The 59,421-nt window shown below is 54.1% G+C and overlaps 1 protein-coding gene across 1 annotated transcript; it reads left to right on the forward strand.

Moving 5' to 3' along the window:
- Positions 1 to 1,032: 1,032 nt before the first annotated feature.
- Positions 1,033 to 53,297, forward strand: SLC6A17 (solute carrier family 6 member 17). The gene is made up of 12 exons (XM_086717786.1): positions 1,033 to 1,419; positions 18,437 to 18,809; positions 23,098 to 23,255; positions 24,960 to 25,086; positions 25,854 to 26,035; positions 27,721 to 27,831; positions 43,984 to 44,225; positions 44,500 to 44,692; positions 46,528 to 46,720; positions 47,218 to 47,377; positions 48,996 to 49,158; positions 49,641 to 53,297. Exons 2-12 carry the CDS (start codon positions 18,524 to 18,526, stop codon positions 50,007 to 50,009), a joined length of 2,184 nt encoding a protein of 727 aa, XP_086573912.1. The 5' UTR covers positions 1,033 to 1,419; positions 18,437 to 18,523; the 3' UTR covers positions 50,010 to 53,297.
- The last annotated feature ends 6,124 nt before the right edge of the window (positions 53,298 to 59,421 follow it).

Raw genomic sequence — 59,421 nt, forward strand, 5'->3', positions numbered from 1 at the left:
CTGTCAATAGGGCAACTGAGAAACAGCCCCCACCTCCGCCACCCCCTCCCAAACACTGCCTCTAATGCTAAGATCCCCTAGAGCAGAGAGAATTCATCCCAGACTCCCCACACAGCCCTCCAAGGCCCAGGAGGATAGCTCCCACCTCCCTAACCTCACCCCTGTTGCTCCACCCCTCCAGCTCAAGCAGTCTCCGCCTGCACACTTCTCCACTCTCTGCTAGCTTTGCTCTTGTCATGCTCTCCCGTCCACAAGAGCCAACCTTCTCCCCTTGCATCTGTTGAAGTCCTATCCACCCTCTGAGGCCAGGATCCCAGCTCACATCCTGAAGGCCTGCCCAGAACCCAGTCAGAATTTTCCTCTCCCTTCATAGCCCCCCACTTTCCCCATCTTGTAGAGTTCCTCAGTCCTTTGGGCTGGTATTGTGGCTATCAAGGTAAAACCCCACTCTGCCGGTTCCAGAGGCGCGGCCCGCAGTTCCGCGATCTTCTCAACCCCTGCTGCCCACAGCATACAGTAGGAGCTCAACAGAGGAGTACTGTAGTGAAGTTGAACTGCACAGGGAATGGTCTTGCAAGATGGTAGGATGGAAGGACGGTGGAGTGGAAAAGGAATTGCAAGTAGGGGAAGAGTAAGCAAAGGCACGGGGGTGAGGGTGGCTACGGCAGGGGAGTGAGCACTTTGGGTAAAGCCCAATTCATGAAGGAGGGCCAAAGAGCTGCACCTGATAGGGTGAAGAAATGGGGCCCAGGATCCCAGAGACCCTTGGCCATTGGGGCCCCATTCTTCTGATAATGGAAGCCACCATGATGAAGCCCCAGGGTCTGGGTGTCCTGGGGAGGGGCCTCAAGAGGCCGCTCCTGGGTTAGCCCCTCTCCCTCTCCCTGCCCACCCCCTCCGCCTGCGTCGTCGGCCATCAGAGCCTCGCTTGCGGCCCCAGAGCCTCGCACTGACGCGGGCCCGAGCGTGAGTCAAGCCTGCGTCACGGCGCCCCGCCGCCAGGGTGGCCTTTCGGAAAGCGAGGGAACAGTGCGCGCTGCGCTCCGCCCAGCTCCGTTCCGCTCCGCAGAGCCGGCGCGGCTGGGGCGCGGGGAGGGCGACACTCGGCTCTGGCGCCTGCAGCCCCCACGCGCTCCCTCCGCCACGGAACCTGGGTCCCAGGGCTGCTCCCCAGAGAGGCTCGAGCGCGCCGCGGGCGGGATCTGAGTCGGAACCGGCGGCGAGGGAGGGAGCGAGGAGCGAGCAGAGTCGCGTGCGCGGACGCGCGGCTCCGGGTCCCCTCCCAGCCCCGGCCGGTGCCCGCCGCCGCCAGACTCGGGTGCCCGCGGGAGGGGCTGTGAGCCGGCGACCCGTCGGGGACAGCAGCTGCTCGGCCGGAGCGCAGGGGGTCGAATCCGCGCGACGGCTCACGCGGGACAGGTGAGTCTCGGGCCGCGCCCTGCCTGCCTGTACCCGGCCAGCCACCGCAACTTTAGCTGTTCTGGCCCCGCCCCAGCCTGGAAGGCCTAAGGACAGAGGTGCGAGGCGGCGCTGCCCGGTGCCCGCCCGGCCCTGCGCGGGCCCCGGGCTCCTCCCGCTGCTCCAGCCGCCGTTGCCTGGCGACGAAGCCCCGGGGCCCGCGCTCCTCGGGCGCATCGGGGGTGCCCAGCTCCGCGCTCATGGGTTCACCCAACGGGCTCCAGCTTCCAGGGCTCAGGAGGGCCCAAGAACTCCGGAGGTAATCCGGCTGAGCTGCAGAGGCAAACGCCCGCGGAGCACCGGGCGGGAGGCCCGGCCGGTTTGGCCGCCCGGAGCTGCGCGCCCAGGGCGCAGTTCCCGCGGGGAGGCTCTTGCGCGGCCGGAGACCCCAGCCTCAGCCGCTCGGCTTCAGGCCCATGACCTTGACAGTAACATTGGCAGGAGTAGCGGAGCGCTCACGCCCGAGATGAATATTTAATTCCGAGTCCGGGAGCTGGACCTCGCTGAATTCGGAGCTAGCGGGGAACCCATCTTCCCTCGAGGGAAGCGCATCTGGGAAGCGAATGGCTGAGATGGGGGACGTGCGCGGGGTGCAGGTCTGGAGAGGGCGCCGTCTCGGGAGAGGCCTCAGCCACATTTATACCTGTGCAACCAACGTCCTCCCAAGCTATGCTCACGGTAGTCCGGGGAGGGCCGTTCCCCCAGGGGCACGGCTGCCGTGGAAGGAAGACTGGTGTTATCTTTTTAAAGGCCAAACAGCCCTTCGGAAATCCTGAGGCCAGTCACTTGAGGGGGCCCAGTGGCTGTCAAGTGGCGTTAAAAAAAAAAAAAAATGTTTTTGTTTTGTTTTTATTTATTTTTTAAAATTTCATTCCTCTTTCCTTCTTTGAGAAATTTGTAACGGATCCTTCGGACTAGGGAATTTCTAACCAGAACTACCTTTGGGGCAATTCAGCTGTGAAAGGGAGGCAGGTGGGTCGGGCTGGGAAGACAGGGTCGTGGTATAGAGAAGGAAGATTTTTCTGAGGGCACTGCCCTTGTTAACAGGAACTTCCAGGAACTAAGCAAATCCTGTAACGGCTCAAAAAAAAAAAAAAAAATCAACCAAAACTTTAGTTCCAGCCTAACTGTAAGGCTGTCCTGCACATACTGATTGATGTCTGGAGAACAAGGTCAGAGTGTGTTGAGGTTAATGGTAAAGAATTCTTGTATTTCATGCTGTGCTTATATTACCCCATGGTCCAGCCAGGTGGACCCATCACCCAGGCAGGAGGAAGGGCTTCGAGGTCACACCCGATTGTCCTTGGCTGTGGCTCATCCGTTGGGACCGTCAGAGGTCTTAGCTCCCGTGCTGGCTTTTTCTCCAACCAAGCAGCTGTGGCTAAGTAGGTGGTGAGTCTCAGCAAATCCCTGCAGCTCAGCCTGGAGAGTGACTCAGTGCAGGAGGCAAATCGTGCCCACCAGCTCTGATTGGAGTGAGTTCGTTTGGCCTGAGTCACACAGAGTTGTGTGTCAGCTGTTTGTGAGCTGAATGGAGTTCTTTACCAGGGCTTGTAAGCAGCGATGGCCAGGGCTCCCGGAGTTTGGGGGCCACTGACTAGAGGTAGGCAGGTCCTCAGAGTGAGCCAAGCAAAACTCAGGCACTGGGCAGGTGTCCTAGAGCTCTGACCCCACAGGGAAGGCACGCAGAGCCAGGTTGGAGTTGGGGAATTGGAGCAGGGGCCCAGGGGGAGGCTGTGTGCTTGTGGTCGGAAGTGGGCCCAGGGCTCTGCCAGGTGCCAGGGCGGGGTGACCTTGGGCAAGTCACTTTACGTCCGGGGCCTTGGTTTCCTCGGTCATAGAAGAGGGATGCCTGTGGTGCCTTTTCCTCAAGCTTATTTTGAGCCCAGTGCTGGACACGTGGCAGATGCTCTAAAATGTTATTTCCCACCTCTTTCTTTATGGGCCTTAACCAGAGGTGGTTCTTTCTCTCCCTGCCCTTGTGCCTTGGTGTGAGAGGGGGTATGGAGACAAGTGAAAGTGTCAGGGCTTCACATGTGCTTGCGAAGGACCCCTAATTCAGCTTCACGTTGACCTCTTCCCAACCTTCAGGTCTCCCCAGGACACGCTGAGTAAGAGCAGGGTCATGGACCATGAAAGACTCTTAAAAACAGAGAACAAACTGTGGGTTGATGGCGGGGGGTGTGGGGAGAGGGGAAAATGGGAGATGGGCATCGAGGAGGGCGCTTGTTGGGATGAGCACTGGGTGTTGTATGTGAGCGAAGAATCAGAAGAATCACCAGAATCTACTCCTGAAACCAAGAGCACACTGTATACGATGTATGTTAGCTAACTTGACAATAAATTATATCTAAAAAAAAAAAAGGAACAGAGTTATGAAGGGTGGGGTGGAGGTGGTGGACAGAGCTGTGCTGGGTCTGATGGGTGCCCTCAGCTGTCTCTGCAACCGCTCCAGGGCGAGACTCCAGCACAGGCCCTGACTCCTTAGAATTGTTCATGACCATGGCCTGGTCTCAAGTTGTGGCACTTGCCCGGTGGACTTTGGGGGCCCCTGCCATATGGCCAGATCTTGCCGTCCTCCTCCCTCTTGTCCTATCTATCATGGAGTTGGAAGCTGCATGACAACCATCCTGGGGAGGTGAGGCTGGCCTTTCCTGGAGAGGAAAGGAGTGTGTCGCTTGCCTTCCCTGAGGGATCCTGGCCCCTTGCTGTCTCTTTCTGTAAGATGTCTAGGCTTGGTGCTGAGCTAAGATGTGTGTGCCTCAAGAGTGAAAGGCAATAATGGTGCAGCCAGAGAGGCCGTGCTGACCTAGGGGACTCCAGTCCTACTGGCAGTGTGTGTGTGTGTGTGTGTGTGTGTGTGTGTGTGTGTGTGTGGTACATGCACCCTGGATTGATGCTCTCCCCAGTGGACCTGGAAACAAATTTCAAAGATGATCGAGACAGAGATGAGAGGGTTCTTGAGAAGCAGGCTCCTACTGCCGGTGTGTCCCCCCTTCTCTAGAGCTCCTTTCCGATCTAAGTTTGCTGCGGCAGGACAATTCATCATGAATCCCTTTAAGGCTGTTAAGATAAGCAGCCACATAGTTTAAAGGGAAGGTGGATTTGGGCTTTTTTTCCTGGAAGCAGATCTGAGTTATCACTCACTCCTAGGCTGGGCTGCAAGAAGTTCTCACAGCCAAACATCTGGAGCACCAGGCAGGGAAAAGACTCTGTCCCTCAGCCCCTACAAAGCCCTTGTGCATCACCCTCCCCCACCTAGCGTCCCAGACTGTGTTAGTGTGGGTCTGCGGGTCTGTGTTAGTGTGCTACCCTAGAATCAGGCGGGTCAGTGGCCTGTGGGGAAGCGCCTACTTTGTGTGCTTTTAGGAGGGGCTGGTGCAGTTCTGGATTCCAGGAGCTCATGCCGTGCTTGGCAAACAGTGAGAATATCCAGGTTTTTACTGAGGCTTCTGTGTTGCACTAAGTGCTTTATTCGTATACCACCTCGTTTAATCTTTGCTACAATCCCAGGAGATGGACATTGCTCTCTGCGGTTTACAGATGTGGGACTTGAGGTTCAGAGACGTTACATCATTTGCTGAAGGTCACACCAGCAGTGAGTGGCAGTCTGAGAATTTGAACTCAGGTCTGGCAGATTCTTAACCACTTCACAGTAAGTTCTTAATAAATGTTTGCAGACCGCCTAGGCATTTATACCCAAATGAGGCTGTCTAAACCTGTGGGTCTAGTTCTTTAAGCTAGCGCCCTGAGGAAGGGAGAAATGGGCCTCCACCAATGGGAATTTGGTGGAGAATGAACATACCTAAACTTCCAAGGTTTGGGAAATACGGTCTGTGGTGCCAGGGGAGCTGGGATCCAGCGGAAGATCCTAGGCTCCATCATGCTGCTGCATTGTCCTATCTTGTCTTGCCCCATCCCCACCCCTACCCCGACTCTACCACTCCTGACCTCATTCCTTAAAGTTTGTCCAAGTCAAGGGTTGGTGCTGGAAGCAGTGAGGGAAGAGTCAGAGCACAGTGGATGTCGCCCTGAGGATTTCCGCATCTGCAGAATCAAGGACGGTCAGTCGCTGGTGGGAGCTCTGGTGTGTCAGATTTCTCTGCTGGAGAGTGTGTGCCAGGGACGGGCAGCAGTTTCTGGTGAGGCCCCAGACTCCAGAGCAAAACTGCGAACACTCCAAGGTTATGCATGGCAGCCGCTGGCTGGCGTGGGCTGCTCAGAAGGACGCCGCTCGCTTCCTCATCTTGTCCCGTGGAGAGCCCACTCTCCTCACCCTTGGGGTTCTGCCACTGGAGTCTGGGGCTGTGCTGGGAAACTTGGCATCAGATTCTTCCTGCTTCTTCATCTATTTCCTCTCTGAGAAACCACCATCCCTGGCAGGACAGGCCCGTATTGTCCTAGCCTGCGCGGTACGTCCAAACGACCCTTGATCTTGGTAGGGAAGTTCTTGTAAGTGAGGGTGGATAACTGGAATGTAAGCATTGATGTTCCCCCACCCCCAGAGGACACAAAAGGTTTTCCCAGAATCCCTGGCTCCACAGGCAGCCATTTTGTGGAGACAGAGTCCTTTGAAAAGTCCCCCCCTCCCCCATGAGTTATTATTCAAGTTAAAACACTGTTCAACTATGGATACATCCAGTTGTTAGAAGAAATAGATACTCACCGTGCACAGAAAATTTACAGGTGAGCACATCAGCTCAGGTGCAAGATGGATTGCTGTACCCTATTGTTCTCATGTTCATGACCAGGCACATTTTGTTGGAGCATAATTCTGGGTCAGGGGAGTCCTGGGCAGCCTGAGTGTCTAACTTGGGAGTTGAGACTTAAAGCCCTATTTGCTCTGGGACCTCTTGTGGAGTGAGGGTGGGGCAGGCACGAATGGGAGGAAATAACGCCCCAGCTCCTGGGCCTTGGGGTCATCTCATCAGCTGCATTTGTGCCCCCGAGCTGCCTCTGTGCCTTCCAAGGCTACTCACAGTTCATTTGAAGATAACAAGTTGCCTCTCTGTGTACTCTGTCATTTCTAATTACTGGTTTAATGAGAATTTCCACTGGATTCTGTGCACCACTAATTTGCCACCTATTCTTTCACTTACAAATAGAATTCATTGGTCCACACCCCCAAATTCCTGCTGGTTGCATTTTCTCTTTAATTATAAGACTCCTGGGCTCCTGTGGTTTTAAATCCCACTCCAGGTCAGGAGTGCTGTTTGATAAAGCTACCTTTCAAGGGAAGTGAACAGTCACCTGCTGGAGCGGCTCCATCAGGTGCTGCCAGGTGAGTATCCAGTGGGGATGTGGACCTCCTCTTCCCTGGGGGGTTGGAAGGGAAGGAGAGCAGGTGCAAGCCAGCACCGGCTTCCTGAATGGCCTGGTGGGCGCTGTCCACGGTCCTGGCACACCACCGAGACGCCCTGCCTGCTAGTAATTTGGGGACTCCTCTAGAGCAGCTGGGAGGAACCTCCTTGACCAGTCCCCCAACTTGCATTGTGACATTGGCTTTGGGAAAGGACCTGGCCAAATGAAGAAGCTCCTAACCTCAGGGAGAAATGGTGGTAGATGGACTCACCTCACTGTTGACTTGCTGAATGAGATTCGGGTATATCACTTTGCACCGTGTCATGGTACATTGGAAAACTTCCTAACCAGTGCCGCAGATGGGTAGCGTGGGGCCCAGAAATAACGATGCCTCTATTCCTTGGAGTTGCCTGGAATGGCCTAGGGTGCCGGGACCGCTTACCCCAGTGTGCCATATCAGTGTTCTCTTCTCCATGTGTCATGATGTACAAAAGATTGGAAAGCACTAGAATATCAGAAAGAAAATGGGCTACAGAGCTCAGGGGCCCACAGTTTGAATCTCCACTCTTTCACTTCATGGCAGGGTAATTTTGTACCTGATAGTTTTCTTCCCTCAGCCTGGGTTTCTTTGTAAAATGAGAATTACATTTTTATCCCAAGTTGTTGGGGGTATAAATAACATATGTAAGCATAGCAGGTTTTCAAAAATACTTGCTCCCTTCACTGCGATCGGCTGTCCTGTGACCTGTTCCCAGTAGGGGCACTTTTCTGCCCACCTCTCCACAAAGCTACACTGAGGGTTGATGAGGAAAGAGCCACAAACCCTTCTCATTCCCAGGAAAGAGACATCATGTTGGGACTGTAATTAAGGGTTTCTGATCACTATTCCTTCAAGTGCCCTTCAGCAGTCTGGTGGGTAACACAGGTAATTGGACACCCTTGGTCTCTCTCTGAGGCAAGACAAAGTAGTGGCTTTAAGAAAATCCAGGTCCGGGGCGCCTAGCTGGCTCAGTAGGTTGAGCGTCCGACTTCAGCTCAGGTCATGGTCTCGAAGTTCGTGAGTTCAAGCCCCGCATCAGGCTCTGTGCTAACAAATAGCTCAGAGCCTGGAGCCTGCTTCAGATTCTGTATCTCTTTCTCTCTCTCTCCCCCTCCCCCGCACATGCTCTGCCTATGTCTGTCTCTCAAAAATAAATAAATGCTAAAAAAATTTTTTTTAATAAAAAAAGGTTTTTTAATTAAAAAAAAAAAAAAACAGAAAAAGGGGCGCCTGGGTGGCGCAGTCGGTTAAGCGTCCGACTTCAGCTCAGGTCACGATCTTGCGGTCCGTGAATTCGAGTCCCGCGTTGGGCTCTGGGCTGATGGCTCAGAGCCTGGAGCCTGCTTCCGATTCTGTGTCTCCTTCTCTCTCTGCCCCTCCCCCCTTCATGCTCTGTCTCTCTCTGTCTCAAAAATAAATAAACGTTAAAAAAAAAAACAGAAAAGAAAATCCAGGTCAGAGAATTTGGACAGATACTGTGAGGACCCATCTGTTACCACCATGGGCCTCTCATGAATGAGGAAAGAAGGTAGTGAGGCTTTCACTCCTTGCTCCTGGAATTTCATTTTAACACGTGATTTTAAAAAACTTTTGTCTTTTTCCAAATTGGGACAGTCCCATAGGTTGTCTACCTGTCGGGGACCTGGTATGTTCTCCAGCACTCTGGGGCTCTATGTTTCCCTCTCTCTCTAAAACCTAAACCTCACCCACCGCCCCGGCTCAGGTCATCATCCCCTCTTAACTACCCTCCCTGTGTCTTCACTTGTCCTTCAGTCATCTTTTTAAAAACAGTTGAGTCGCATCACTCCCCTGCTTGAAAACTTGAAACGGCTCCCTATGAGCCTTGAAAGGAAACCCAGTCCTTTCCATGCTCTGCAAGCCCTGCCTACTCTGGAGTCTAGCTATCCTCCTGAAGGCACTTCCCATTCTTCCCTTGTTTAGGATGCCCTAGGCCCAGGTCCTTCTTTCTAGTCCTCCTACTCACCAAGCAGGCTGCCTCAGGGCCTTTGCACTTCCTGTTCGCTCTGCCCTGAATGCTTTCTCAGGATATTCACATGGCCCATTATCACCCTCCATCAGGTCTTTATCAGAGTGTGCCCTCCTAGTCCCTCTACATATTGTAGCACCCCTGTCTCACTCCGTCCCCTCACATTCAATATTACATATTTATGTGATATGTTTATATATACTGGAGATATATGTCTATACATATGGCAGTAATTATATATTTGTCTGTTTTTAAATTTATTTATCTATCCTGGGAGAGACAGAGAGAGTGTGAGTGGGGAAGAGGCAGAGAGAGACAGAGAGAGAGAGACAGAGAGAGAGACTGACTTTCAAGCAGGCTCCATGTCACCAGCGCAGAGCCCAACACAGGGCTCGAACCCACGAAACCATGAGATCATGACCTGAGCCGAAACCAGGAGTTGGATGCTTAACCAACTGAGCCACTCAGGTGCCCCATATCTGTCTGATTTTTGTCACTTTACCCTAGAATATAAATCCCACAGGGGAGGGGCATTGCTTGCTCTGTTCTCTGCTGTGCTAGAACAGGGTCTGACACATAGTTAGTGTTCAATAAATATTGGTCGAAGGAAGTAAAGGAAGCGGGAAGTCAGTTGGAGCACCAGCACCCCCTCCAGCCCCCCGCGTCCTCGGGCACCCACATGCTTGTCGCACTCCGGTGCCAGGGCACCGCAGGACAGTGGGCAGCTGTGCCCCTAGGCTTGGCCACACCCACTTTCCCCATGTGCTCACGTGAAGGGGCAGCTGGTGCCAGCTCACGGTATGCCGCCTGCATCATCTCATCTTGTCCTCATGACCAAGAGTCCCTCACCTTTGGGGACTTCTCCATCTTTTCAGGTCCAGAAGCCAAGACCCTGAGATTCTGTGTTCTTTCCTGAAGACTCACAGCTAGTAAGTGGCAGCAAGACTCAAACGAGACCTCCCTGCCTCCAAAACCCATCTTTCTGTGATAGTGTTGTGGTTTAGAGTCAGATCCCAGAGTCAGACTGTGCTGGTGTGGACCCAGGGCCTCCAGTTTTTGACTTGTGCCCGTGGACCTGTCGCTTTGCTTCACCAGTTCCAAGATGCATTTTTTTTTTTTTTTGGGGCACACCATCACATCTTCAATTCAAGACACAATGTACAGTCAGTGGCATCTCAAAATGGCTGTTGATCAGGTGGCAGTGGTGACCTGGTTGGGTGAAAACCTTCCATTGAGCCTCTCTGGTAAGTTCAAGAAAGCACCAGCATCGCAGGGCCAGCGGTTCAATCAAATCAGCAACCAATCCCTCTGAGCCTCTCCTTCTTCATCTGTAAGATAGCAGTAAGTGTGGTGCCAAACTCATACGGTTATGGGCAGGGCTTAAGGAAATAATGGCCACTCCACACAGTGGCTGCTACAGAGCCAGCCCTCAAGAAGGATCCCTGTGTTGTTGTTTGTTGTTGCTGCTGCTGCTGCTGCTGCTGCTGCTGCTGCTGCTGTTAATGATGACACCCCCCCACCGCCTTCAGAAGTTCCCTTAGCACCTAAGTTCTGGCACAAGGTTAATGCATCTGTGGGGTGGTCATGGCACTGCTCGTGCTTCCACAGCGACTAGGCATGCCTTTCCCCCTGCCATGAAATGGTAAAACTGAACCAAAAGATTTTGTTTGCACTGGCCCCACCCACATATTCCAGTGCCAGTTCCTCCCCCTCTGGACCATCTGCCCCTTTTCCTGCTTCCCTTCCTCCTTGACTAAGAAAACAAAATACCAACTGCAGAGAGCACGCTCGGCAAATGTAACAGGAAGGTGAGACGGGCCACAGAAGGTTCTACTGGCTCCTCTGCCTGAGCTGCTGTTTGCAATGGTCCCACCAGCCTCGTGGAACACTCCGTGCGGAGACGGTGCCCATCCAGTGTGTACCTCTCTAAGGTGAAGGCAGACCCTGTCTACAAAGTGGAGAGAGTGAGGCACAAATAGTGGATCCTTTAGAAGAGGCAGAAAGTCAGCGAATGACGGCCAGACTTCTTAGCTTACCTTTGCTTTACACTGCCACGTGGGGCGTCTTTGGGACACCGTGTGTTTTGGGGATGGGAATATTGCACCAGAAAATAGGAAAGTTTTGAAGCTGGGAAATTATGTCAGGTTCTGGAAAATTGGGGGAATTCAGAATGCACCTGTCATTCATGCACTCATTCACTTCCTTCATATCGCATTCACTGAGCACGTACAATAGTAATACGTGAGGATTTGGTCTACAACAAATCTGTGAAATGGAGTCAGAAATTCCTGTTCTGTTTATTTGACTTCCCAAGAATCTTCTCTTTCTCTTGCTATCCATGTGGTAACCAGATGCAGTTGGTAGGTAAGCACTGTTCCCTATCGTACAGATGATTACAGAACAGAAAGCTGGATTCCAAGTCCCAGGGTCCTCCCCACATGGGCTTCTGGGCTGCATTTCATTCGTACCCCCCCCCACATCCCCCCCACCCCCCGCTCCCATGGCTGGGGCACGCAGGCATCTAGTAGGTTTAAAGGTGACTCAGTCAAGTGTGTTAGCTTTTTGTCCTTGCTGGTGTTTCAAAGGTGAAGGCAGTGGTTAGGATTTCAACCTAGGAAGCAGGTTGCTCTTAGAGGGTGGGGCGGCAGGAGCCCTGGAACATCTGCAGGCGTCCTATTCCGCCCTGTGTGCGCCAGGCACCGGCTGGGCTGGGGGCAGTTGCGGGTGGATGCAAAGCTGGATATGCTTTGGTTCCTGCCTTCAGGGAGCTCCCTGTTTAGAGGATGAATCGGGGGTGTGCACAAGGAGTTATACTAGAAAGCCAAATAGTCAAAGCGTGGAAGAGTATTACAAGTTGCGTGCCGAGAAGGGGAAAGAAAGGAGCATTACTTTTCACTTACAGCATCACAGAACGTGCCACAGAGGCGAGGTGGATCTTGAGCTGCACCTCCAAGGTCATCCAGTGAAAGTATAGCTAACCCCTCTGAGCCTTTGGTTCTTCATCTGTAAAATGGGAGTAAGTGTGGTTCCCTTCAAGGGAAGCTTCAGGAGGCAGACCCCGGGGAGGGTTTTCTGCACAGGGGCCCGGTGGAGAAGTGGCAGCTGAGGCTGGGGAATGGAGAAGTGGCAAATGTCTCTGGCAAGGGCCGTGGGCTCTCTCCCGTGGGAGTGGGGTGATGTGGTATTTCAGGAAGCCGCCTTTGAAGGCCCAGAGGACAGTGAGCCTGCTGCAGGCATCGAACTGAGAGAAGGGCTGAACCAGACAGAGCACAGGGGGTGGGAGAGAGGACGGGCTCAAACATACTGACGGGGCTCTGTGCCCTCGGCATGGAGGGGGAGGGAGGGAGGGGTCCAAATGGTGCTGGCCAAGAAAAACCAGGAGAGCAGCCATCACCAAGGCCTGTCAGGAGCAGTTTGCCCCAGGTGACTGCCGGGAGGTTTCAATAAAACAATTAAAAATAATTTGTAGGACAATTTGTATCTCTGATAACAGTCGACCTGCTTTAGGCTCAGCTGAAGCCCAGAGGCTCCGAGGTAATTAGGAGAATTGTTTGGGCCACCACGGCTTGTCACATGGAGATCAGGAAGCTGTCTAGTTGTGTGAGAGACAGAGAGCCCCCGACCTTGCTTCCTTCTTACCTCTGATCAGCCTAGAGTTAGTTGGACCCTGGCTTTATGGCTGGGGCCACTGGGTGTCCTCCCACTGCTCCCCGCTCCCGGGGGCTCTTCCCAGCTCTCCGTTGTAGAGGTTTGCATTTAAGAATGTGCAGTACTGTCCCCAGAGCCGCGAGACCCAACAGTGGCAAGATACGGCGCTCCCTGTGGGGCTGAGGGAAGCAGGGCCCTGGGGTGGGGGTGGGGGGGTCTGTCGTCATCTCTGCCGCCTGCTTTCCCAAAGATGGTGGCCTCACCACCCAGTCCCCCTGGGGGGTCTGGCTTGGAAAAGAAGTGATTCCCTGGGGTTCGTCCCCGGGGTTACTGGTACAACCCTCCCGAACGAGAGAGACTGTGACCCCAAGAGGCGGGTGCTCAGGGGGCCGACTGGACACCGCGTTCCAGAAGGCCCCCACCTCGGGATGCTTGGAGCGGAGGGGCGGGGCCTGGCCCCAGTCACAGGGTGAGCGGCCTCCCCTCACCCCTGAGGTGATGGCCGAGTGCCACGCTTTGAAACTTGTGGTGGAGCCGTCAGCCCTCCGGCAGGGGATATTTTTACCTGTCTGCCTCCTAGTCGCACAATTTTTTTTTTCTTTTTAAGGAGCTTCACTCCCTGGTGCTGCTTTTCTCACTCGAGCTTCTGAGCTGCAGGCTGCATCTGTTGCTAAGTGACAGGTCTGGCCCCAAGGGCTCTCTCAACTCTCAAGCCCCCCCCCCCCCCCCCCGCATTGTGCTTTGAGTAATTGAGGCCCTTCAGTGCCTCAGAGCTCCATCATCTGACGCGCTGCTCCTGGAATCAGCTTCACAGCCTACCCCAGCTCCTGAGCAGGGGCAAAATTAGAGTACGGCTGGCTGGCTGTCACAGCGTCCCCACGACACCCCAGTGAGCTCTCAACTGGCAGAGGTGGTAGGGCCTCGGAGATCATGAAGACCAACCCATTTTACACACGGGGAAACTGAGGCCTAGAGAGGTCAGGGCAATGGTGCCAGCTTGCATGGTTGGTTGGTGGGTGGTCGGGACCAGCACCTGGCCGGCCTCCTGATACCTGGATCACGGCTGGCTCCAAGCCCCGTAAAGTTAGGGGTAGAGAGGAATCCGCCCCTCCTGGATCCTTCTCTGACCCTGCTGCTCGTCCCAGGTAATGCGTCAGGGTTGTTGGCTGGGTACACGCTGGGTTCCCACGCCCTGGTCTGCAAGCTCACCTTTCACCAGCCCAGGGGCTCCAAGGGAACTGGGGGTTGCGGGAAAGGATGATCCATATCACTGGTGCTGTGTCCTCTTTAAACCATGGAGGCAGCGGAGGCACGAGGAGACTTGGGACTGTCAGCCATGTGATGTGAGTCAGGTGCTGTCCTGCCCTGGGGCGCAGCTGCCTCACCCACTTCCCGGGCTGGCTGTGAATCCAGTGAGATGACAAGGAGAGGCAACATTTATGAGCACTTGCTGGGCTCCTGCGTGGTTCTGAGACCTGTGCGACCTGTTCTGTCCACAACGTTGTGAGGTGGGAACTGCTGTCCTCCTTTGACGGCTGAGGAGATGCAGCTCTGTGGCCTTAAGAAACCTGTGAGGCCAGGCAGCGGGTAAGCAGGGAGCTGGGATTCGAACCCGTGCAGTCTGGCTTCTGAGCAGTGTCACCACCCCATCCCGTGCCAGGAGACGGAGTACAAAATGTTTGCAAGTGATTTCAAACCATAATACATATGAGCTACAGCGTGACTAATAATATTGCTAGACTTTACTGCGAGGCCATGTTTTTTTTATTAGTAATAATGTTGCTGATCTTTAGACACAAGACCAGGCCTTTACCTGCTTCTCTTTGACACCAGGTAAGGTGGGTGGGCTGGGCTTTGTGGGGTGCTGTCCCAGCAGCCTCAGGGTGGTGCCAGCTCTTGGTAACAAAAACCAACATTTCTGAGGTGGTGGTGTTGGAAAACGCTTCTCTCCATCTCCACCCCACTTCTGCCACAAACTGACTCTGGCTTTTGGCATTTATGTGACCAAACATAAATGGAGGGTTTTGTTTTTTTTTTTACATATTTTTAAATGAAAAACAAAAAACAAAAAAGCGAACAATGCAAGGCTTCCCAGGAGCAGGGTCCTTTCTGGTGCCAGGCCCTGTGCTGGGCACTTTGGATGTGTCTGCTCATTGAGTCCCCAGGGCAGCCCTCCTTTGGAGGGGACAGCTGTCATTATGTAGACGCTCTGCACCCCCCCCCCCCCACAGAGGCCTGACGCCTGCATAATTAAAGCGAAGTGGCTGCCCACCTCTCTCAGAGCACCAGCCAGAGTCCTTATGGTCGGTTGTGGTGGTGGAGGACAGGGGCTTTGAAGACAGGCAGGCCAGGGGTTGAGCGTTTCCATTTATTCATTCACTCACTCACTCGACATCTGTTTCCTGAGTGCCTCTGCTTGAATGTCCCCTCCTCAGGGATGCCTTTCTGGACCATAAAATAACAGCCCTTCAGTTTGCAACACCCCCTCCCCCACCGCATGTTATTTGTCTTTATGTCACGTATCACCACTGGCTTTTATATGTTTGTTTCTTTCTTTAGTATCTGGCCCTTCCACAGGAAATATAAACTCCACGAGGGGAAACATTTTGCTTATTTTGTTCACTGCTCTATCCCTGAAACCTAGAACAGAGCCTGGCACAGAGAAGGCACTCGGTAAATGGATGTCAAGTGAGTGAGGGAATGAACGAACGAGTGAAAGAAATGGGAGATCTCAGACCCAGGTCCATCTGATTGCGAAGCCCCTGCCCTCACCACCACTGTCTTCGTCCTGTTTCCCACCTCCCTGCTGAGTGTGACCAGTGGCTTTGGGCAATTGGCTTCCTCTCTGGGCCTCAGTGTCCTCATACATGGAATGGGAATATTGCTAGGGCCCCTCAAGCTTTAATATTCTAAGTGTCAGACACTTTTGTCACCTGAGCATGTTCCTGGGCACAGAAGGTTCTAGTCATGATTGCAGCCCAGGCCAGTGCCTCCACTTGTAAATTTGCGCTTTTCGTCCTGCAAACCTGACGGCACAGGGGGCCTTCTGGCACGCATCTTGGGAAGAAGGAAGAAGCTCCCATCGTGCCTGTGGTTTCTGTGATGCTGCTGTGGCTTTACCGGAATGTGCCGGTTTTGTCCTTGAGTCCTCCTCGTCTGAATGACGCTCTTCCCTCCTGCAGAACTTTCTCCTGTTGGTGACGAGAGCTGCCACTCTCTAGGCTATTTTTGGGAAAGCATGTTCTCCAGTTGGTCAGCGTCAGGATAAATTCCGCATGCTTGCGGGAATCCCCTTTGGTTTTCTCCAGTTGTGGGATGATGAGCAGTAAATCGTACTTAATGCATCGCGGACTGTTCTCGTCAAATTCCACGGCAGGCAGAGTACCTGGAGACAGGTTCTGAGCTGGCACCCTGGTAACTGCAGTCTCCAGACGGACCCCAACCCTTCTCCCCAGTTCTAGTTTTTACTTTTTAATTTTTTTAAGTGTTTGTTTATTTTTGAGAGAGAGACAGCAAGTCGGGGCGGGGGGGGGTGGGGGGGGGACAGAGGATCTGAAGCAGGCTCCATGCTGACAGCAGAGAGCCCGATGTGGGCTCAGACTCCTAAACCATGAGATTATAACCTGAGCTGAAATCCAGAGTTGGACGCTTAACCCACTGAGCCACCCAGATGCTCCCCACCCGCCCTCCAGTTCTAGTTTTTAATAACAACTCTTGTTTAAGGGGCACCTGGATAGCTCCGTGGGTTAAGTGTCTGACTCTGGATTTTGGCTCAGGTCATGATCTCACAGTTTGTGAGTTCAAGCCCTGCATCGGGCTCCATGCTGGCAGTGTGGAGGCTGCTTGGGATTCTTTCTCTCTCTGCCCCTCTCTAGCTCTCTCTCTCTCTCTCTCTCTCTCTCTCTCTCTCTCACTCTGTCTCTCAAACTGCCATTGCCTGTGCTTAGGTTTTCTCCATTTGGGTGCCCTGGGGACAGGGATCTGCTGACCAGGGAAGGGGAAAGGGCTCATCCTGGCAGTCCAAACAAGAACAAAAGCCTCCCCATTGCATAACTCCTAGGGGCACCATTCCCTTAGGTCGTGTGGGCAGGAGGAGGAGGGCTGAAAGGTCCCCAGACACACACTCCCTCCAGGACACAGTGGAATGTTTGGCTGGCCCAATGTGAAGTGGAGTCCCAACAGAAAGCTGTGTTTCTTATAGGGAATTCTGAGCTCTTTTTGGTAGGCTGGTTCTGTCTGGGTCACTGCAAAGCCCAACACCTTGACCGTTCCTGGAGTGGAAGGGGGAGTCACCAAAGATTCACGGTTTCCCTTCAGGGAGTTGTCACCTGCTGCTGTGGTCCATGGCCTGGCCCAGGGAGGACTGGCTAACCACACAGACCAGCATGGACAGTCCCCATCTGTCGGGTGTCCTAGCTTCACTACACGTGTAACAGGATCCGGCTGGCCAGGTTCCCTTGAAGTTTGGGGCTTTACTGGAGTCGGCCAGGAGGTCCGGGTCAAGCTTCTGCTGCACGGTGCCATTGCCCGTGCTGTTCCGATGGTGAAGACCAGGAGCACAGACTTCCAGAGGCGGCTCCTTCCCCTAGTAAAGTGATTACCGAGCCGGGTAATTTACATCCCTAGAAAGACACAGGGCAACTGCAGGCCGGGGTGTACGTGTGTTTAATTTTAAATCCTCCAACCTCCCCTTAACGAGGAGGTGCTTTGAAACACAGCAGCATGTTGATATCCTTCAAAGGGCTCATTTCCTTGGTGCTTTATTTCTTTAAGGGAAAGCCTGAGAGATGGATGGGGAATGGCAGGAGCAGGGGAGGGTTTGCCTCCCCCGCTCTCATCGTGCAGACATTATCTGCTGTAAAACTGTCACCGGAGGATGGAGAACTGGCTCTTGGCTGCAGTGGCCCTCAGATAATGTCAGTGCTGAGCGATGACCCAGCATTTGTTGGCACTAAGCAAACACCTCTAGGGCTTTAGTGCCAGAATCCTTAGCAGAACCTGGTCAGCGCTCCTGCCTGGGGAATGAAGGTCCAGATGTGGGGCTGTTCAGGGTCCCCATGGTGAGAGCTCTAACCTTTTGGGGTTTTTTTGTTTTGTTTATGTTTTATTGCTTTCTTGTTGTTGTTGTTTGTTTTCTGTTTTCGTTTTGCAAGCATTAATGTCCCTTTTAATCACTAAGGGTTCTGTAAACATACAGAGAATGGTTTGGTAGGTCTGGGGTGGGCCTGGCATTCTGCATTTCTTTTCTTTTCTTTTTTTTAAGTTTTCTTTTATTTATTTTTGAGAGAGAGAGAGAGAGAGAGCAAGGGAGAGAGGCAGAGAAGGAGGGTGAGAGAGAGAATCCCAAGCAGGTTCCACACCATCAGCACAGAGTCCAGCGCGGGGCTAGAACCCACGAACCATGAGGTCACAACCCGGGCAGAAACCCAGAGTCGGACGCTTAATCAGCTGAGCCACCCGGGGGGCCCTCTGCATTTCTAACAAGCTCCCTGTGATGCTGCTGGCCCATGCGCTGTATTTTGAACAGAAAGACCCCAGAGAAGGCAGACACTGGTTTCCCAGGGTCCCACCAGATGGTTCGGCTACATAGCTAGGGCTCAGGAGGGCTAGGACTTGGCCACAAACCTGCACCACTGGGAGGAGAGGGCTGTGGGGGGCCTCAGAAGGGCCTGGAACACTTCAGGATATGCGGTTACGAAAGGGGGCAGTGGCATCATGGATGCCCCTTTATTTGGGTTTGGTGGGTGGGTTGGCCCCTCCTACCCCATTAGGTTTGCCTTTCAGGCATGCTCAGGCACGGCCTGTGAGAAAACTGAGTCTGCAGACTTTGAGCCCCTCGGTGGGTACCCCCTGACAGGGAGAAAGACAAACGCAACATTCCAGGCCACTCACAGCCCAGCCTCCGAGTATGTGCCCGGAGTGATGGCGGATCTGGGTCCGCTAGGGCTCCCCACCTCTCTGGGGTGGTCAGCTGATCCTCCCCTGCTCACCTGGTCTCACAGGTCCCTGGATGAGAAGGAGCTGACAGCAGCTGAGCCCCACCTTCTCTGAGTGCCGGGGAGCGGGGCTGCGTGGCCCAGGCGGCACCAATGCCTAAGAACAGCAAGGTGACCCAGCGTGAGCACAGCAGTGAGCATGTCACGGAGTCGGTGGCCGACCTGCTGGCCCTCGAGGAGCCCGTGGACTACAAGCAGAGCATCCTGAATGTGGCAGGTGAGGCCGGCGGCAAGCAGAAGGCGGCAGAGGAGGAGCTGGACGCGGAGGACCGGCCGGCCTGGAACAGCAAGCTGCAGTACATCCTGGCCCAGATCGGCTTCTCCGTGGGCCTGGGCAACATCTGGAGGTTCCCCTACCTGTGCCAGAAAAATGGAGGCGGTAAGAGGCAGCCCTGCCTACCCCAGGGGGGCCTTGCAAAGGGGCCGGGCTGAGGGGTGGAAAGGGACGCCCCTTTGCTGATGCAGAATTGGAGCCCTCATAGGGTGGAGCTCGGGAGTCCAGAGGAAGGCTCCCCAGAAATAGCTAATGGTTCATAGCTACCAAGAGGCTGTCAGGCATGATGATGATAAGAACGTGGGCTCTGGCCTGGGACTGCCTGGGCACAAACCCCAGTGCAGCCAGCCGGCATTGCAGCCCTGTACAAGTTGCTTGATCTCTCTGTGCCTCTCTGTCATCATCTGTAAAATGGGAATAATAGTAGATCCTGCCTTACAGCAAAGTTGGGAGGATTTGGTGAGCCTTATGTGTGGAATGCTTAACACCGTTATCTGACGCATAGTAAAGAGCAACTGTTGGCCATGACACTTAAAGGCTTAGCAGGTGCCAGGCACTGCTCAACGCTTATCGGATATTAGGCCGAAATGCATGAAACTGCTGATATTTAAGTGTCTGGGACCAACCAAAGCACCAATTTCATACAGTTCAGCCATCAAATCCCCCTACTCCCTGTGTGAGGAAGGAGTTACTATCCTCATGGTAGAGACTGCAAAATTGAGGCACAGAGAGGTTAGGTATCTCGCTCAAGGTCACACAGCTAGTGATAAAGTAAGGATTCTAACCAGAACAGCTTGGCCCCCAGAGTCTGAGCACACCTGCTGCCTCCCAGGGAGGAGGGGGCCTCGCACTGCCCCCCGAGTTTTAATCCGCCTACAGGATCTTGCCCCTGGAATCAAACCCCTTCTACTAACCACTTCTAGTCACCCAGGTGGGTAGCAGCCCCCCGGGCCCTTATCCTCTGGCCCGTCTGAGGCAGGCTGGAATGTTTCAAAGGTAATTTGTTTTGAAACCAGGGGAAAACTAACAGAAAATAAACACAGAAAAACCTAGCAGGCTGAAAACAAGGACATTTACAAGCTCGGACATCTGGTCCTGGGAAAGTGATTGGAGCCAGCAGAGAGCCCTTGTGCCTCCTAGTCCCTGTGGCCTGGGACTGCCACACTCCAGCCTGATGGGTGGCCATAGCTTTGTAGGCATTCTCACCTGACTCCTTTTCTCTCTGCTCTGTGCGACTCTGGCCATGTAGCCTCTCCCAGAGATGCAGCCCCATTCAGGGATGCTCCCTCCTCTGCAGAACACTCTCTCGTCCAGAGGCCGAGCCTGGCTGGAGACTTCCCTTCTTTCCAATTTCTGTTGAAGGGTGGGAAGTGAGCATGCCCCCTCGAGCCGGTGTAACTGAGGCCAGAGGCTTTTATCTTGCCACTATGGCACCGTTTATTCACTGTATGCTCTCCATGCTTTGAAAGGTCTTCCCCCCACCTCTAATAAAGCAATAAATAGCTACCAATTAGAGCTTTTCGCCTATATCGCATGGCCAGACTCAGGTCACTGAGTTGATATAACTGTCAGGATTTTGAGCTCCCCATGACTCATTCCTGCCCCCATCCTTCCCCCCTCTCTGATTCCTAGAGTCCCTTTCTATCTCTGCCTTTGACTCCAGTATTCTACGGGGTTTATGATAAGTCATCTTAAATATTTTTTGGAAGGAGATAAATTATCATGTTTCACATACAGGAAAGAGACAACTATTCGGTCCAAGAGTGGAAGCTCTGTGGTTCCGAGCCGTGAAGGATCGAGTCCAACTTTGCTTAAATCTGGGTGGGAACTCTGGAGCTCTGCTTAGCGCGACTAGATGCTGACCGTTTCTTTATTCTGTGTCCTCTTAGTTTCCTTTTTTTTTCCTGTTTATCTCTATGAAAAAGAGGCATATGTTCATCAAGTGCTTACTAAGGGTAAGGAAGTCAGTGAATCCTTGAAACAGCCCTGTGCCATAGGGGTAGAGTTGAAGCATGTGAAATGACCATTTTTATAAGTCAAAAATGGTCAGAGATCAGCAGTTTCATGTGGTTCTACCTAATGTTATTATCCTTTTTTAGGCAGAGGACAAAACAGTGGTGTAGAGAGATCAGGTAATTGGTCCAGAGTCACACAGCTAGTAAGTGGCAGAGCCAGGATTCAAGCCCAGAGGGTCTGCCCCCCCCCCCCTAGATCTCAGCCCCTACTTAGTACGCATCTCAACAGGCTGAGACCAAGGTGGTGCTTCAAAGCCCAGAAATAACCTCAGGGTGTGCCGGAAGCAAGACCTAGAATATAGACCAGGACAGAGACTGGAGAGATCCAGGAGGCCTCAGAGATCACACAATCTACCTTCCTAGAGCCATGTTCTGTGGAACTTCTAACACCGTGCACAGCACTCCTGGCTGTTCAGGCTGACGACCTGAAGCTCCGGAACGTCCCTGAAACGTCAAAGGAGATCAATCTAGTTGTGCCTCCAGGTTGTATTTTCTAAGGTGGTAGAGGGTGCGTTTCCAAAGGATCTCAGCAAAGGTTGATAAGAAAAACACCTCTGCCTAACCAGCAATTCTCACCCAGCCCCCAGCCCCCGAGCGCTGCGCGTGGCTAGGCCGTGGCACGGTCAGGAGAATTGCAGCCAAGTGAGTGCCCTGGGCCTGGCGCAGGCGACCGGCCCGAGGGGCAGGTGGCGGGTTGCCAGGGACCGGTCTCTGCTGTGGGGCCGCTCTTTGGACAGCACGGATGTGGAGGCTTTCCCTGGTTCTTTGGGGCAGAGGAGAGAAGCATCCCCAGAGGATGCCAGCCTACTCTTCTGCTACCCCGAAACCCATCTTTCTGCGCATCTTGCGCCACCCAAGGGTATGTGGGTGAAATACGAAACTAGGGAGGCTGTGTCCCTGTGCTTTTCTGCATGTCACTTCTCTCCTCTCTCATTTCCCCGAAACCCCGGACCAGGAGACAGAACCGCGAGTCCTTCGGGCCCACCCTCTTTTCAGGCTGCTTGTTAGCGACACGTGGAATTTACGTGTACGTGTGACTGTATGCGGGTGGATGTTTAATGAATCAGATGCTGTTGTGTAAGGTTTGGTGGGTTACCTCCCCTGGAGGACTTTCCTGATGAGTTCTGTCTGACCCCTCCCTCAGCATGCGTGTGCTCGGTTGGCTCTGTGTGACTGGTCCGTGTGTATGTGTGTGTACACGTGCTGACATTGCTCGTGTGAACCTGAGGGTCTTGCCTTCCAGACTGTGAGCTCTCCTGGGATAGCGGCTGTGCCTTCTTTCACCCAAGTACCCACCCCCCGCACCCCCCACATGCCAAGCGCATGGTAAGCCTACAGTCAACAGCTGACTGTTGCCGAGCGCTGGGTCTTGTGCCCAAGAGACGCCTGATCCCCCCGGGTTCTTTGGCAGATCGCACACATACGGATGTCATGTTATGGGGGCCAGAGCCATGTGGCTGGGGGTCTTCTGGATGCTCCAAGCTGGCAAGGCTTGGTCTGGGGTTACTGGGTGGCCATGATGGCACTGGTGGCGGGGGCTGTGTGACAGCATTGCTAACAGGACTGGGTTGCTGGCACGTCTCTCAGCAGGGATCGCTCATCTGTGTCCAGACACGATTTTAATTCTCCTGCTAACTGCCCTGTCACTTGGAATTGAGATTGTGTCTGCAGTGAGGCCAGGGACAGTGAGTTTAATTTCTCATCTGGAATCTTTATCAAGATCCATCCTGTCTATCCATTATGATCCTCTCGGCCGTGCTTTTCTGAACTGCTAATTTCTCCCTCGTTCCTCCCAATTAGCTGTAGATTAATGGTGATGCTGGTCAGACCCTGTCTCCCTGGAGAGCTTCCAAAAGCTCCGCTTCCCTGGAGCTACCCGGTCTGCTGTGTCAGCATCTGCTTCAGATGCGGGGAGGGCTGTGCCCCGGGGCTGTGCCTCTGGGGGATGAGGGAGCAGGGTCCACTCCATCTGGGGCTGCTTCTCTGTGGGCGGGAGGGGGTGTGAACAGGTGTCCACAGAGTACGTCGGGAGGGGAGAGTGTGTCTATTTGTGATTTGACGTGTGGATTCCTGAGAGTGCGGCATCTGTCTGTCTGTCTGTCCATCTCTGAATCCAACCTTGTGAGCGAGAGGCATGGACCTACATCTAGATCCCCCCTTAGCATTTCAGGGCAGAGGAGTCAAGGGGGAGAAGGAGGGCCTGGGCGGCCAGTGTGTGGTGGGCCACACGTATGAGCCAGACCATTCCTGGAGGAGCACAGGACCGCTGGCACTTTGGGGGTGATCAGAGATGTGGGCAGGTCTGCAGGACATGGCCGTCCTCCTTTACCGTGGTGCCGTGCTCCGGACACCCCGTGACACTCCTCTCTCCTCCCCAGGTGCCTACCTGGTGCCCTACCTCGTGTTACTGATCATCATCGGGATCCCACTCTTCTTCCTGGAGCTGGCTGTGGGCCAGAGGATCCGCCGTGGCAGCATTGGTGTGTGGCACTACGTGTGCCCCCGCTTGGGGGGCATCGGCTTCTCCAGCTGCATAGTGAGTCGGAGGCAGACACTGGGCACTTAACCGGCAGGCAGAGGGGCCGCTCTGGGGTACGGGGCTTGTAGACCGGAGTCTTGGGCCAGGGCGAGGGCAGGAGGGAGACCCTCAGCGTGAGAATTGTTTCCAGCCGGTGTCTCAGGGCCACACAGTGCCTAAATTACTGCCCGAGGCAGGATATAATATTGGGAATTGTTGCCAAGGAGGAGAGGCTGGGACATCGTCTCGAGGGGGTGCCTGGGACATCTCAGCCGAAGTTCTCCGTGGACACGTGGACCAGTCCCAGATGCCTGTGCTTCCCAGCCCATCAGCTCCCCGTGAGAGAGGCCCTTCCTCTCTCCTTGACTGAGGAGTATTTCAGTTGGGCAGGTGTGTGGCGGGAAAAGGCAGTCCTGGGGCGTGGGGGTTCCTTGCCACTTTGCTGTGCACATGAGCAGCGTTGGAGAAGGTCTCAGATGAGAGCCTGTGGCCGACCCGGCTTTGGAACAGCGGGAGCCGGGGACACCCCACGGGCCTGGATGGGGAACTCCGTGAGGCTCATTTACGGGCCTGGAGGTGAGGTTCCGCTTAGCTCTCGAGGTGAGGAAACTGAGCTTCCCTTATGGGCAGAGCCCATGGGTGCACGTGTTCACACCTGCCTCTGGAAGGGACTGAGCATTCTGTTAGGCCTGGTAGCATGGACAGCCCAAACCTGTCTTAGGCAGAGACTGGGGGAGGGTCTGTGTGGCTCCCACAGTCATGGCGGGCATCACCTCTGCCCAGGGAGACACGGCCAAGTACAGCATACCCTGCCAGGGCTGGCCGTGTGTATGCACGTGAGTGTGAATGGGTCTCCCCTTGGCCTGAAAGCACCCAAGTGAAAGAAGTGGGGGTCCCTCTCCCTCGATATTGCGGTTAAGGTGTGCCGTCCGAGCGTCTGCTCCTGCATGCCAGGGCTCGTGAAATTGACGCGGTAAGGGGCCCTCGGCGCTCATGCCGATCAGCATTACCAAGCAGGCCGCTGGAGGCGGAAGGGGCCTCTCAGCATCCAGAGCGGATACGGCCAACCCCCGAGCGTGAAAGCATTGCTTTCTGAGAAACCACTCGGACCCTCGGTCAGAATCCGTGTACTCCTATCTCAAATGCAATTCTGCCAAGGGTAGCGATCATGTTTCCGAGACATGGAAAGTGACATCTTTCTGGAGGCGGGCTGCTGACAGTACCAAAGAGTGGGGTCCTGAGACGAGGGAGGACGTAGGAAACCAGGAAGAAGCATCCACGAAAGCTCAAGGAACACTGCAGTCTGGGGCCATTGTCTGTAGAGGCAAAAGGCGAGCAGGCCTCCAGTGTCCCGGAGGGCAGCTCTGGGATTGTAATCCTGAGTCATCAGGAAATGATGGGGAAGTGCTTTAAGCATTTTTAGAAGAATTTCAAACTGGAAAGGATTACCATTTTAAGAGTTCATTGCTTAAAGGAGAGATCTTTAATATCTGAAACATTCTTTTGTGGATTCCCTGAATACCAGATGAAGGGAGGATTAGGAAGAGGCCCTCAGTGCCTGTGTCTCATCCCTCCTCCTCCTCCTCCTCCTCTTCCTCCAAGACTGTGAGCAGTGTTGTGTGCAGTCAGCCGGAGCCTGGGCCTAGGATGGGGAGTGGGGGTGGGGTGGAGTTGCCTGCAGCCTTCATGACCCCTCCCCCGACCATCGACCATTGTCCCCAGGTCTGCCTGTTTGTTGGGCTATATTATAATGTGATCATCGGCTGGAGCATTTTCTACTTCTTCAAGTCCTTCCAGTACCCACTGCCCTGGAGCGAATGTCCTGTCACCAGGAATGGGACTGTGGCAGGCAAGTATAGGACCTCCTGAGTATGACCAACTGGGTTCTCCAGCCAGCCTGTCTCAGGAAGGGGTGGAAGGAGCCTCAGAGGCTTAGGCAGAGATTTGAGACTTCATTGACTTGCTGTGTCGCCTTGAATAAGACACCTACCTGACCCACATTTCCTGTTCTGATGATCCTTGCCAGCCTATCCCATAGAGTTCTTATGGGGACTGAATGAAATGAGTGTAGAGAAAACTCTAGAAATTGTGACTTGTGTTTAGTTGTTACAATCCTGTGTAACTCTAACACCATCCTGTCTGGAAACAGCCTTAGTTTGCATGCCAGTCCTATAAAAGGCCAAATGATGTATCCCACCTCACAGAGGGGTAAACTGAGGTCCAGAAGCAACTTTCCTGTGGTTGCACTACTGATTTAACCAAGGATCTTGGATGAGAATCCAGATGTCTGGCTCCTAGCTCAGAACCTTTCCCAGGGAACTTGAGGCCAGTTCTGCCTAACCCTTGCTGTCCTCCACCGATGGAGGCGGGCAGGGAGTGGCATGTGTGAGAATGCAGCCAGATCAGTGTGTCCCAAAGCCTCCTGGGCCCCATCTGGAGCCCCATCTGGAGGCTTCAGGGTCTGCCAGATCCTGGCTAGCCTAGAACAAGCACAGTCCCTCCCTGCTCCCCACACTCAGCTGGCCCCTCGCCCACTGCTGCCCTCGTTGGGGGTCAGGCAGAGGAGGGGGACCCAGAGCCCCGACTGAGGCACTGTGGCCTTTGCTGCTGTTTCAGTGGTGGAGGCAGAGTGTGAAAAGAGCTCAGCCACCACCTACTTCTGGTACCGAGAGGCCTTGGACATCTCCAATTCCATCTCGGAGAGCGGGGGCCTCAACTGGAAGATGACCCTGTGCCTCCTGGTGGCCTGGAGCATCGTGGGCATGGCTGTGGTCAAGGGCATCCAGTCCTCCGGGAAGGTGAGTCAGGAAGGGACTCGGGACGGGGGGTAGAAGAGCATGGAAGGCAGGGGTCTGAGGACACTGGGATATGCTATGCAGGGTCTGTTGGGTGGGCTTGGCCTCTGAGTGGCTCAGGATGATGACACAGCCCCCCCTCCCCCCCATGGAGGCGACGGGAGTGTCACTGCTGGATCATTGCCCACCAGGAGGGGGTCGGAGTGGGCTTGTGGAAAATCATTGCTTTGAACGCTAGCCGCCTCTGTGCTCAGATAACTCAGGCCTGCTCTGCAGTCTTGAAAGGGAAAAAAAGCTGGGAGCGCTGACCCAGGGACATTCGTCTACATCCTAACCCTTAAGGTTCCTAAGCAAAAGCCCTAGAAGCATCTGCTCTGAGCACTTTTTGGTAAAACTCAGCAGCTCACCCTGTGGAAATGAAAGGGCTCTTTGAGCAGGTGCATGCTGTGAGTACAGGCACCTTGGGGCCTCGAGGACGGCTCTCCGTGGCTCTCTCGGGGTGCAGTCCAGCCAACCCCACACACCTTCTCCCAGGAGCTCAGACCCCTTCTAAGTAAAGGCCCTTTCTTCTTTGGCATGTACGGTATTCATGGACTGTTGGGGCCGCAAAGGACATTAGGGACTCCGTGGCCTAATCCACTCATTCTACAGATGAGTGAACTGAGACCCAGAGCGGGGAAGGCACCTCAGCTGAGATCAGGCAGCCAGTGCGTCACAGAGCTGGAACTAGAGCCTTGGCCATCTGTCTGAGGCTCCAGGTGTTATAACGGACTCAAGAGTAAGGAAGTTGAGCCTTGGAAAAGTAGAGTGTTCTCCACCTCTTCCCTCTCCAAAGGCCACAAAAGTAGCTGAGACTTCGTGGCACTTATCAGGCACTGCCACATGTCTGACTGCTTTGGGTCCACAACACCCTTATGAGTTAGGAAGCATTACATCCATTTTATAGATGAGGAAATGGAGGCACACAGAGGTTAAGTGAATCGCTCGAGGTCACATGGTTGACAATGGTAGAGCCAGGATCAAGACTCAGGTGGTCTGGCTCTGGACACACCCGCTCTTTACCTCCAACACCATCCTGCCCAAACGACCCTCCTGATTTGTTTCAGCGCAGCAAACATTCCGTGAGCATCTCCTTTGTGTGAGGCTCTCTGCCAGGCACGTGGGGAATCTAGAAGTGTGCAAAAAATGCACATGCTAGAAAACAGCACACAATTTATGGTCATAAGAGGCAGGACCTTTTCTGATTTTTTGCTTGGGAGCCATGTCTGTAACCTCTGGGAAGGCTTCTGTCAAAGGAGTTCCAAGGACACGGGAGATCCTTAGGGGGTCCCCTGGAGTCAAGGATAGAAAAGCAGGCAGGAGACATGAAAACAGGAGGAGGGGAGAGGAGACGGTTCTTCACCCCCGTGGTGGCCCTTGGGGGCGGGGAGGCCACAGACCCAGCCCTACCAGCTCTTGAAAGGAGGAAACTGGCCCCAGGCACAGCCGCGCCGACTCCAGCTTGTCTGTGCTCCTGCCTTGGCTCAAGGCCAGATGTGGGGTGGGTTTGGCCCTGTGCCCAGGGGTCCCAGGGCTGCACTTTCTTCTGCCATCAGAGGAGGGCTCCTGTGCCCCAGCTGTGAGCAGGGAGGGGGGTGCCAGCTGCGGGAGGCATTCTGCCCCACAGCGGGTCCCTGTCTTCTCTGCAGGTGATGTATTTCAGCTCCCTCTTCCCCTATGTGGTGCTGGCCTGCTTCCTGGTCCGGGGGCTGCTGCTGCGAGGGGCCGTCGATGGCATCCTACACATGTTCACCCCCAAGGTAAGGGTCTGGGAGACACTGACCATGCCACAGAGCCCTGCTGGCTTCGTGCAGTTTAGCACTCACTGAGGACCTGTTACGTGTCAGGCATAATCACGGGCCCCGGTTCCAACGAGAGGGACATCACGCCAATTTGGGTGAAATCAGGAGAAGCTTCAGGGAACGGATGACCCGGAAGCAGATCCGATTTCAGCGAGTGGCAGTAGGACATTGCAGTGAAGGGAACCACATGAGCAATTGAGGGAAAGCACTGGGTATGCTTGAGGCAAAGGTGGGACGTCAGGTGGGACTGGGGCAGGGGGGTAGGGAGCAGTGGCAGGCTCCGTCAGGTCAGCGCATCTGTGACAGCAGGAGCCAAGAAGATGCCTAAGAAAAGAGATCTCCCCCCCGGGAATCACAGCTTGTACCCAAATCAAGGGAACGGTGTCACTGTTTAACTCAAGATAATAGGCCGTGTGGGTAGCGATTTTACCCTGACCAAATCCATCCGTATATTCTCTCCTTTAATCCTCCCCCTAGCCCAGTGAGGGACCACTGTGCACATGTCACAGGACACTAGCAGGGCAGTAGACATCCCGAATGTGTACACACGGGTTTCTTAATGGTGGTCTTTGCCCACCATGTGGCCTTGCCTCTCTGTTCCCCTTCAGACCACTGGCCACAGCTGGCAGAGCCAGTCCCCTGAGGAATAAGGGGATTTCAAATGCAGATTGGGATGTCCTTCAAGGTGCCCAAGCAATGTACGTTAGTAACTCCAGCTGGCAAGGCTGGGGAGGTCCACCTCCAAATGCCAGCTGATCAGTGAGCACCCAGCTCGTGGGTGAGACTCCAGTCTGTAGGCATGGGTCAGAACTCCACCGTGTTGAGCCCCTAACACTGCCATGGCACACACGTGCTCACACTCACCAGGGCTCACACAGACAGTTCATACAGATGACACTGGGAGAAGAACCCAGATCTGGTGGGGATCGAGATCCCCATTCCCTCCCAGCTCTGCCCTGCAGCTGGGAAGAGCCCCTGATGTTTGGAGGGTGGCAATGGGCAGGATACACACCGCTCTATATTCATCAGAGAGGGACTAAATTGGCCCCCAGCATTCTTAGCGGTAACATCTGAGGTTTGTATGTGAACATCCACAGAGGTCCTCTTTAGGAAGAGCTTAGCAAACCTCCTGAGGCAGGAGTGTGCCTCCCAAGCCACGTGGCTGGCATAAGGTTGTTGTGAACATGGGATGTCTGACAAAGAAGACAATAATGTGAATCTGGTTTCTTTGGGAGGGAAATGGCCGTGAGAAGAAAGCCAACAGTTTCTATGAATTACTTCAACTGTATTTTAGAATGATGATCTGTCCAACGTTTTCACTTGAATCTTTTAGTTATACTTTATTGAACCTTATGAGGAAACTGTATACTCTGGAGATGTTCATAAATGGGGAGATTCACACAGGTGTCCGGATGGGCCCCTTGGTGGGATCCATGTTGAGAGAGCCCAGTATGGAACAGATTCATGAGATGGGCTTCTGGTCCCAGCATACACAGTACCGCTCTCCGTTTGATTCAGATGGTTTTTAAAACATCCTTTTTATTTATTTTGAGAGAGATAGAGAGAGCAAGTGGGGGAGGGGCAGAGAGAGAGGGAGACAGGATCCCAGGCAGGCCCTGGGCTGATGGGGGACTCAAACTCACGCACCGCGAGATCATGACTTGAGCCAAAATCAAGAGTCGGATGCTTAACCAACTGAGCCACTGAGGCGCCCCTAAAACACCTTTTTAATTATGAAATATCTCAGGCATGTAACCACACATATATAATATAATAAACATTTTTAAGAGATCAAAATTACAGAGGCCATAAAGAATGCCCGTATAGCTTGACCTGATCCCATTTCTTTCCTCCCCTAAAGAAAACCACTATCCGGAATTTAGGCTTCATCCCCCTAGTACATTTTTTAAAACTCGTAATACATATTCGTGTGTGCATAAACAACGTATAGCATTTGTGCGTACTTTTAAACTTTACGTAAGTGGCATCGTATTTTATGCAACTTCCTGTGACTTGCCTCAGCTTTTATTTTTGTCCCATACTGTTATCTGAGGTTTATTTATAGTGCTGTTTGTAGTTTTGGTGTCTCCATCTCCCCTGGTGGACAGTATTCCACCATAGCACGGAACTTTATTTGTTCATTCTCTAGTTGATGATCACTTCTGTTGTTTCCAGCTTTCACTATTGCTAGTAACACTACAGTAAACATTATCACACAGGTCTTCATGTGCACAGTTTTTTTCTAGGGTGTCTAGAAAAAATTCAGGAGTAAAATTGCCATCCCAAAGGATATGCATACCTTCAGTTTTACTAGATGGTGGCCAAATTGCTCTCCAAAGTGGTGGCAACAGGGCACCTGGGTGGCTCAAGTCAGTTAAGCATCCACTTTCAGCTCAGGTCATGGTCTCACAGTTCATGGGTTTGAGCCCCGTATTGGGCTCTGTGCTGACAGTTCAGAGCCTAGAGCCTGCTTCAGATTCTGTGTCTCCCTCTCCCTCTCTCTCTGTCCTTCTCCTGCTCATGCTCTCGCTCTCTCTCTCTGCCTCTCAAAAATGAATAAACGTTACAAAAACAGCAGCAAAGTGGTGGCAACGGTCGACACTCCCACCAGTTGTAGACAAGAGTCCTTGTTGCTCCACGTTTGTTAGACCTCAATTTTTGCCAATCAGATGGATGCGAGATGGTTGATGTGTACTTTGCATAACAGAGGACATTCCTCTCCAAAACCTTTTGCTGGATGTTCAGGAAACGGCGTGACGTCATGTTAGCATGTATATGGGTCAGAGCCTCCGTGAAGTGCAGTTTAAAGTAACCTGGAGGAGCCAGGTTACCAAGACCCAGCAGGTGTGGCACCTGGCCCATCTAGCTCTTGTGACTTTCAGTCTGGATAGAGCCTGCAAGTTCATCTTGAGATCTTGCTCACTGAGCAGTTCTTTGGGGCAGCTCCCACTCTTGACCTTGGATGGATGTGTTGAATGGGGAAGGGGAGACCTAAGGGCCTCAAAGGCCAAACTCTTCCATCAAGGATGCCCTTCACAGCCTGTGCTGCAGGTAAGGCCAGCAACGACGGCTGGGTGAGGGTGGACAGTTGTTCGACTGTCCATATGTGGCAGACCACTGTTGCAGAGCTGTGACTGTTCCAGGACAGGATCGGTGAGATGGGGAACCCTGAAACCATTTCAAGTCCTTGACCTAGAGCAGTGCTATAGAATGCCGGGGTCCTTGCACACAGCTTCCCAGGCTGTGCGCTCCTCCATTTAGACCGACCACCGTGCGAATGACATCTCCAGGGGTCATGCCATTTGGTAGCCATGGCAGAGTCCAAGAAGAGTTTTGTCCAGGGCATCTCAGAATCCACTCGAAAAGAGCACAGGCTGTCTGTGGATATGCTGAAAGTCCTCTTCTGAAGTCTTCCAATACCAGAAAGGATCCAAGCTATAGGATCTGGACTTTCAGTCCATGCCCCCAAGCAGTCACTGGACGTATGGCAAATGCAGCGTGGCCAGGATACCGTGATGACCCTCTAGCATTTTTGATGGGACAGTCATTCATGTTGATGGCTAGTTAACTTCTTGGATTCCTTGGGCAACATCTCTCCTGATTACTTTCTTTCCATTCAGTGAAAAACCCAAGTCAGCATGGCGTGCCACACAATTCACCACGTGCCTTGCTCAACACAAAGTGGTAGATTGTGGTAGACTGACCACCAAAACTTTCGGAAAGTGTTTCTCAAAATCATAACTATTCGTGTCCTTTGACCCAGCAATTCCACTTCCAGTTATTTGCCCTGCAGATATATTCCCTCAAAACAAAAATGACCTGTGAACCATATTGGCCACTGCAGTATGTGTTTTAGTGGCCAAAGGTGGAAAACAATCCAAATGACTGCCATTAACTTATCCCTTCAGTCCTCAAAGGTTCGCTGAGTGCCTGTTAGGTTCTGGACTCTGTGGTGGGTCCTGGGATCCAGCGGTGAACCAAGCAGACGAACTTCCTAGCCCTCGTGGGAATAATAAGATAATAGAAGATTAAGGACTTGCTGGGTGGTGTTGCTAAGGAGAAAAATAAAGCGGAGAAAGGAGGAGTAGGGACGCCGGGGAGAGGGGTTGCTTCAGGTAGTGTTCAAGGAAGGCCTCCCTGAGAAAGTGGTCTTTGAGTGAAGAGAGGAGGTGGGAAGCAGGCTGTGTGGATATCTGAACGTAGCTCATTCCATTCCAGAGAGAACAATAAATGAAAAGGCCTCGAGGTTTGGAAGTGTGTGGCATCCAATTCAAGGAGGCTAAGTGAGTCCGGAATGGGAGGGGAGAGAAGTAGGACATGCGGTCAAGGGGGCAGTGGGGAGCCAGAGCACGAGTGTGTTATGAGCCAAGTAGGCCTTTGGTGTCTACTCTTGGTGAAACGGGAGCCACTGGAGGTGCCGAGCGAAGTAGCAACGTGATCTGACCTCCATCTTCGAAAGACCCCTCTGGCTGCCGTAGACAATCTGAGGGAGCAAGGGTGGAACAGAACGACCTGCCAGAGGGCTCCATCCAGGTGAATCCATCCAAGTTCTAGAATTCCTCCAGGTGAGAGGAGACTGTGATTTCAGCCCAGGTGATGGCAATAGGAGTGATGAGAAGTGGTCAGATTCAGGACATATTCGGGAAGTAGGGTCACACGATTTGTTGTGGAATTGGATGTGAGGGCTGAGAGAGGGACAGTGGTCAATTGGGGGATGACTCCACGGTCTTTTGCCTGAGCGACTAGAAGCACGGAGTTGAATTCATGGAGATGAGGGCAGACGGTGAGGAGAGCAGACTTGGTGGGGAACATCAAGACTACTGTTTTGGACACAGCAGGTCTAAAATGTCTAGTAGATATCCAAGCGGAGATACTGAGTAGGCAGTCGGACAGCTGAGTCTGCAGGCCAAGTGGAGATATAAACTTGGGAATCAGAGGCTTTAAAGCTGTGGACTAGTGACGGTCACCTGGAGAGTGAACACTGAGAAGAGGACTGAGCAGTGAGCACCAGGGCCCAGCATTTAGAGGTTGGGGGAAGGGTAGCCAATGTGGGAGGAGAAAGAGGAGGAGGAGGAGGGGAGGGAGACATGGATACATCAATCCCAGAGGCAAAGCAGAGAAACGTCTTTAAGGAGGGAATGATCCGCCATGTCCAAAGTTGCTGAGGTCAGGCAGGTGGTAAGGACTGGGAAATGAGCAGTGCACCTGGCATCGGGGGGGGTCCCTGGAGAGAAAGAGTGCACGTGTGCACACACACACACACACACACACACAAGCCAGTGGGGGAGGGGCAGAGAGAGAGGGAGAGAGAGTCCCCAGCAGGGTCCTCGCTGTCCGCACAGAGCCTGATGCGGGGCTCAATCTCACAAACTGTGAGATCATGACCTGAGCCGAAACCAAGAGTCGGACGCTCGACCGACTGAGCCATCCAGGTGCAAACCCAGGCGTTTTACTATTAAAAAAAAAAAAAAAAAAAAAAAGCAGAGAAATGAGAAATGGGTGGAAACTGGCGATATCCATGGGATCGAGGGTGTTATTTCAGAACTCGGTACTATGATGACAGAACTCCATCATACGCCGCTGGTGGGAATGTGGAATGGAGCAGCTGCTTTGGCAAACAGCCTGGCAGCATCTCCAAAGGTTAGACAGAGTTAGCGTATGAGCCAGCAACTCCACTCCCAGGCGCGTTTCCAAGAGAACTAAAAACATGTTCACACAAAAACTTGTACACAAATGTTCATCACAGCATCCTTCACAAGAGCCAAAAGGTAGAAACAGCTCAGATGTCTGTCAACTGATGAATGGAAGAATCGAGAGTCGTGTGTTTGTACGAGGGTGACTTCTTAGGCCATAAAGGGGAATGAAGTACTAACAGGTGCCACGACATTGCACGAACCTCTTTGGTCTTTGGTCTTTGGTCTTTGGTCTTTGGTCACCAAAGACCACATGTTGTGTGATTCCATTTACGTGAAATGGCCAGAATAGGCAAATCTGTAGAGACAGAAAGCAGATTAGTGGTTCCTTAGGGCTGGGTTTGTGAGGAGCCTGGGGGGATAAGGGGAGTGACTGTTAATGAGGATGGGCTTTCTTTTCGGGGTGATGAAGAAGTTCGAAAATTGTGGCAATGGGGGCACAACTCTGTGATGTGCTAAATACCATTAAACTTTACGCTTTTAAAATGTTTATTTTGGGGGCGCCTGGGTGGCGCAGTCGGTTAAGCGTCCGACTTCAGCCAGGTCACGATCTCGCGGTCCGTGAGTTCGAGCCCCGCGTGGGGCTCTGGGCTGATGGCTCGGAGCCTGGAGCCTGTTTCTGATTCTGTGTCTCCCTCTCTCTCTGCCCCTCCCCCGTTCGTGCTCTGTCTCTCTCTGTCCCAAAAATAAATAAACGTTGAAAAAAGAAATTTTTTAAAAAAATAAAATGTTTATTTTTGAGAGAGAGAGAGTGGGCATGTGGGAGGGGCAGAGAGAGAGAGACAGAGGGTCTGAAGTGGGCTCTGTGCTGACAGCAGAGAGCCCCATGCGGGGCTCGAACTCAAGACTCATGAACCGCGAGATCATGGCCTGAGCGGAAGTCATACACTTAACCCGCTGAGCCGCCCTAGGTGTCCCAAATGGTACACTTAAAAAAAAAAAAAAAAAAAAACAAGAGTGGGAAATCAATGCTTTTGGGTGGAGGGGAACCAGAGTCCTTGAGTGAGCAGGGAGGGGGCGCCCAGTGCCCACATGGAGGAGTTGGTCTCATCGGGGAGGAACAGGAGACAAGGGCCAGCCAGTGGGCACAGGGGCTGGCAGCTGAGAAGCTGTGGTGAGGAGCTCCTCATTGTGAGAGCTCTCTCTTCCCATCGTGTCATTTTCTTCTGTGAAAGAGGAAGCAAGGGCCTCAGTTGAGAGTCCGAATGGCGGAGCGTGGTGGACGCCTAAGGAGGAGCGAGTGTGAGATGACCGTGCAGGAGACAGGGAGTGTGGGCGGCACGGAGGACAGGCTGGCGGTCAGGGGGCACACGAGTGTGCGGTGAAGCCAGCCAGCATGGCGTGGCTAACACTTCTCCAGTCCCAAGCTGGACAGTTCCCCCTAGTTTAACACCTCTGAAAGCACGCTATTCCCCACAGTTGGAGGGATACTGAGAACAATCATGTGTTTTACAGTGGATGATGCTTACGTGTGGCAGGCACCGTTACGTGCACCTGACGTACAGTCACTCATTGAAGCTCATAATAACCCTCAGGGCAGGTGTTATTTTAGCCAGTTTGCAGGGGGCGGGGGAGGTACTGATGCACAGAGAGGTTAAATAACTCATCAAAGGTCCCAAGGTGCACCTTGCGTGATTTCTCCAGCTATGCTTAGCGGCTTGGGGGTAGGCCCAGAGTCGGTGGAAGGTTGGTTGGACTTCATCAGGGTCAGGAGGTGATAACAAGGGATGACCATGGGGAGAGGCGGCAGGGGAGTTAAGAGGGTAGCAAGGGAGCAACCAAATGATGGACCGTCAACCAAGCCAATGAAGAAGGGAAGTTACGCTACAAACAGGATGGGGGTGGTGAAAGGCAGATAGTCCCAGTATGGGTGAAGAATTTTTGGAGTCAAGATACTAGAAGGGGTGAGCTGGGAAGACGGTGCTCTGGGGTTCAGGGTCCTTGACTTTGAGGTCCTAGGTGGCGCACCGCTCTTAGATATGACAGGGGCTATGGCACAATCCTAGGAGTGGGGTGAAGGACGATCTCAGTGGAAGGGAGGAGCTGAAGGGACCCAGAAACAGTGTAGGGACAGTGAAGGGACAGAGACAGTGTACTTGGAATAGCGACAATGACCTGGAGGAACAGGCAGCCCGCTGTCCGCCTCCAGGCCCGATGGCAGCCTGGGCGTGTAAGAGGACAGCCTCTACTCGAGAGGGCTGCAGGGGAGGCCTCCGGATCGGGCCCACCCTCGACCAATCAGACTCCAGCCAACAGACTGAAAATCAGGATCCCCAGGTGTGGTATCCCCAGGTGTAGGAGCTCTTGAAAGCTCCCAGTGATTCTGATGTGTGGCCAGGCTGGAGAACCACCGAGTCAGAGCAAGAAGGCATCCAGGGAAGGCTTGTGGAGATGGGGGAGTGGGGGTGACAGACTGTGAGTTCCAGGGGCCGGTGGCAGGGTGCAGGCAGTTAGGGAGGGGCAGGGCGTGAGTCAGAGCAGGGGACAGACCCAGCCATCCTGAGATGAAGTCCGGATGAAGGACAACCCAGGAGTCGTGGGAACCTTGCAGCAGCTGAGGTAAACGGGGCCCTGGGACCGAGGGACCAGGCCCAGTGGTCCCTTAGGCAGACTGTGGGAACAAGGCTGAGAGTGGGCAGGGGCTGAGGGGGGCAGCTTGCCAGAAGCCCCAGAACTCTGTGGGTTCCTAACTCAGCACGACGAGGAAGTGTCAGACTGGGGGCAGGAATACACACACACGCAGATATATATGTTGGGGTGTGTGTGTGTGTGTGTGTTACTGATATACACATAAAATATCACTGGAAGGGCACGCAAGAATACGAACTGAGTGTCTGGATACGGGGTGGGGTAAAGGAGCCCTTACAGTGCCCTTTTGTGCCTTTTGAGTTTTAAACCATGTGTCATCGTTTGAGATGAGAGCACACGGTCTTCCGGGACAGGGGCCCGGCACAGCCTCAGCTACGTGCAGCTTTGGGCATCTGCCTCTCGCTTCACTGCGTCTGGGGTCTAGACACATGAGCAGTCTTCACCAGTGAGCCAGACTGGCCCAGGGTCAAGGGTACGTGTTAACCCTTAGAGAAGTGGGGTCCTGGGAGGCACTGAGGGCCCAGGGGCAGAGATCAGTGGTAGAGCTCCTTGACCTCCACAAGCAGAGGAGGGCTTCTGGGCAGGATGACCAGGGCAAGCCAGCCTTGGGCGGGCTCCGGAGCCAGACAGTCTGGTTCCCAGCTCGTCACTCAATGGTTGGAGGGCAAGATCCCTGTGGGAACTCACTCCGTTTACTCGGCTGCGAGATGGGGCAAACCATGGTGGCTTCCCCACAGCCTTGTCGGGAGAGCACGGGGGACCTGCTTCCGGTGCGCAGAGAGCGCATGGTAAGCCTTAGCGATTATTATTCTCTCCCTCGTGAAGGTGACACTGTTCTTGGGCGCTGGGAACCCGGCGCTCCAGTGCCATCTGGTGTCTCGCGGCCCCAGCTGGCTGTTGCACCGGCAGGTGCCCGGCAGGGCTGAGGAGCAAAGGCGTGTGTGCTCCAGTCACACACCAGGTCAGGCCAGGCGCTCAGGGGCTGCTTGTGGATTCCAAAAGCATCTTTGTGCCGCTGAGTCAAATGCGTGAAACACCTCGCTCTCTGCGTGAGGAAGTGACTCAGCCCTCGTGCCAAGGAAATGGCAGGAAGCTCTTGCCGTGTTTTAGGGCAGGCACCCCAAGGACGGCGCGAGCCTTGTCTTTTCGTAGGGAGAGCCCATTCCCCACCTCTCCTCTTGCGGTCACATCCTGATGTTTGGCAAGGACATCGGGCTTCCTGAGGTCTGGCCGCGGGTTCATCCTCTGTAGACCCCATGATCGGGGCCTTGTTGGAATTATGCACCAGCACCCCAGGAATCCTGATAGAGCCCCTTTAAATTCAAGGAACAACAGGATTTCCTGTTGTTCTGAACAGTCCTGAAGGTGCCTGCCTCACTTTACCGCCAGGTGAACATTGGGCATCTGGTCATCTCCATCAGCGAGAGAGCCCCTCCAAGCTGCAGGCTGGAGGGGTGTCCAGGGGCTGCTCACACAGGGCACGTGTGTCCTCAAAGGTCAAGCTTTGGCACAGACTGTTTCCTGGGACCTCATTAATATCAGATTTGGAGCCACCAATTTTCTTCAAGATAATCTAGGGATGGGGAATGGGGCAAGAGGAGGTGAGATTGGCCATATGTTGGTAAATTGTTGAAACTGAGTGATGGGTACCTGGGGGCTCATTACATTTTCCTCTCCACCTTTTGTACCTTTTACAATCAATGTGCCATAATTTTTAAAAACTAGAAAAGAACAGCAAATAGATACAGTCTTAAAAACATAAACAAAATTCTTGTTCCCATCCCAGATCGTTGCATATAAGACTTGCCTACCCTGTCCTTGGAGAGTCTGTCCCCCAAGTTACAGGGTCAGCTCTGATGGTGCAGTTTGGGATTACGGTGGTCTCCCTAGGGTGTGGCTGCCTCCATTTATGGAACTTGGCCCTGAAAGTGGCTGGGCCTAGGAATTTACCCATTTTGAGGCTCAGAGAGTGATGAAAATCCTGACAATGACATGTGTTTGGACCTCACAGATGGTCCAGACCCTTTTGTAAAAACTTTAGTAGGGGCGCCTGGGTGGCGCAGTCGGTTAAGCGCCCGACTTCAGCCAGGTCATGATCTCGCGGTCCGTGAGTTCGAGCCCCGCGTCGGGCTCTGGGCTGATGGCTCGGAGCCTGGAGCCTGTTTCCGATTCTGTGTCTCCCTCTCTCTCTGCCCCTCCCCCGTTCATGCTCCGTCTCTCTCTGTCCCAAAAATAAATAAAAAACGTTGAAAAAAAATTAAAAACAAAACAAAACAAAACAAAAAACTTTGGTAATAACTGATATAGATGAAAACTGAAAGAATCACCAGAAGAGGAGGAGAAGGAGGAGGAGGAGGGAGAGAAGGAAGAAGGAGGGTGGGGATGGGGGAGGGGGAGAAAAAAAAGCAAGAGAGAAGAAAAGGAAAGGAAGCCAGCATTAAAATAGCCATGTTTGAGAAAGCAGAGGTTTAAAGCCCTAAGGATCTTCTTGTCCTAGAAGCCTGATCCTAGCACAGAAAGGCCGGTACAATTTCACAGCGCCTGGTGTGGTCCCTCCCGCGCAGTTCACCTTGAGGAAGCAGCCTTGTCCGTCTCTCTCTCTCTCTCTCTCTCTCTCTCTCTCTCGCTCCCAACGCTTTCCTTCTCTCCTGTGTGTCAGACATTGCTTACACAGTGGACAGGAGATGGGCTCCACCCCTAAGAAACACAGAGTGTTGAACAGAAGGCAAACATATAAACCTGGAATGCAGGTATTGAGTGGAGCTACAAGAGCCCGAGGGCTGTGACTAGCTCTGCCGGAGGCATCAGGAAAAGCTTCAAAGAGGAGGTGATATTTATGCTGGCCTTTAAGAAAGAAGTAGGAGTTTCACCGGTATGTGAGTAAGAGGAGCGGAATTCCAGGCAGAGGGAACAGCCTGGGCAAAGGCCAGAGGTATGAGACTGCGGGGCTTTGGAAGAGTTAGTTTGCTGCATTCGGAGATAGGATCAAAGAGTGGAAAAAGATTTTTCAGCACACAGTGGGGAACCATCAAAGATTTTTCAGCATGCAAGGGGGACGGCCAGGGCGGTGTCCATCTCAACCTACCCTCTGTCACAAAATCTGGTGCTTCTTCCTGGTGGGAACTCACCAGACTGCCCAGAGCCCGGCCATTTTGTCTAGGTTCCTAGCCTGAGGGAAGTGCCCAGTTTCCAGCTGATTGGTAGAACTGTCATGAATGATCATTGGTGAGCATCAGTGAATGCCAGCATACCTCCCAGGCATAAGTAATCCCCCAACCATTTCTAGAACTTTCTGGGAGGATCTTTTAAAAACCCACCCAGAAGAGGGGAGGTACAAAGGTCCTTGCCCCGTTGGGACAATGATTATTTTGTTCTCCTGTTTAAAATAATCTTCAAATTTCCATGCAGGCCTCTGTCTCCTTACAATGCCAAAATCCAAATAGCCCTGAAAAACAAAAGTTGTTTTTTCTTTCTCCCGGAACTCAGTTGGCGGCAAAATGACCTGAACAGATGTGAGGCTATTTATAGTCATTATTGATTCACTTGGTGTGAATTTTCATATTCTGCTACAGAAATACCAATGCGTTTGATTACAGGGTGCTGCCCCAGACCCCGCTGGGGGATTATGTAATTATGTGGCATATGCACCATATTACCTTTCTAAAATAAAGTTAGGAAGAAGAGCCCGAGTTCCAAAACCAGTCTGGCCTGGGGGCTTTTAGGTAAGGAAACGTGGGCCTGTCCTACTTTTTGTAAAGACGACATTGCAAACACAGTGGACCCTCGACAATGTGGGATAACCCTGCTCCATTTCTCCGTGCTCCACTGTGACCAATTTAAACCTCTTCCGCCTGTCTGAACGTGCCGGCTTCACCCCTAACAGGTGAGTCACCCTTCTGCGTTACGGGGTGAACAAAGCCACCAAGACAGAAACCCCCTCAGAGACAGACGCAGAACATACAAACCCACCCTGCAGCTGCCCTGTCCTGTTCTCTTGTCCTGCTCCCTCCGTGAGCAGCTCCAGGGTTCCCTGTGGAAGACAGCCCCCCTCCCCTCTAGATCCCCTGTCCTCCATCGGCCTTTACGTATCAAGTCACTGCATTAAAGACAAACACATGGGACGCCTGGGTGGCTCAGTCCGTTGAGTGTCCAACTTCGGCTCAGGTCATGATCTCATGGTTCGTGGCTTTGAGCCCCGTGTTGGGCTCTGGGCTGACAGCTCAGAGCCTGGAGCCTGCTTCGGATTCTGTGTCTCCCTCTCTGTCTGCCCCTCCCCCACTCGCAGTCTGTCTCTCTCTCTCTCTCTCTCAAAAATTAAAATTAAAATTAAAAAAGCAGGGGTGTCTGGGTGGCGCAGTCAGTTAAGCGTCCGACTTCAGCCAGGTCACGATCTCGCGGTCCGCGAGTTCGAGCCCCATGTCAGGCTCTGGGCTGATGGCTCAGAGCCTGGAGCCTGTTTCCGATTCTGTGTCTCCCTCTCTCTCTGCCCCTCCCCCGTTCATGCTCTGTCTCTCTCTGTCCCAAAAATAAATAAACGTTGAAAAAAAAATTTAAAAATAAATAAATAAATAAATAAAATAAAATTGAAAAAGCAAAAACAAGATACCAAATAAAAAAGCCACACTTCCTTGATGGCCCGAACCTGCCACGTTTCTCCTCCCGTTCCAGGGCTAGCTTCTCCGAGGAGTAGATTATCTGCTTTGCCTTCGTTTCTTCCCCTCTGCTTCTCACTTTTCCTGGCATCTACGTGACTCTGGCCACATCGCTTCCCGAACAGCTCTGACGGAGCCCACCCATGACCTGCTCACCGTAGCATATTTCTCTCGGTAGACTGGGTCCCCCTCCAGCCAGGCTTGTGTCCTGTGACCTCCGGAGCCAGCCCTCTCTTGCGCTTCCTCCCGTCTGGGCTGCTGCACCTCCCTCTCTGCTGCACTGAACTTGGAGATGTTGCCCCGGCCCCTGGCTTGCCTCTTCTCCCCACCCCGGTGAGCCCTTCAGTTCCTTCCCGCACACCTACACCTCACGAGTTACATCTCTGGCTCAGCCTCTCTTCTCTGGGCTCCAGGCTCACTTGATTGCCCGCCCACTTGACATCTCCTCTCGCCTATTGTAAAGACACATTAAACTCAGCATTTCTACAGCCGACGTCTCTATCGGCACCGTTCCAACCCCATCAAGACCTGCCCCTTCTCCTCGGTGTCCGTCTCCACCCTCTCAGGCACGCAGGCCAGAAGCATGGCTGTCACCTTGGCATCTGACTCTCCAGCATCCCCCCACCTCCAGTCCAGAGCGAAGGTCGACTTGGTTTTTCCTGCTGAAATCTCTCCACCCTGACCTTAGGCAAGGCCATCATTACCCTGCCTGGACCCCAGAGGTGCTTCCTAACAGGGCTGCCTCATTGGCTCTGGTTTCTGTTAGAAATGCACATCTGATCACTTTTTCCCCCCGGATTAAGTGCATTCTTGGGAGCCCTGTAAGACCTTTGATCTGACTCCTCTGCCCCCCAGCCTCACCTGTACCTCTCGCGCCTCATCCTTGCTGCTTCAGGCGGCCTGGCCTCTTTCTGTTCACACGCCCTCCTCTGTCCTGCCTTGCCTCGGGGCCTCAGCGGACGCTGTTCCCTCTGTCCGAATGCTCTTCCCTGCCCTCTTAACTTCGCTTTCTACCTCTCAGATGTCAGTTCGAGGATCCCTTCCTCAGGGGAAGCTGTCCCTGGCCTCCTGACTGGCTCAACCCCCCGCCTCCCCCCACCCAGTATTGCGTCCTGGCCTTCACAGCCCTGGTCACCTTTGCAACTTAACATCTGTTTGTGGGGTCATTTGACAATTAGAATATCAGCTCCACAGGAGCTGGGACCTTGCCTGCTCTTACTCTCTGTGGGTCCCCACACCTAGCCCCCGGCCTGACCCCCAGTAGGTGTTCCGTGTTTGATGGATGAGTGGCTGCGTGTCATATTCACAGGGAGGCCACAACACATTACTATTGAGTGTGCGGAGACAGGGAGGGGATGGGGAAGGTGTCCCCTTTCTCATGGAAGTCGGGTACTGATAGCTCCTTAAAGCCTGGGTTCTGGGTTTTCTTGGTGGACCAAAGATGACTTTATTTTGTGCAAGGAGAGGGGACCTTAATCTCCCCCAGAACACGCATACTCGCCAGCCAGGCCTCCCTTTGTGCACTGACCCTGAAGACTCTACCACCGTGGTCCTCCTCTTCCTCCCCAGCCTGGGGCGAGGCTGGGGTGAGCCTGGGGGCACCTCTCCTAGCCCTCCAAGCTTGCCAGCATCTTCTCAGCCAGTGGGGTGACTCCAGGCGTTCAGCTGTGCCTAGGGAGCTGCTGAGGTAGCGGGCAGATGGGCCTCCATCCTGGGCGTTAGGGCTGTAAGGTAGCACTGGGCGGAGCCTCAAGTCCAAGGCCTCAGTACGCACACGGGGAGTGGACTTGGCCACAGGCACACAGCGAGGGGCGGCCAGGACAGGACCAGTTCGGGCTTGTGCCTGCAGGGAGAGCAAACTCTCTAGAACCTCCTTGCCTCCTCGGTCACTTGGGTCGACCTCAGCAGCACAGGCGCAGGAGGGATATGGTCTGGCGGGAGGGGGTGCTAGGAGGGTGTCAGGGGCCAGCATCAGAGCATCTGTACTTGAGTCACTCCGAGTGAGTAATTTTCACCTTGGGGTGTCTGTTCACTCTTTCAAAATGTGAACAGTAATTCCTTCCCTCCACCAAAAAAAAAAAAAAAACAAACAAAAAAAAACCAAAACCTGTCCTGACCAAGTCAGAGGCACTTTGTCCGGATTAACTTGTTATTTATGTGTCAGGCATTACTTGTTGCTGCACACCTGATCCTCACAACTGCCGTGGGAGGGATACTCTATTATTGTTCCCATTGTTCAGATGAGAAAACTGAGGCTCATAAAACAGGCACTGTCATTTTTCTAACCCTTCTAAGCTTTAAGGATGGGCGTCAGATTTAGGCCTGGGTCCATCTAACTCTACAGCCCCGTGCTGGGTCCAAGCCACGGTCCCTGTCTTGAGGGGCAAACAGTAAAAGGAAAATGGCTACGAAAAGCACTTTGGGAATTGCCCCGTACCCTCTACAGGCTGTTGTGGTGCAGGGTTCCATCAGGTCTGAAGGCAGATGGAAGGTCAGGAAGGGGGTTTCCCCTCTCTAGGAAATGTCTGGGTTCTGTGCTTCAAGTTGGTTGGGTGGGAGGGGGGAAGGGTCTTTCTGTGACCTAGAACATGTAGAAGTGCAAGAATGAACATGGGGCCCTTATTTTTTTCCTGGGAAAAGATCAGGTGGGCAGGAGGGAGGAGCTGGTGTCCTTTTTCATGGTTTGAAGTGGAGAAGGTATCGGGGAAATACTCGTGTTCTCAGTTCTCTAGTGCTGTTGTGCAGGTTGTACACTGCACAACTCTAAGAAGCACCATTCACACTATAGTCCAAGTGAATGGCCCTCCCTCGAGCTGTGCACCACACATCATACCTAATGGCCCTGAAGATATTCCTCAGTATAATAGCCCCATGGTTAGCAAAGGTGGCAGTTCAAATGAACTGAGAAGTTACTGAGTAAGCACACAGCATTTATTTTATCTCACTTAAGCCTCACAACAATCCTCTGAAGTTAATGCTCTTGTTATCTGTGTTATACACGTGGGGATCTGAAGTTCAGAGGGGTCAGGGGAAAACCCAAGGTCACCCAACCACAGCTTTCCCATCATGCCATGCGGCCTCTGAACTCCGGTGAGGGTGAGGAAGGGGCCGAGGTGGGAGCGCCACTGTGCGTGAATAAAACCATCATCTGTGTGTCTCTCGTCCTCCCCCAACAGCTGGACAAGATGCTGGACCCCCAGGTGTGGCGGGAGGCAGCCACACAGGTCTTCTTCGCCCTGGGGCTGGGCTTCGGGGGTGTCATCGCCTTCTCCAGCTACAACAAGCAAGATAACAACTGTCACTTCGATGCTGCACTGGTGTCCTTCATTAACTTCTTCACCTCGGTGCTGGCCACCCTCGTGGTGTTTGCCGTGCTGGGCTTCAAGGCCAACATCATGAACGAGAAGTGTGTGGTCGAGTAGGTGGCATCTTGGCTGCTGTCCCTTCTTCTCCCTGTCCACCTTACCCAGGCGGGGCAGGCGGGCTACGGAGGCAGAGTCCCCATCCGCCCCGGGGCTGATGGCTGGACATCAGAGGAGCTCTCTCCAGCCCCGGCCCCTGATCCCAGGGACGGGTTCAGAGATGTCTCTGTCGATGGCCCGTGCGGGCTCCTGCCTGGGTGTCTGGGAGGGGCCTCAGGGACCGTGCCCACTCCTGCCTCTTTACCTGGCCCTCCCCTTTTCGTGCTGCAGGAATGCCGAGAAAATCCTGGGGTACCTCCACACCAATGTCCTGAGCCGGGACCTCATCCCTCCACACGTCAACTTCTCGCACCTGACTGCCAAGGACTACACGGAGATGTACAAAGTCATCATGGCCGTGAAGGAGGACCACTTCTCAGCTCTGGGCCTCGACCCTTGCCTCCTGGAGGACGAGCTGGACAAGGTGTGAGGCAGGCTGCCCTTCCTGGGGTGGGCAGGAAGGCATACGTGGGAGTGTGGGACCCAGAGACAGGCCAGGGGTGGCTGGAGCCTGGATGCAGGCCTCAGAAGGCCGCCAGGGACTCATTTGCTTGCTTGATAAACCAGGACCCACGATGTGTCCAGGGAGGGAGAGAGGAAAGGTTTCAGCCAAACCTTTGGCACGAGGCACACACACACGTCCCAGAGATCACAGGAATCATGCGGAATGACTTTCAGATGCGTTGCACAGGCTTCCTGCACGTGGGTCACGGTCATACATAATGCACTTGCAACAGGGCTTTGTACACGGCTCACAGAAAAGAAGCGCTTCCATTACTGAGTGCGCTCTGCTGTCTGTCCCCTCTGGCCCTCGCGACAGTGCTGTGAGTTGAGTATTAATACGGCCCCCTATTTTGCGGCTGTGTAGCCTGTAAATTGGAAGCTTGCTCCAGGTCTCACAGCTAGTAAGGGGAGCCAGGGTTCAAGTCCCCATGCTCTGAGTCGCCCCTTGATGCTTCGGTTCCCTCCCCCGGCTGTCCCCACTCACTGCAGCTCCCACTGCCGCAATGACCCTTAGTCCCTGGGACAGAGCAGGTGACTATCGCTCCCTCCTTAATGCTCAGGCCCAAGTTTGGTCACCTTGCTTCTATTCCCACTTGCACAGCTGGAAACTTTCAAAGGGACTGTTCTGTTAGTAGGGGTAACAGGATAGAGACATGCCCACAGGGTCTTGGGACCCAGCTGGTGCCAAGGTTTCCATGGGGCAGAGCCAGCTCCCTTCAGCCCAGGCCAACTCTGCCCTCTTTATGAAGCTAGGGAAGATGAGCTTTCCCTTTCTTGATGCCTGAGCTCGATGTGAAGTTCTCTGAATGCTACTGGCACTATACTAATGCCAAGGGAGCCGTGTCCTGTACCCTCTGCCTCTTCCCATGTGATCGAGAGCAAACGATCCAGTCTGGTTTCTGCCCCCAGGTGACTGGCAGCACAAAGGGCCCCTCCCTTCCGTGAGATCCCGCCCCATTTTCCTGGGCATGGCCCGGTCCTCTGAGTAAAACTAGGATTGGAGCCAGGTTTTTTTCCTTATACGATCAGTCATCGATAACATCCAAGTGACAAGAATTATACACTCATGCAGTTGGGGGAGGTGTTTCCCCACAATCACGGGTCCCTACGGGACAGCGTAGAAGTGATGTCCGTGGGCAGTGTGTGGTCACTTGCCCCATGAGCAGGGGCTCAGGCATGGGTGCAGTGGCTCTCCACCTTGGCTACCCATTGGAGTCCCCCGGGGGCTTAATAAAACCCACATACCCAGCTTTTAGCGCCAGACCAATCAAATGATCATTTCCGGGGGGGGGGGTGGGGATACTCAGGCATTGGTGTTTTAAAGGCTCTGGTGTGGTTCCATTAGGCACTGGAGGCTGGTCCCACTACCTTAAAGTCTGGAGCTCAGAACAGGATGCTCCCAAAGTTGTGGCTGGAGCCATCAGGGAAGACTTCTTAGAGGAGGAGGGTCTCAGGCTGGGCTAAATATGAGCATCTTCATCTAGATCACCTGGGATCCCTACACAGCTCATAGCTCCCAGATCCCATAGGTGAACTTCTTGAAACGGTACCTTGCTCCCTGGGGGGAGGGGGGGGTGCTGATGCTCACTCAAGTTTGAGACCCTCTGGCCAAAGACGAGATTTAGGTGGGGGCAGGGATTCCTGTGAAGGAGGGAATCATTATTCTTAAAGCTGCAGGGGCAGAGATGAGGAAGCAAGGGGCTCCCAGGAGTGGTGTGGGCTTCGCTGAGCCCTCGCCCTCCACCCCGTCCTCAGTCCGTGCAGGGCACAGGGCTGGCCTTCATCGCCTTCACTGAGGCCATGACACACTTCCCGGCCTCCCCGTTCTGGTCTGTCATGTTCTTCCTGATGCTCATCAACCTGGGTCTGGGCAGCATGATTGGGACCATGGCCGGCATCACCACGCCCATCATCGACACCTTCAAGGTGCCCAAGGAGATGTTCACAGGTAACTCTTCCCGGCAGCGCCCCGGCCCCGGCCCTGTGGGCTGCCCTCAGGGGCGACCATTGTGCCTCTGACTTTAGGAAGACTCCATACTGAGAAGGCTCCCTGCTGCCCCCCGGGATGCAGTTGGGGCCTGGCTTACCACCCAGAGGAGAGCACTCAAGAGCCAGGAGAGGGCTGTTGGGGAATCTGTGCCAAACCCGAGCTGGAGGATGGCCTCTTTCTTGGGTCACGTGGCCCTCTCTCTGAGGGCCTGCTGAACCCCCCTGGGGGGGGGTGCCCTCCCTCCACGTTGGCCCTGCTCCGTCTCCGCCACTCCCAGCCCTGGGCCACTCCTCTCCTGGTAGAGTGTGAGCTCAGAAGCTCAGCATCTGGATCCCTCCCTTGAAGGCCTTCAGGGAGGAGGGGTGGGAAGGGAGGGGCCTGGGTGCCCCCCAAGACCCCTGGGCCCCGCCCACCCTGCACCTGTGCCCCCACACCGGCCTCCCGGCTCTCTGTAGTGGGCTGCTGTGTCTTTGCATTCTTCGTGGGGCTGTTGTTCGTCCAGCGCTCCGGAAACTACTTTGTCACCATGTTTGACGACTACTCTGCCACCCTGCCGCTCACCGTCATTGTCATCCTTGAGAACATTGCTGTGGCCTGGATCTATGGAACCAAGAAGTAAGGGGGGGGGGGGCATGGGGAAGGTGTGGGACAGGAGGAGGGGTCTGTCCTATTATGACCTCCTGGAGAGTGCCGTGTCCCCAGGGCTGCTTCTGAGTGGGCTAGGAGATCACAGAGTCAGAATGTCAGCGCTCAAAGTGCCCTTAGAGATCTGGGACTCAGAGGGAGGACGTGACTCCCCAAGGCCACTTGGCTGGTAAGAGGCAGAGCCGGGCTGAGGGCGTGAGTCTCCTGGGTTCAGGTCCTGGCATCACCCTAAACTGCCTTAAATTACTGTAGCTCCTGAGTACCAGCTCTTCAGACTTCTGTTAAGCTTGTTAAGCACTTAGCGGCTGTACAAGAGGCCCCCCCCCCTCAGAGAGAACTGTAGGACTTCAGCAGCCCGACTCAGTGTTGGGGTGAGCAATCTGGGGGTGCGAGATGAGGTGCGGTTGGGGACCTGAGATGAGGTGCGGTTGGGGGGTGAGGTAAGGGAATTCAGCAGTAAGGAAACAGTGGGGCTCGTGGCCCGAGCCCACGGCAGAGCCACATCCACCGTCAGCCCCCCGGCCTCATTCCTCATTTAACAAATCTGTGGGCCTGGGGAGCCCCAGGACCGGGCCCCTCCCACTCTGTCCACAAGGCCAGAGCCTCCGCTCGTGTCTGGACCTGGTCTTGGAATCAGGCTCTGTCATGGCCCTGCTACAGCCATCTTCTTCCTACAAAAGCGCAGGCAGGGACGCGGGGTAAGACAGGAACAGCCCTGGGAGCCGGGGCTGGAAGAGGCTGCTCCTGCAGAAGAGGCTTCTGCAGTCAGGTGAAGCCCCAGAATATTATTCTCAACTGGATAAGATAAAATATGTAAGATACAGGAAATGAATGAAGTTGAAAACTAGGAAAGTGCTGTTGAAAATCGGATACAGTGACGCACAGGTACCTTATTTTTACTGCATGAAGTTACACGACCTAGCTATGGCAATCATTGTGAGATAGCGGTGGACATAAATGGCGTTTGTAGGCGGCTTCGATTGTAACGTGATGGGAAGGTGTCTGTGATGTAATGATTTGGTGACAAAGTCTCAGGTACTGCCAATTCCGCTGTGGTGGCTTGCATTTACGACAGTAAGAAATGCAAGATTGCACTTAGGTGTTATTGAAGTAGAAATGATGTTTTTTTCATGACATTCATGTACACAGCCTGACGGCTATTGTAATTCTACCCACAGACCCAGGCGTTAGAACCCCCCAAGTCAGGGCCCCTGGACGCTAGAGAAGCGCCCTTCACCTCTCCTCCAGCAGGGGGCGTGTGGAGCCAGACCAGTGTGAGTGGGGTGGGGTGCAAGGCGCACACAGAAGTCCTGTGGCGCCTGTCCAGCTGCCCAGGCATGTCCCGTGAACAGCAAATCCCTGGATGGGGTGAGCTGTTAGGTATTCAGGGGAGGTCAGCAGAGGGCACCAGAGCCTGCGCAGAGGCCAGCTGGGCCACCGAATAATAAACTGGGAGCGCTGAATGTGAAGAATGGAAGAGCCTGGGAGGGAGGGACTGGTCAGTGAAGGCTTCCTGGAGGAGGCAGTTGTGGGGGGATACGCAGGCGCAGTGGGGGTGTTGAAGCTGGGCTCTCTGTGCACCTGGCAGGTTCATGCAGGAGCTGACAGAGATGCTGGGCTTCCGGCCCTATCGCTTCTATTTCTACATGTGGAAGTTCGTGTCTCCACTGTGCATGGCTGTGCTCACCACGGCGAGCATCATCCAGCTGGGGGTCACGCCCCCCGGGTACAGCGCCTGGATCAAGGAGGAGGTGAGGGGGGACCTGAAACCCCAGGGTCATTGGCATCTCCCCAGGCAATAGAGATAAACCCTTCTAGGGGAGCTGCTGTGTGCCAGGCCCCTCCAGGGCCTTTGCACACCTGATCTGTAATCTTTACAATGGCCCAGAGAGAGAGGTGGCATTACCCCTAGAGCACAAAGGGGGAGACTGAGGGTCGGAAAGTTTGGTGCACCTGTCCAGTCTTCCCAACCCGTGTTCTCTGTCCGTGTCTGTAGAGCAGAATTACCCATCCATTTTCCAGATGTAGAAACCGAGACCCAGGGGAGCTCGGGCCCTTAACCAAGGCGACCAGCTAACTCGAGTAGCCACCCCGATGCCTTCCATCTCTGCTGGCGCCTGGCCAGGATGGCGCGTGGGGATGGGAGAGGGCAGGAGGAGTCAGGCCTGGAGGTCCTGGGAGGGTGAGGTGGTCACGGCGTCGGACAGCAGCCCTCGCCCCCGTCCACCCCTAGGCTGCGGAGCGCTACCTGTACTTCCCTAACTGGGCCATGGCGCTCCTGATCACCCTCATCGTCGTGGCGACCTTGCCCATCCCCGTGGTGTTCATCCTCCGGCATTTCCACCTGCTCTCTGATGGCTCCAACACCCTCTCCGTGTCCTACAAGAAGGGCCGCATGATGAAGGACATCTCCAACCTGGAGGAGAACGATGAGACCCGCTTCATCCTCAGCAAGGTGCCCAGCGAGGCGCCCTCCCCCATGCCCACTCACCGCTCCTACCTGGGGCCCGGCAGCACGTCGCCCCTGGAGACCAGCGGCAACCCCAATGGACGCTATGGGAGCAGCTACCTCCTGGCCAGCACCCCCGAGTCGGAGCTGTGACCACCGCCCCACCCTGCCCTGCCCACCTCTCCCCCCACACCCATCCAGCCTGCTCGTCCCGGCCTGGCCTCGCTTCCTAGGCCAGGCCCTCTGCCCACGGAGAGGGGGGTGCCCTCCCTCATCCCCCACCCCAGTCCTGGCCAGCTCCTCCCTAGACCTGAGCAGGGGCCGGGAGAAACTCTGTCCCCAGTGCAGGCTCCCAGCCCATGTCACCTCCTGAGATCCGCTCACCAAATTGCAGCTGATTAACGAGAACAATCCAGAAGTCCGGATTCCCAGCACAGTGGAGACTGCAAGTGGCCACTGTAGGGGTTACTCTCCCTACCCACTCCCTGTAACCTGGCACCTGTCGTTCTTAGGTCCTGGGCATCCCTCTGTGCCGCCAGGTGGTGGTGAGAGGCTCGGCGTCGGGTAGGATGGGGTGTGGGGCAGCCCAGAGGCTGATGAATTCAAGGTTGGGGACGGGACGATTGTGTCAGGACTCAGGGCTCAGACTTGGGATAGAATCTTGTGGAAGTCCCCAGGTCTGTTTTGTGGGCTGGGCACGGGGGCCCTTGGCCTGGGCTCTAGGTGGAATCTCCATGTTCCCGACCCTGCCTGGGGCAGCGTGTGTCCCGCGTCCTGCCTGGGAGGGTGACAACTGTCCAGAACCCTTGCCCGCCTCCATGAGGGCTTAGCCAGCCCTCTCCATCCCCACCCTGGAGCCCACAGTCCTGGCCTGTGCCTCTTTCCTCTAGAGAGGAGGGGACAGTACACAGAGAGGTTTCCAGAGCACACTTGATGGTTCACAGCACAATTCAGATGGTTTGGAGCACAATTGCGAAGCACACTCCCTCTCTCACCCGGGGGCCCAACTTTCTCACTAGCGGCAGCTTCTCCCCTGGAATTGGGGTCCCTGGAGTTCAGGGGCTCGTACCCAGCAAACCTCATCCCTAGGGAAAGACGGATAACTTCACTGCCCCTTTGGGCTGCCACTCACTCTCCTTGTTCGAGCACAACCAGCGCCGTGTGCATGTCATGTGTGAATATCTCGGGAACCTTCCCCAAGCCGCCCGGCCCGTGACAGGGAGGGCACGGGCAGTGCTGTGGGCACCGGGGTTGCCCAGGAGAAGGGCCGGGTCTCTGTCCTGGGGCCCAGCCCCCGCTGCATCCCCACCCACCCCTACCTGAGGCCTCCCCCAGAAGAGGGCTGCCCTCGGAGTGCAGTCTGGGAGGACTGGAGTCTGGCTGGAGAATAATGTCTGCAGAGCGCTGGACGGGCTCGCGGAAGGATGGTCGCGTGGATGCACGGGCGTGGATGGATGGAAGGCAGGCAGCCTGGCGGGGATGGCAGAACTCCAATTGTGAGAGCTGAGGTACACGGGGCAGCAGCGGGCCACAGTGCTAGGCCCGGGCACCTTCACGCAACGTCCCGAGTCACTCCCGTGTTCTCAGCGCTGGGAGGGACAGGCCACGCCCAGGGTTCCCTCCTTCATCCCCTAGCCCCATGGTCCCCCCCACCAACTTGCCAGGGGGTCCCTCCCCCCGCATCTGCTCCCATTTCCAGCCCTCTGGCCACACCTGTCCTTTCTCAGTGTGAGGAGGGGAAGGAGACCCACATGTCCCCGAAGACATGAGCTTTTGGGGCACAGCATCCCGCCTCAGGCACCTCACCAACACCTCCTACCTGGCCCCATGCCCAATCCCAGCAGACTTAGCAACAGGAAAAGCAAGGCCCCAGGAGAGACACTCTACTATATATACTCTTCTATATATTCTATTTCTATTGTATATTCAATCTGTACATGTGGGTGTAAATGCTGTTAAATGACAAACCCAATATTATACTGTGGCTGGTGGACTATTTTCATCCTCAGTGCTGTACAGATCTATTTTCATTGTATATTTGATATATTTTTAATTTTGTAGCGTGTGGCTGGGCCAGGCCCCAGCCTGCCAGCCTGCACCAGGGCGGTTGAACGGGGCCGTCTGCTTGGTTCTTACGGGCCGGGTAGTGCTTGTAGCCTTTGGCTGCAGGCCGGGCCCCGTCCCGGCTGTGGCTCTGCTGTGTTAGACGTAAGGCCTGGAGCTTGGTGCGTGCGTGTGCGTGCGTGTGTGTGTGTGTGTGGTGCGTGCCCCTACCTGGGTGTGGGTGTGTGTAGGTGATTCGTGCCGGCCCGTGTTCACCACGTCCCTGCAGACCACACTGGCCCTCTCCCTGCCTCCCCCCTCGGCTCTGTCAGGCAAGGCCTCGGGGCAGGGTGCTGTGGGGAAAGGCAGGTGTTTCTTGCTGGTGGCCCATTACCTTCCTACCCCTGGGCTTGCCAGAAACAGGGAAGGAGGGGCTTTAGGGTGGGGGGGACGGCCCCCAAATTTATTTTCTAGCCAACTTCTTGCTGTTCCCTCTGGAGCCACAAGGTTTTCATCCTGAGGAAAAGTGCTGGGTTTCTTAAGATGGGGAGACCCCAGGAGAGCCTCTCCCAGCGCCTCTGTCCCGTGTTCGTCCTTGAGACAGTCCTGAGAGGGCTCAGAAAGGAACAGCTTCCCTTTCTCTGCGCTTTTGACACACACTCCTCACTCCTCAGGGGGGCTGGGAGCGGTTGGTCGAGGCCAGAAGAGGTGAGGCATCTGACAAGGTGAGCTCCAGCCCCAGATTCCCTGGAGGAGCGGGAGGGGCAGGCCCCCACATCCCTGTGCCGGGTCCACGTCCCTTACTGGCTTTGGTGCTGTCCATGCAGTGCCCACAGGAGACAGCGGACTCAGGGCAGGCAGGGTGGGGGGGGGGTGCCTAAAAGCGTCCCCCGGTCCCTGCTCCTGCCTGTCCTCCAGCCCCTGTCACCAGCTTCTTCCTCGGGGAGCCCCACTCCGCTGAGGCAATGCGAAGCCTGGGCTCCAGATGGGGGTGGACAGGTGGGGCATACTGGCGAGGGGTTGGCTTTTGCCCTCCAGCAATAAATCTGAGGGGACGTCTTTCCTAGTGCCAGGAGAAGCCTTCCTGAGTCAGCCTGCCATAGGTGGTGAGGCTGGGGGCCACAAGCTGCGTGGTGCCAGGCCCTCAGCAGGCCTGTAGTATTATAGGCAGGGGGCTCCCCCTCTGCCCTTCCTCACAGCTATACCCGCCTGTCCCCCCAGAGTACTCCCACGGTGGGAGAGAGCAGAGACATGAAGTCCGTGTGCCCCGTGACTGGCCAGGGCCCTGGGTCAAGACCGCTCAGCCCAGGGGAGGGGCCGAGGCATCGTCATCCCCCGACCCCCTCCTTCCTTTCTACTCCCCCCACCCACGGTGTACAATAAAGTGTTCTTACCAAACCCCTCTTGCCTTTCTGACCCGCCTCAGGCTCAGGGAGAGGGGATGGGGGAAGCCTTAGAGGCCAGCAGCAGCTCCGGGGGAGAAGCTTGGACAGGATGGGGCAGAGAGGGTTGCCGTGGGTTGTGGGTGCTAGCTGGCTGAGGAGTTTGGGGGAAGGCTGAGGAGGGATGCGTGTTTCTTTGCCTAAGCGTTGCCCTGGGTGTTGAACACACACACTTCTAGGAGGCCTTATTGGGGTCCGAGTACTCCACACGTCTAATCTCGTGTGAACAGCACGCTCTAAATTCTGATCTTTTGCAAACTTTAGTGGAAGGTAAAGGCCCCCCTACCGCACCCCACTCCAGTCTGAAATGCTGCTGCCTGATCTGCACACGCAGCCCAGGCCCCCAACCACCCTCCATTTCCTTCTCCTTAGAAGTAAAAGGTGTCATTCCAGAAACAGCCACCAGATGGCAGGAAAACCTTTCTCTCCAGATCTTTGGTCCCCTACCCTCCTCTCCAACTCCAGCACTTCCGCCTTGTGGGTTGTTAGTGAACAATTAAGCGTCCACGGTGACAGGTTCTGTGCCAGCTATGGACACGCAAACATAGGTAAATCAACCCCTGCTGTCCTGAGTTTTCCAGAGGGAAACCACCCTCTATGTCCCCAGACTCTATATCACCCCATGTACCTCTTAATTGAGAAAGTCCCTGTGCTGAAAACGTCCCTCCTTGTAAATTCATTCAATCCTTTGGTTGAAGGTAGTGTTTTGGATTGAAATGTCAATTTCCCTGCCAGGAGGCACGCATAAACCCACTAAGAAGCAGTGGGTTTGAAGGAGCTATGGAGTCAGACTTTCCAAGTCCAAGTTCAAATGTCAGCTGCCCTCCCCCCCCCCCCCATTCCTAGGAGACCTAGAACAAGTTATTTTATCTCTCTTATATCTCATGATTTTGGGGGTAAGGAATTCAGGCAGGGCATGTCTGAGGGACCGTTCTGGTGGCAACTGAGGTCACTTAGTGGTGTTAAATTGGCAGAGGAGCTGGTCTGGAGGGTCCAAGGCAGCCTCACTCACATTCATCTGAGTGGCTGACACCTCAGTAAGAATGGCTGGAAGGCTGGGCTCAGCTGGGACTGTCACCAGAAGAGTGTCTACACCTGGCCTCTCCAGCATGGTTCATCTCCGGGTGGCCAGACTTCTTTTTCTTTTCTTTTTTTTTTTAAATGTTTTTTATTTATTTTTGAGAGAGAGAGAGAGAGAGAGAGAGAGAGAGCACAATTTGGGGAGGGGCAGATAGAGGGGGAAACACAGAATCCGAAGCAGACTCCAGGCTCCGATCTGTCAGCACAGAGCCCAACGTGGGGCTCAAACCCACGAGCTGCGAGATCATGACCTGAGCCAAAGCCAGCTGCTCAACCGACTGAGCCACCCAGGTGCCCCTATTTATTTATTTATCTTTGAGAGAGAGATAGAGAGTGAGCGGGGGAGGGGCAGAGAGAGGGAGAGAGAGAGAATCCCAAGCAGGCTCTGCACTGTCAGCAGGAGCCCGATGCGGGGCTCAAACTCACAAACTGTGAGATCATGACCTGAGCTGAAGCCAAGAGTCGGATGCCTCACCAGCTGAACCACCCAGGCGCCCCGAGAACAGCTTCTTCTGAGTCACGGCTTTGTCACTGATCGTTTGACCTTGGGCAAGTCACAAACCTGTGAAACTTCATTTCCTAATCTGTAAAAGGAAGATGACGATCAAATCTCTTCCTTGCAGAGATTGCTGTGAGGAAAAACTGACCTGCTTCTGGAACCCCTACTAGAATACAGTACAGAACTCTTTCCGTACTGAAATATAATAGGTGCTCATTAAATAGTAGCTCCCTTCCTTTTTGCAGCTGGAGTAGATCCATGGGGCCCGTTTCATTCCGAGGGCCCCATTACCCATGCAATGAGCCATTCTCGCAGAGCTATTCAGAAAAGACGGATTCAGCCTAAAACCCAAAGAAACTAAGAAAGGAGGGGAGAGAAGGCGTTGTTTCCAAAGAAGGGAGTATCACAGATCCTGTACACTGCTCCCCCCCGCCAAAAAAAAACAGCCTCAACAAGCCACAGAGTCTCAGCCAACCATAAGGGCTTGGGCCAGGGTTGAAGGATTCTACAAACCACGGGGATGTGGTGGTTCAAAAAAAAAAGCCCCCAAGTTCTTTAATGCTTCAAGTGGAGTCCATGCTCCTCCCCTGGAATCAGGGTGAGTAAACGTCTCCTTTGACCAACAGAGTATGGCAGAAGTGACACTAGATGGCTTGTGAGGCTAGCTCAGGAAAAGTCATGCCATGTCTAGGGATGCATTCTAGGGATGGTGGTCCTGGGGAATCCCAGCTGCCGTATAAGAAGTCTATCTGCCCTGAGACTGCCAGTGCTAGAGAAGCTGTGTGTTTGTAGGTGGTCCCATGACGTTTCAGCTCAATTCCCAGCTGACAGCCACTGTCACCTGCCAGCCACATGAACATACCACAGCGAGCACTCAGTCGAGCTGAGCTGGAGAGGTCTGAGGCTCCAGTGGACATTGGACTGCAGCTGCATGAGGGACCCTAAACGAGAACGGTCCCACTGAGCCCTTCAGATCTGCCGGACCAGTAGTATCCGAAGCAAAATAGGATGTTCTTTGTATTTACACCGCTAAATTTGGGGGGTAATTTGCTTCAGAGTGATAGCAACCAGAACATGAACCCTACTGATTATGTGGCCCAAGCTCCTCATAGGACAATTGGAGAAACTCGAGCCCAGAGAGGGGAAGAGATCTACCCAGACTTCCCACAAGCAGACAGGGGGAAAACCAGGGCCAAAGCCTAGACTCCCAATCTAGGTACTGCAAGTACTTACAAGGAAAGCTTCCCCCCTTGCCCACCCTCATCCCACCAACATTAATTCCCTGCCTCAAGCATGACCTGAGCGTCTGAGTCCTAGGGGTGTGCCAAGCGCTGAGAAGATACAAATAAGGGTCAGGCGGGGGCACCTGCCTCATGCAGGGTAGTCATCATGTGACTTGGAATGTCCTGCCACTGTCATGCCCGCTGGCTGGTTCCAGGCACACGGATGCGTTCTTCACAACACTGTCTTATGTGGGAGGAAACCCAGGAAATGGGGAGAAGATGACGTCTGTCACTCAACAACAAACAAACCATTATTACGATTACTCCGTGCCAGCCACAGAGCCAGCTGCAGAGCAGAGAGACTCGGTGGAGATCCCCCCTGTGGCTCCCTGGGGCAGAGCTGGCTGGCTTCTGGGTCTCTCTGTTCTTCCCAAGACTGACCCAAATGGGGAAGTATCCCTGGGCTTCATGAGCATCCAAGAGGAGCCAGTGTTTGGTCTGCCTCTCCAGACGACTGCGTTGTCTTTCCCCAGGACACTGCTGGAGGGGGCTGGGCCCATCAGAACTAATTAACCACTCTAATGGAATGAACCAGTTTTGCTGGAATTTAGCCCAGGTGGGAGGAAACTGTACTTTTCTAGATGGAGAGATGCTGAGTGCCAAGGAGTCCTGCCAGGTGGGCCCTGATTTAGGGTGTGTGTGTGTGTGTGTGTGTGTGCATGTGCACTTGTGCGCTCTGTCTCTGGACACAGGCAGAGTGTCTATCCCAGCAACTTTGAGCAAAGAGAGCTCTGGGGGTCTACTGAGCTGGTCCTGGTACTGTGACTCCCATGAATACTGTTCTACGGGCAGAGGCCACGCGCGACCCCATATCATTCTGTACCCCTGGCCCAACCACAGGCCCAGCTCAGTCTCCCAGAGCTCATTGCTGCTCCTTAGGCCAGAAATCTCTCAAGGAGAATGTACGTGTGAGGTAGCACTCAGGTCCCTGCCAGCCCTATGACTCGGGGTCCATGATTTATGAGGCTCTGAGTCTTGGCCAGGCCTGAGCTTGTGGCCTGCACCCTGTTGGCACTTTAAGAGCTGGGACATTAAAGTCCATCTTCTGAGTTCCCTAGGGCCCTAAACACACCTTCGCTGGGATTATCACAGCCACCCAACCCTGCCTCCTGCCCCTGTGCGGAAGAACCATTACAGCTGACCTCCACAGGGCCCCGAGGGCTGTCCTCTATGCTTGGCTCTCCCTGGATCCCACTTGGGAAGGCTCTCAGCATTTCACCTGGAGCCTGGTAGTCTCTGCAGGCTGCCTGCGGTGGGGTGGGAGGCAGGGTTAAATGAACTGATAAGCAAACAAGAGACTTCCAGCCTCCTCTGGCTCTCTTCCCTAGTCCCTCCATGAGAGTGAGGGAAAGGCTCTATCACCCTCCCCCCAGTGATGAGATGATGGCTGATAAGACAATTCAATTAATTGGGCTGGGGAGCAGAGCAGGCTGGGAAAGGATGCTGGCTCCTTGACCTGGGCCTCAGGGAGGAAGGGTCAGTCCCTGGCCAGAGCTGGAATGCCAAAAGGGGGTCATGTGAGTATCATCGGAGAGATCCTTGCTTGACAGCAGTGGGACTTGCTCCTAGGCCTGGAACCCTTCAACACAAGTGGAGTCCAAAGCAAGAAGACAGAGAGGATATTGGATGGCTCCTGTCACCCCAAGGTGACTGAGCCCCACTCCAAGCCGCAGTAGGGAAAGGGGAAGGGCAAAGGGCTTTGATGTCAGGCTCTCCAGCTTTGGGTTGGCGGGGTCAGCCTCAGCTCTCAGAGACCAAGGGCCTTATTTGAAGGGCTATAGAAAGGCTTGCCAGCCCTCATCAGTGTCACCCTGGAAGCAGACATTGCCCTGTTTTCCTACACTTTTGCCACACCCTTTATTGCTGGTGAGGGAAGCCCACTGTGGCTGCCACTTTCGTGTGAACTAGCACCCAGATGGGTGCTCTTTTCTGACTGCTAGAAGAAACCACAGGGCCCACGGAAGGAAGGTGGAGAAAAGGTGACACTAGAGGGAACTAGGCTTGTAGAATTAGGAATTTCCAAGCTATTTCAATCTTGCTTCAGCCTGCTGGTTATAGAGGTCTTGGAGGAATGGGAAAAGGCAAGAGAATGCAGGGTCCCCGATGGGAAACTGGAATTGACCGGAAGCCCAGAATCTGTCGTCACCCCAAGCCTTTAAACCCCTTTTCTCCTCATCCCCACAGGCCGGAGGTGCAATCAGGAGCAGGGACTCCTAGTACCACCAGGGGGCAGCACCCACCCATCCAGAGTAGGCCGTCACAGGGCCGGCTGGGGAGGGGGCTCTCATCTATCCTGGGCTCTGTACTTTGGGGAAACGACGTGAGCTCATGCACACAGAACCAACGGAGACAAGCCAGCTGCAACGTGCTGAATCCCCCAGAAAATTCCAGAAAGGCTAGGTAACAGGTTAGCCCAGAGCTCTGGGATAAAACCTTCAGCAAAGTGGTGAGGACTGCTCTTCGGGGCCTCCGGCCTGAGGCTCAGTTCCCATCTTCAGGAGCTGGTCAGCGCACTGAGTCAGGGACGCTACCCCCAGTGCACATTTACTCACTGCCTCTCCCAGGCTGGGCCCTCTGTCTTACCTGGCTCTTCATGGGTTTCCCTACCCCTACGCCAGCTTCTTGACCTCCCCTCCAGGTCTTTTATTTCCCTGGCAGCTTTCTCCCTCCACCCGTCTCCCCACATGCTTATTACTGTCCACAAACATTGCAGAAGCCCCAAGAGGGCAGAGATTTGCTGGGATGAGGTTGGGGGCAGGGGCAGGTAGGGCTCTGTTTTATTCATTGATTTCCATTGCCTGAACAGCTTCTGGCACACAGTAGGTACTCAAGAAATATTTACTGGATAAACAAATGACTCAGCTGTGGGATGCTAGGATGTTCGTTTGTTTGTTTTTCATTCCCCCCCCCACCCCACTCCCACCAATTTCTCACTCTTTCTGGAATGACTGAGTTCAGCCAGCCTGAAAAATGCAAAGTGGGGGAGACCCCAAGGGAGTCTGCCAGGACACAACCAGATAGCACTTGAAAGCTATTCATCAGTCAATTCTTTAACATCCTTGCTATGGCTCTCCAGCTTCTGGACAGTCCCAGGTCTTCTCTTCCCAGTCACATTTGGGATATTTCTTCGTTGCTGCAGCAAACCCAAAGCCAGCCAAACTCTGAAATGCAGATATTAAGGACTGGACACAAAAGAGGTACCAGCAAATGTGTGTTTC

Source organism: Puma concolor, chromosome C1 (assembly GCF_028749965.1).
Source record: "Puma concolor isolate L17-30 chromosome C1, mPumCon1.1.hap2, whole genome shotgun sequence".
Classification (NCBI taxonomy): Eukaryota; Metazoa; Chordata; class Mammalia; order Carnivora; family Felidae; genus Puma; species Puma concolor.

What these genes read in the sequence shown, in the direction of transcription:
- SLC6A17 (XM_086717786.1), top strand. Translation starts at nt 18,524, where the DNA reads ATGCCTAAGAACAGCAAGGTGACCCAGCGTGAGCACAGCAGTGAGCAT. An exon ending in GTGCCAGAAAAATGGAGGCG is followed by an intron (nt 18,810 to 23,097) that starts GTAAGAGGCAGC and finishes TCTCCTCCCCAG; the next exon opens with GTGCCTACCTGGTGCCCTAC. An exon ending in TCGGCTTCTCCAGCTGCATA is followed by an intron (nt 23,256 to 24,959) that starts GTGAGTCGGAGG and finishes CATTGTCCCCAG; the next exon opens with GTCTGCCTGTTTGTTGGGCT.